Raw genomic sequence first — 72,089 nt, forward strand, 5'->3', positions numbered from 1 at the left:
CCACTCTTGGACAAAGAATAATTCAGAATGGATCTCATCTTTACAGATGAGCCAAATCAAATTATAGAATTTTTTAATTTTTTTAAGTCACAATACCTTTTTTTTAGTAAAAAGCAGACAAGCAGTACACAGCTCTCTGACAGAAAATGCACTTAAGAAGAATATGTACAAGCCCAACACTGTCTCCTTCAAATCCATTTCTATGGATAGTTAAAATATTATCTTTCATTTTATTTCTGCTCCCTTGTTTTGCTGCTCTTCCTGCCAGTGTTAGACAATGTTTTTTTCTATTTGCCAGCACTGAGCTAAGTGTGAGCTCCCTAAGGCAAGGCTAATCACAGTGGGCCACCTTGCCTTACTAAGGAAGGGCAGAGCCTCTTTTCTGCTCTTTAAAGGTCTTGGACAACAGGCTGTCAGTCAGAGATCTCTGGCTGGAGGTATCAAGGGCTATCTCAACAAAGTAGTTGGACAATACCAACATTTCTGCAAACTGCTTTAATTTTATTATTCTCAGTCTGTCAGCAGGATGAAAGGGTCTCAATGCTGAACCTGTACCCATTCATAAGCTCCTATGTCACTGGGATCCAAATGACACTTAAACCAAATGAACCACCACATCAGGAAAAAGAAGCCTACCTAACTGGGCTGTGTCACCTCTTCCCACTTAAACCTTCACTGCCAGTGCATGGCATTTTCCACAAATGCAGGGCAGGCAGAAGCTACCAGCATTCACAGCACCTACCTAACCCCCAGTGGGCTGCCATTATTTAAAAGATGGTTCCAATATTCAAGTACTTTTAATCATCTGCTATCCCCATCAATCACAATCACTGGGGAATGCCTTGGAGTTCTTTTCAAACTGATAATTCCTTTCCAAGATCAACTTCTAACCTGTGTTAGAGCAAATGTGCAAAATTTGCCAAATGTAATTCCAGCAACCCCAGCTTGGGGAAAGAAGATAGTAACACACTTGGAAATGCAAACATTTGCCTGACTTGAGGCAAAATTAATACAATTCTGTATTCCTATATACTTTAGAGAACTCTTACATTTCTTTTTACCTGGGAACATATTAACCTTGAATAACGCTGTATGCTCTGATCCCCCTAAGGCAGATAAGGCTTATAAATCTATGAAAAGACTGATTAGAATAACAAAATATACTTAAGTATCAGTTTCCACCCTTGTGGGCTCTATAATAAGACAACTGGCGGAAGCAACTTACACATGTTAAGCTGCAGGCATCAAAATTAATTATTTTACACCAAAGCTTGCCTCAAAAGGGACCACTGTAATTAGGATAATAAGCATTAGTGCAGATCATGAAATTTATGTGGGTTGGGCTTTTTTTAAAGTTTATAAATCCCCTTTGTATGCAATTGTTATGTTATTGCTATTTGAAATAAAAACACAAATTAGACATTTAAAATCTTATTAAAATGTATGCAGTTAAACACCGACTAAAGTGTATATAACCCTCCAACAATTTCAGACTTTATGGACAATATCTATCATTCTAAGTCCATAAATATATTAATTGCATGGATTTTAAGTACCATTAATGTTCAACCAATAGTGTTACTCCAGAAAGCTTCCAGCAAGGATTAGCACCTTTTGGAAATAAAATTTAATTTGCAGGGAAGGTAATAACAACATTTTAATCTATCTCAATGCATTAGAAATGAAAGGAAAAAGTCATATAAAATTGGTTTTGAACACTGGAGACCTGTCCCATGGCTCCCAGAAACTAAAACAAATCCATGGATTGCAGAGTGCAGAAGGCTGGGAGTGACCTGAGGCCCCAGCTGGGGGAGTGTGCTCTGCACTGCTCTCCCACTGCTGCACGGGGGGTGCGAGCCCCTGCACCTCTTCAAACTCTCATCACCTCGGTGCAGCCCCAAAGAGAGGAAACAGATGCTGAGGTGAAAGCAGACAGTGCATTGATTGCTTCTTTTAGGATTAGCATTAAAGTGTGCAATGTATAACATTTAACCCTCAGCTCCTGCACCTCCCCATCAGCCACCAGCACACTGCACAATGACAGAAAAGAAGGATTTTGCCTTAAGCCAACAGAACATTTGACTTTGTAGGAACAGCATAGATTAATCTTGTTCCTGTTTTTTGAATGCGGCAGTTTGCTTTCAAAAGTGCTACGAGGCAACATTAAGTTGCTGTTGCCAGATACTGTATTTATAATTACATCTCAGATTCGATTTATAAAACAATTTTTTAGCATATCAAAATTGTTACTGGTACAAGGAAAAATTTTGAAGGGTAGTTCTGCATATATTCATTATAAAATTTGTGGTACTTTCTCTGAAATTTAGATTTGTTAGCTCCAGACTCACAGCAATTTTTTTCCAATTAATTACTGCTTTCCTTCCTAATTTTCTCAAACATTTTGACTGTCACTATATGTGATTCCCTCCCTCAGATTATTTCATAGCATCACAATCAGCACTAAAACAGATACTATTTTTCCACTCAAAACCTAATGTTTCAAAGTGAACCTAACAATTTTTTTCTACTTTCTGACCTGTTGTGAAGCCTAAATAACATCTGTAAAGTGCTTCAATATCTTAGATACAGACAAAGAGTAGGAAAGGATTTTTTATCACTGATTGTAGATTTCTTCAGGAAAAATGGGAGGGGGATTCTTGTACCAATTTCTTTCCACATTTCCTTCTAATAAAAACATTGCATAGCATAAAATTTGACAAAAGATCACTACTTTGTTGCCAAGAACCGTAAAATATTAATTGAAATAAACCCTTTAAAAAGGGGTCTAACATGCTGCAAGTGCTGCCTAAAGAAGAAAGGAATATTCCACTGCGATTTTAATCTGCCACTGACCATTGCTGAAATAATGGCTGATAACACAGTTCCCAGTAGCTAATCACACTGCTAACATCCTTTTCACATTAGTTTACGTGATGTCTGTGAGCCATTGCTGAATCCATTATAATTGTATATGTTTCCTTTCAGGACACAAGGATTTATATGATCCAAAGCTAAAGGAAACTTTTTTGTTAATGTCAATGGATAAGACCTCACACAAAATATGCACCTTGGTTGTCTGGAGCCAGCAGTTACCAAGCTCTCATGTACAAATTTTAAAAGACTCACAAAGGTTTCAGGATCAATATCATAATCCTGTCATCTAGGGATGCAAAACCAAGCTCAAGTTTATGTGCAGATGAACTAGAGAATTTTAATTGATAGCAATTTTACTTTCTACATTTCCACATCTCGAGACTTCACCTGGTTAACACAGCACAAGCAGAGTACAAGCTGTCTAAAAAGGCTGATAGGAAATGCATTTTCCTATCATCTACCTATTGCATTCTCAGGGCTCCTGACAAGTTACCAGTCCTTTTCCTGACATCACTGTCTTTCAAATGCACCTTAATTTGAAAATCACCATTGCAAATTGGCTTTTGCCACTCTTTTTATGCCACTTTTTTGAAATACAGCTGCAGTTTATATTCTTAATCACTAGTTCCATTTAATGTTTCCAGGCACATAAAATTATTACAGTAATTAGTTCTAAAAAAAACCACTGTAGTGACCACAATAGATTTCATTAATTTCCATTTTTCTTAGCTGGATCACCACCATTTTTTTTTTTCTCCAAGTGCTTGTGCACCATCTGAGAGCTTCTCTTGTATTGATTGCATTTAAGAAAAGAGTTTCATTACATTTCTTCAGGTCAGCCACAAAACTTAATGACTTTATGCCTTGCTGAAGGAATGTTTTTTCACACATCCTACAAGTAGTATCAAAACTCTTCAAAGTCAGATACACGTTTATATTTCCATCAGCCACCTACCTTTTTAACTTATTTATTCCCCCACTCTTGAACAGACATTTCATCCTCACCTTTTATAAAGCCTGTTTCTTTTCAGCTGCTTGACCTCTAAAGTCATTGCTTCTCTCTATACCCATGCTCTGCAGCTGTAGCTCCGATCCATCCAGCTGGAGTTCCACTCATTCAAGCCTCTCATGAGCCAGAAAATTTAACCCTGAAGTAGTACTTCCATTTTTCTGAAGAAGACAACAGTTACTCTCTTTAATGAATCCTAGTTATGACTAATTTCTACTTCCTTGTATTTTCACTATTAGAACAGGCCCCCACCAAGTTCCTCTCTTGTTTTCCTTTCTGTCCTTCTCCTAAAGCAAGGCCTGTGGATGCACCTTGGTGAGCTCATTACAACTTAGCTCCTTCTCCCACTTTTCCACAGCTACATCAGGTAGGGTGGATGTGATAACACTGGGTCTTATCATTGCCATTCCTTTTTCAACCAAATAACATGAACAAATAACTTGCTCTGCTACATTTTAAGCCTCCAGAACACTCTTTTATCCCTTGCAAAAGAAAATCCTCCATCCAGACATTTCACCAGCTGGGACTCTTCATGGAGCATGACAGCGCTCACCAGACCTCAGGAACACCCCAGTCCAAGCTAATTAATAATAGAACTTTCACATTCACCTCCCCCAGATGAGAGTTTTAGTAGTCAGATTCAAAAACCGAACAAGTCCTGCCTGTGGCTCTTGGAAACTGTTGGGTTTTATTTGTCTACTCAAAGTCATGGAGTTGGAAGGGTGAGCCTGCCCTCCCCAGGGGCAGGGTGTTGACTCCTTCTAGGTAACATCTTCCAAACCCTTCCTGTAACCTTTCATACATTTCAAATACTCTTGTTCCTCAGTTGCCATCTCTATGTCCTCTCACTGAATTTGAGTAGAACTCTGGATTTGTAAGCATTTATTCACCTTGTGAAAATCTTCAGACAAAAGCTACCATATGAATTGCCTTTTGGATGTGGTAACTGAGCCATCTCAGTTCTTTGTTCACTCCTATTCCATTGGGCTAAATGTGTATTTCTAGCATGATGTATCTCTAATCCAAATGGTTACCTGCCAAATGCTAAGTTGAACACATTAAAAAAAAAAACAAAGCCCTTCAGGAATATCCCACATTCTCCATGAAGCGGCATTTAAAATTAACAAAAACAAGTTAAAAAATTAATGAGCTCTGGGCAGTAATTGTGGCATCCCAGAGACAAAACATGAAATACATCAGATACTGGTTCACACCATTTTCCATGGGGTCATGTCATAAGAAAAAGGAACATGGAATACTCATGTTCATATAACCCTTGCATGAGAATTACCCATTGACAGAATTCAGGTGTCTGAACACACAGGTATTCTTTCTAGAAATTTTCTTCATTTATGATGAATTCTTTTTACATTTATATTTTATTCTTGACCAATTCTACCACTTTTTTAATAAAATAATGTTTTAAATAAAATCCTGTTGCTATTTGTTTCTGCCAATTTTGTTCTACTGAATTCAGTTTTGCCTGCAGCAGCACTTCAATTCTGACTTATAATGTTCACTAGTAAGGCCAATTAACTTTCATCTTACCACTTTCCCTTAACCTAAACAGAATTAAGGGCTTCCCTCAAAGCACATTATTTTCTTCTAAGCCATACTTTAGGTGATAAAGGAATGTAATTAAAAACACACGAAACAACACAACTCTACCAAAATAAAGCCAAACAAAACAAAACCAATTAAACAAACAAATCCCAAACATTTGGAAGAAAGTCTCAAAATTAATCTTGGGCATAATGGGGCTACAATATTGTAAGCATTGAAATCCCAGCAAAGTTAAAAGAAAAAATGGTCAAGAGAGAAAAAAAAAAGCCATAATAATTTCTAATTTGCTGAGCCTCTGGATCAGGACTGTCTGTTCTGACTCAATGAGCAAAAAGATGTCCTAAACTCTTAACTACAAGTTCCTTTTATAACATCCTACTCTACTTTGATGAACTCTTGTTTTTACTATGAATTTGCCTACTACAAACAAGCTACCTATCACTAAAACCAGGAAGGAAAATGCTCAATAATACTTTTGTCACTTTATTTTACAGACTTTACCTCTGTGACCTCTTTATAGCAGAGACTGTATCTCCAGGAAAGGGCATTGCCACCAAGCTAAAACACTCCAAGACATTTTCTTTTAATCTTAATTTAATACATCTGGACACAAATACATGACAGTGGTATTTGCTACCAATTTTCAGCCTGAACCACCCTATATTAGGCTTTGGGATTCAGCTATACTCTTTTCTCATCAATAATACAGATGAAAATGCTGAACACTTCAGAAGGTATTTAAAGAGTAACAGACCTTAATGCTGCTTTAGGATACTGGGGCACTATAATAATAAAATACAATTAAGAAGCTCTTAAAATTGATACTGCAAAGAATTAGGTAAAATATCTTCTTCTAAATTGCTGTTCTTCCTTCTCCTTCATTTCCTGATTATTGTAAGCTTTTCTACAATGCTAATGATCTTCCAAATAGCTCTTAAAAACAAACAAATAAACAAACTCTATGTTTTTACTTTGTTCAGAGCACACAAGCAGGAGAGATACCAAAACAATACACAGAGATAGACAAATCCTTTAAGAGCTCCCTCAGTAAGAAAGGGTCATAGGTGCAAAGGCAGCAACACTATGAGGAATAAAAAGGAGACAAACACAGATAATCAGAGAGAAATCACAACAAAAGAGAAGGGATGTGATCACTGCTAAAATGTGGAACATCCTTTCAAAAAGCCAATGTGGTAAACTGGTTGCAGAAGGCCTCCTAATCAAGATTTCACCTAGGGATGAAATCTTAAGGAATGCACAAGCAGGTCCTGCTTTTCCCTGGAGCAGCCTGCCCAGGAGCGTTGTTCTAACATGCAGAGGCTGACCACTATGAGACTCCAGCTCCTGGAGCAACCTACAGCCATTCCTGCTTCATCCCTGCTTCAGACATAGAATAGTGAACACAGGAGAATGTGGCAAGATAATTTCCTCAGCTATTAAAATCTCTCCTTGGGTGCTTCTGGTAGTCTGGTGTACAGAAGCAGACTCCCACCCTGGACTGCAAAGCATCATTTCATGGTTTGAAAGCCATTGTACACAATCTACCCAGTAAGGCAGCAAATGTTCCTCCTCCCATCACTGTGACTTTCTTATATTCTGGATCCTGTGAAATATCCAAGCCTCCAGTGAAAATGAGGCCTGCCAGATGTGTCAGATAACTCTTGTCCTGCCAGCTTCTCCACATGCAGCTCTGGAGAACTCACTACAGTTTAACTTCCAGGTAAGCAAAAGTGAAAGAAAACAATGTAAATTCTGTGAGAGAAGGAATGCTGAGTTTTGGCTCTGAAACAAAAATCAGAACAAAGTATAGTCTGCCATCTCACGTTGCTCAGACACAAGGCAAGCTACCAAGAATCTTGCCGATTCTGTGATAAAGAGTTATTATATCACATAGCTACACTTTTCTGTATGGATTCTCTTTTTTTTGGCTTAATGTAATTAACCCAGAGCAGTCATGGTTTCCAGTCGACTTGCCCTAATGCTGAAGTAAATTTCTTGTGGTTATAATCCTGTGCACAGAGACTCAAACACTGCAAAAAAAAACAGTTCTTGAAAAGCATGCAGAATAGTGATGTCTATAAACAGTGTTGAAATATGAACAAAGTCATGTAGCTGGCACTTCCAAAGAGAGGTTTATAAGGTAGTGTCTGCTCCCTAAGATTTATGTGTGCTTATGTTTTAGAGTTAACATGCCACAACAGGGAGGTAATAAGTATGTTCTTCACCAATAATTTAAAGCACTCTACATTCCTTCAGTGCTACAGCACTGCTCCAGCTGGGCTGTGTCAGCTCTTCCTTCAGAAAATGCATCCAAATACTTGCAGATAGGTCAGGAGAACATATTGTGGAATGAATATAAACTGGGAATGGCAGCAACATACTCTGTTTCCCAGACTTTTCAAATATTAAGTTTACTGATTAAATGTGTTCATAAATAGAACCTCACTCCCTGGTTACCTGTAGGACGCTCATATTTCAGTCAGTACTTTTGTGAAAGGATTTATATATTCGTGCTAGTATTTTGATTTTAGTAACATTTCAACACATTGACATCATGCATTAGATGAATTCAATATCTAATGACTGCTGACTGTACCATCTGACAGGGTGATCCTGACCCTTTCAGATGAGAAAATTGAGAACATCAGTCATTATGACCAGCATTTCCCTCATAAGCCTAGTAGTCCAAGCTGCTGTTAATAAAGGTACACCACAAAATGCAAAACTGTACTTCAGAGAAAAAAAAAAAATAATGGCAGTTATAATACACAACATGCTTTTATACAGATTTTTTGTATGTGTAAAGAGAATACAGGTAAGTTTATATGGATATGTTTACATATCTATACATTTTTCTGTTTCTTTGTAGATGCACTAAGAAAGGATTTAGGAAACTGTGATTCACCTTATGTAATTCCTGTTTTCTAAAGAGCAAAGCATTCTAAATGTTACTCTTTGGTGTTAAAATCTTCACAGTATAAACCTATTCAATAAAAAAAAACTTTAAATTATTTTTTAAAAAGAATCCTGATAACCATTCTGTGATCCTCTGGTGCTTTGTTATTCTCATCCTCATATTTACATAGTTCACTATCAATAAGCTAAGCCAGCCCCTTGCAATAAACCAAACATCACAGTAAATAAGCTAAAATCATCTCAATTATGAACAAACTAACATGTTCTTACCATTCATTAAGGTTGCCTAGGAACTACTTTTACTTTTTTGAAAAACAGACAGTGTATGCATAAACAATTCAGCCTCCAAAATGTGCAGTGAAAACAGATAACATCTGAAAGCCATGAAACCAGAGTGCCAAAGGCACACCCTGGCCTGGCCAGGCTGTCTGAGAGCACTGAGATAATGGCTTACAAGTCGGGATGACAGCATGGGTTGGCCAAGATTTAAACAAGAAAAGTAGCCACCGAAATTAGACTGATAAATCATATATAATCATAGAGAGATGTCCTTAGCACCATTAAAAACCAAAATTAACACAAATAACTAGGTCTTCAAGACATTCATTAATTGTAAAAGACAACAACTCCAACCAGGCAGTTAGCACCACTAATTAGTGCCGTTCCCCCACCCTGCCCCAACAGCTTTCCCCAAGTTTCTTACATGGTCCCAACATTTCTCTCAGCCCTCCACCCTCTGAGACATGTAGTGAGTGGAGGGGCAGAGAGAAGAAGGACAGCCAGCAGTGTCATTTCACCCAGTCACAGAAAGCCAGAGCTCTGGCAGGTGAGCTCCTGTGTGGGCCAGTACAGAGCTGGCAGCTCCTGCCACAGCCTATTCACCCAGGAGCTGCGCCAGCTCCACATGGAGCGACTTCAAAAGGCACACTCCATCTGTGAAACTGTCAATCTCTGGGGCATTTTATGCTATGAAATTTGGATCAAAACCAAAGTTCTTGTTCCAATGCAAACACTCCAAACTGATGGAAGCTGATCTAGATTCACAGGTTTGGAAAAAGCTGTAAACACTAGTCTTACATACTGGGAATTAGCCTTTTGTATTTCAGATGGTGACTGAGCATGGATCCTTGTTAAGCTGTCCACAGGAGTTAGGAAAGTAGAAAAACACCTTCAAAAACAGTGTTATAGATCCAAGGTGATTATCAGAAGTTTATATTTTTGTGTTAGCAATCTTCTATTTAAACAAATATTTCACACGCATGCAAACACTGAAAGAGAAATTCTCATTAATTTTGTTCATACAATGATAGAATCATTCTGATCATGTAAGTTGCTTCAATCATGCAATGATGACTTTATAACATATTCCTTAGTTTTCATGGTGTCCTAATAATATAGCTTGCACAAACAGATAATCATATATTATTACATTTACCACAACATATATAAGATTTAAACTATCAACTTTCAAATCAACCCAGTCATTCTCGGCCTGTCTTTTCCATACTTTTCCCTTTCACAAGAGAGGCCAACTATTTGCTCCAGTTCAGGAAAAACACCTATGTTCCATATGTTGAAATGTGAGGAATTCCTGAAAAACAGTAGCACCCATCTTCTAGCTATTTATAGGTGTTTGCATTAGGTATTAATTGCTTCCAATGTTTCCTCTGCCAGGATATCGTACTTTCTCTGCCTAGAGGTATGAGTAGTGACATAAGACAATGAAGAGTCAAGCTCTTTGGTTCTACAGCTCACACACACCTTTTCAGCAGCACACCCCGCACTTTGATTAGCTTCTGATGGAAGTGACAGATTTTCAAGGTAGGCTTATGTCTCCAATAGATCAGATACAACTCCTTATTGGAAACTTGCACCTGTTTTTAACATTATCAGCCTGGTGAGTATTGGAATTTAGCTGCTTTTTATCTTACTTGCTTGCTCTATTTATAATAATTTGATTAGAAAGTGCTGGTTCTCAGTGTTTTGCAGATAGCACTGCTCTGGAGCTGAGGGACTAAAAAGACTGAATTTTAAGTCTGCCATGAGCATTCTGAGGCTCACCATCAAGTTACTGCATGATTAAACAGCCTAATTCTCCTGTAAGGTGATGAAAATACTTCTGCACTGTCTATTCATCCCACAGAAATTGGAGAGGGCTAGGCTGATGAGCAATATGTGCCTGGAACCACTAGGTGTTCAGCCATAGCTCCAATAATTATCATCCCCACTCTGAACCGCTCTGATGAGAAGGGGTATAAATTATGGTTTTGTGCAGAGAAACAAAAGATGCTTCTCAGTGCTCTGTGTTAAAAACACCATCTTTTACTCTCTTGTTGGTTACATTTCTTTTTCAGAAACAGCAAAACTCTCTGCTAACTAGAAAATAGTGTTATCTCCAAACAATCTGCAGAGAGAGAAAAACTCATTTACTTCTGCTTCTGTTTAGCTCAAAGAACACAGTAAATAGTGTCAGGAGGGTCTTCTAGCTGTAATTCTTGGTAAATTTACAGAATTCCAGAACTAAAAACACGATCTCTAAATCTCTTTCCACGGTTAGGCTGAAGAGTTTTTCACATAGTAATTATCACTGATAGTGCTATACACTCTCCATCAAATTTTAATCACAATGATTAGAGTCAACAAGAAATAGAGGCCAGCTCAAACACCAATTTCTGTTTCTCTTCTTGTTCCAAAGTATATAAATGTGGGTTTATGAATACATACTGTATTTAAATTTATCGCAGTGGGAAATCTTGCTTATTGTTTTGAGAAAAGACATTTCAAAAACTACTAATTACACATTAGTCCACACCCATTACCAGAAACTGATAATTTTATCATCAGTTGAAAATTAAATGGGATAGTTCTTCTGACCTCCAAGAGCCTTACATCATTAACATGACAAGAGGAAGTGTCTAAACTGTCCTTTTCTGCTGCAGAAAAAAAAGAACCACATAAAAAACAGTCACAAATTTCATAACTTAGATTTCTCTATTTCAGTATTTAAAATACTCCTTTCAAATTTAAACTCCCTTCTACCCTGAACATATTTTTTACATAAAGGTTGCTTCAACTGAGCTGGATTTACTCAAAGGAAAAGTAAATGAAGAAAATGATGCCACACGCTTCTCATTCAGTTCAGCTTCTTACACAGTATAAGCCAAACAAAAAAATCTACTATTTATCTATCAAAATCAAGCCAGTTAAACTTTAAAGTGTTATGGAAATGCTGAGATTTTAAACATTGAGTTCCTTAGAACCTTCATATTTTCCAGCCTCCCATTTTGCTGTATGCTATGATGATTATGAGGGATACAATTAAAGCATACCAGATAAAGAAGACTAGAAGTTAAAGCATATAGCTTCCTGGAAAGAGATTAAATATCCTAATTGTTCACAGAGCTCATCAGAAAAAAAATAATAATGTAAATTTCCATCACTCTGGAGAGGCAGACCTTGTGGATATCAGCACCACCACTGCTCAAAAGTCTGCAAATGACCTCTCTCACTTGCCTCAAACAACATTTCACCCTCTCCTGCTCTCTTCTCCTCTCACACACACAAACACAGATTACTCTGCTGGACCAAGCAGAATGTTCTGGTCTGTGAGACCAGAGTGGATGACAACCTTAATATACATTCCTATTCCTACAGCAGAAGGTAACATTTTTCCTGAAGCTGAAAAGGTTTGTGTTCTAGAGAGAGACAGTGAGAATTACAACGTATCTTTTTTCCAAAATTTCATTTCTTTAATATTTCCTAGTAACTTTCATTTTTAGTAGACCTGATAGAAGAGAACACACTCTGAAAACAAAGTTCATCATAGACAAAAGTAGATAAAAACTTCTAAATCACAGATGCATTGGCCTGGAATCAATTCTAGGTCCTTTTTCTAAGAAAATGTTTAGGAATATATAAACAGGATAGAACTGAAGTACTCCTTACGGCAGCAGGAGAGTATTTTGACAAGAAGTGTTCTTAAAAAATAACTTTCGTAAGTTGTCTTATCTTCAGGAAAATCATCAGCTTTACTCACATCAGATTGCTATCAGGACTTATCCAGGTTTCCAGTAATTCTACATCTGAATTGCTCATTTTCTTCTAAGCAAATGCACATATATATTCTACATGCAACAGTCCAGTCTGCTTCCTGAAAGAATCAACAGTGGGAAAATTTATTAAAATTGAACACAAAAGAATACAATGAAGAGAACCAGAATCTCAGCCTGTGAGGCTTTCCTCAAGCCTGGCTCTTGACATGCAGAAGTATGGGCATCTATGTAAGAAGAATCAACTTTCAACAAAGACAATAATTTTGTACTTCCTGTTTCAGCAAAAAAGAAATAAAAGACCTTAAAAATGTAAAAAAACTACAGCCAAAATGTTCAGATGTGAATCATTCCAAACATATTACTAAAAAATAAAGGGTTTTAAAGGCAATGTAATTTTGAGTTCACAATAAAGAATTTGTTTTAAACTTTTATTCTCACTAGACCACTAGTGATTTTAATAAATACTGCCATTAAAAGAGCTATTTATTTGATTTCATAGCAATCAAATTGCCCGTTCTAGTCACCTTCTTAATGACAGCTCTTTGCTCTAAAACAAGCAATAGAATGAAACCTGCTCCCTGAAACCCTCTCCACATTACAGACACCTCGATCAACTCTGGTGGGAAGAAGCCTCTTTATTTACAGCAGCTCAATGAAAACAGAATTCTAGTCAAGTCTTTTATTCACTAGACATTCCTTTAAATCACATTTCTATAGTGAGTGCATGTTGCAGTGCTCATCATGTTACAATTCTGTTATTGGGATTCCAGACACAAAACTGCTGGAAGTGAAGAGATTTTCCCAAAATTACATTAAATTACATCTCTCTCTTACATACCCCGGAGATGGACTGAACTCAGCAGAGAGATGCAGACCCAAATTCAATTTTACATGCATCTTTTAAGAAAGAATCCAATTGAAAAAGAAGTTGTTGCGGGTTTTTTTCATTTTGTTCTGTTTTAAAATACAGCTATCATCTACTTTCTTCATCCTTTCCTGAAGAGAAGAGATGATGGAATGCAATAAAAGGAACAGCTGATCCTAGGCAGTGATTCATACATACAGAGGCATTGTAAGCAGCCAGCATTTGGTACTGGCATTGGGATTTGGTTTCAGCTCCTTCAGCTCTGTGAGAACTGAAAGCCCTGCAAATGAATGCCTCCTCATGGAGATCTCCTGCACACCAGCTCCACCCAGCAGGTTGTACCACAGAACACACTGAGGCAGAAGCAGCCAATAGCTGCCAAATAAATTATTATTATTCATCAGAGTTTGGGAATCAGTCATATGTGTATAAAGAATGTTTTGGATAGAAAAAATATGTCCCATATGCTGAGAGCTCCATGTAACGAAACCAACAACATAAATGGAGTTAACACAGCCCACTGCTGTACGCAGCTTCAGGTGTTGTACAGGGCTGAACAGTACTAATAGCAAGTGGTTTCTAGTCCCTGCCATGATAAATCTGTGAACATGCACATGATTAGAAGATCTCTCAGCACAATCTCTTTAGAGAGGAAGCCAATTACAAACTCCCCAAGTGGCAGGAAGGCAGTGCACTGCCAATATAGTTTGCTTCAGTCCTGGCTGCTGATCTGATGAAAATGCAGATGATTTTTCTTGTCACAACATAAATAAGATCAGGGCAAAAGATTATGTCACAGGTGAATTAGTGCTTCCATGTAACACACTCATGGCCCATCAGACACGGCCTGGAACAATTGAATTTATGTAATGTGCTGCAGCTCTCCATTTCTATGTGAACCTCTGATTTAGCTAACAGATTTTCAGAAACAAATTATAGCCAGACAAGACCTTACTGATTGTACATGTGCAGATACTGAAAAACTAGTTGTTATCACTGTAGAATCCAAATGTTTCCTCTTGACTTGCCTCTCATACCACTATGACTAAATAGACTGTAATTATTCTTAGCCACAATAAAGTTACACTGCCAATCACTGAAGGATAGTGCCATCATGTCTTTCTAGAGAGGGCCTTCAAAAACACACTAGGTGTATAAAAATATTAAGAAGCAATCCACAGCTGTTCAGCTCCCAGTGGAATCTTTAGCTCTGTCCATAACTATGGTGCCATGGCACTAAAATGAAACATAACTTCTGAAATCCTGTTCTTGATGAGCATGACAGTGTCACAAATTCTGCCTGAAAAGTTGTTCCCTGTCCTGTTTAGTAGAACGAGAGGGACACAGATAAGCAAAATCCCTCATATACAAAATCCTTTCTTTAAATGACAATTATCAGTGACATGGAAAGTCCTCCTATAGAATATGTATTCCAGGGGGGTTTCCTCTGTTTCTGCTCCCCTCCACTCCCAGAGAATAAAGTTTTCCAGATTTATTATGGCAATTATACATTTAACTTCGTTAGTGACGATCAGAACATTTCAGTTTTGTTCACTGGCGGCACGGCGGAGTCTTTGAGAAACTGGGAATGTTTGTACATCACTCGCGACCCCTCCCCCTGAAAGTTGGAGGCAAAGGCAAGGAAGGGGCCCTTCATGCGCATCCCTCGCCCCATGCCCGCAGCCTGCGCCGCGCTGGCGGCCGCACTTCCCGCAGCGATCCCGCCTGCCCAGTGCTGATCCTGCCCGCCTGCCCAGTGCTGATCCTGCCCTCCTGCCCAGCGCCTGCCCTGCTGCGCAGCGCCTGCTCCCCCGTCCCGCCCGGGCCCCGCGGGCACACCGCACTGCCGGCCCGCTCCGCAGCCACGGCGGGCGGGGACGGGCGGGGAAGGAGGGGAAATGGGAGGGAGCCGGGTCAGCGGGGTCCGTCCCGGGAGATGGGTGGGGAGAGGCAGCGGGCGAGCTGGGCTGTGCCGCAACGCCCCTCGCTATAAACGGAGGGGCCGCGCCGGAGCGGCAGGAGCAGCGCGGCCGGCACGGAGCGCCCCCGGAGCGCAGCCCAGCCCGGTCCATCCCGGTCCATCCCAGCTCAGCCCGGTCCAGCCCAGCCCGGTCCAGCCCAGCCCAGCCCAGCCCAACCCGGTGCGCTCCGAGCGCCGCCGGGGCTCAGCCACCCCCGCTCGGATCCAGGTAAGCGCGTCCCGGCCGGGCCCCTTCGGCCAGGGGCAGCCACAGCGTTTGCGAGCGCGGCACAGCCTCATGCGGAATTTATGCTTGGCTTAGACGGAGTTGGCACGGGAAGGCTCCGTCCCGGACGAAGCGGAGCCACTTAATCCCCCGTGCTCTGGCTTGCCCTGTGAGGCCCGCTCCCTAAACCCGCTCCACATAATTATTTTAGAGAGGACTAAGTGCCCCACAAACTCCAAACCCTGCCGCGTGTGAGCTCTCGAGTCTTGTCAACAGTTCGAAGAGAAAGCAAGGGCGCCCTTTGGCAGGAGACAGCCTCGGAGCAGTAACTCCACCGCACCATCAAGGCTCATCCCAACATCCTGCAAGACGTAGCCCTGTCACCTCTGCTAAGGATCAGATGAGCAATTAAATTTTTACTGCTGTGCTAAGCTCACGATAGAAGTTAATCAAACACCACAAGTGATGCTCTTGATTTCTGAGCTGTGCAAACAGTTCCTCAGTATGGAAGGCAATGCAACTTCACCAGTTCGCAAAATTTGGTTTAATCAGAATTTCGTAGCATACACTCTGCATAACCAGATCTATCCTTTTTCTACAGAGCAGGAATTGGACAACCAGAGATTAACTTTAGTTAGTAAAGTTAAAATGCCTCCCTGCCTTTTTTTCTTTTTTTTTCCCAGACAATTTCTAAACTTCTCCTGGACCCACACCAGACTAGAGTCTTTCAACAAGTTCAGATGAAGTCCTGCATTTACTGTACTTCCCCTCTCCATGCATCAAAACACTTTATGTTACCAGTTACTTACAAATACAAGCTCTATATTTTTCTAATTCAACTGGTGTATCAGTAAGTAAGTCAGGTTGTGATGTGTACAAGCAGTAAAATTGCAGTATTCATTTACACCTATTTCTGGAAAATCCCTAGAATTAATGAGCTGTATGGCAATAAGGGACAGCAGGATTCTGCCCAGAGCATGCTGCAGTTCACTGTAAATTTCCATCACTTCCAAAAGTAGCAGCACTCATTTAGATTGTGTTGTGCTGCATAGCATGGGACAAGGTAGTAAATTGGCTCAGTAAAATCACAGGATGAGTGTATAAAGGGGGATTTTTTTATATAGGGAAGCCTCTTCTCTTGTCACTTCCATGAACCCTCAGCACTAACATGATTAGTTTCATCTGAATAGGAGGATTAAGTATGGCCTGAAGCAGGTAATTACCATGATGATGTAGAAAGGCTTTTTTAGGTCTGTTTTGGTGTCAGACAAATGTTTCATACTCCTGACTATGGCAGACCGTTTTGCTTGTTGCCACCATAATCTTTTAAATTACAGAATCTTTCAAAAATATTAAGTGCCTACAAATTCAGCTTTTGCTCATGTATTAAGAGTTTAAAATATATGCTTTTCCAGCAGGAACATGGTATTGCTGCACATTTTTCCACTCTACAACTTGAACTACATAGCAGAGAAAAATCAGTTGTGATTATTGTGTGCTTCCTAGTTCGTTGTTGAACTGAGAAAGCAAAGCGACCCTGTACAATTAAGAGAACTGACATTTATCATTAAATTTGAATATAGCTGGTTTCATTTTTACTCTTACTTTTGTCATAGTAATAGATGGAAACAGAGAATTTTTGCACTGGGGGAGAGCAGAAGTGTGCTCATTTTCTATGGTGTAAGGTGTCCTGCCTTCCTCCTTTGAAACAGTATTTTCTTGGGCGGACAGCCTGTGCAAACTGCAGCTAGAAGGTACTGGTTTAAAAGGCAGCAAATACCAGCCTGAAGTGTCAGTACCCACAGCACTGCAGAAGTGAGGAGAGTGCTGCCGTTACCTTTCAGATATCACAGCTCAACAACTTGCTTTTTACAGTCCTCTTGGAACAAGATGAATGATGGTATTTGTATATCCTGCATAATGTTATATTTAATTGTATTATGTTTTGGAAAATATATTTAATTTCACTCTTTGTCATACTATAAAAACAGAGGCAGATGCAGAATGTAAACATGGTGATTTATTTACACTTTCTAGAAATGTATGGACCGACATGGCAATGTGTCAGAGTTAATGCTCATTTAAAATAGGGATAATGGGCACTAACTGCGTTTTTCTACTCCTAAATTTTCTCCTCTGTAGTAATTTTATCCTCCATGTTTGTTATATAGGTAGTTCTTTTCTCTGGTACTGCCCATTGTTGAGCACAGTAATTAATATGGTAATTTAAAATTACATAAATTACAATACCTCATTACAATGTCCTAATTAAAATCTTGTTTATACAAAAGCATAGTATTCGTTTAAACCATTTTAAGCAGTCACAAATTACTCCTATTTGCACACTACCTCTCTTATTTCTCTGGAACTTCTTGCGTTCCAGAAGTTATTAATGTCGCCAGTAGTATTCATAAGCTCACCCTTGCAGGGTCACCAAATTCTAGGGGTCTTAATCACACTCCAAGAAGCATAAAATTGTTTGAGTGGTTGGCATGTTCTCTGCATCTCAAATATCCTATTGTACTTTGGTGACTTCATAAAAGGTCATATTCATCTTGATGTAGATCCAGAACATGGATATTTATGCATTAATTTAATCAAATACTACATCTGACTTACATTACATGATTAATCTTGTACATTTTTTAAACTGAATTTAATGGTTTTCTTCTAGGAGACTACCTCAGTAAGAGGAAAGATCAACTAAAATTGAATTTGGATATGTTGTATCTAAAGCTGAGCTGGGGAGATCGGTTATCAAGATTCATTGGCCTACAAGTAGATCTGCTTGGGCTTTATATTGGATGCATGAAAACAGGAGGACAAATGGCCAGGTCAGGAAGGGTGGTAGACAGCACAGCAAAATATTTCCCTCACCTATTTTGGATAGTAATGCAGGCAGCACAGCAATCATCATCTCTCTCCAGAAGGAGAAGCATAAACTTAGAATCTTTTCAGAGCATGGTGAGATTAGGAGCTCACAGCTGGGAGGGTTGGGTGAAGGTATAGCCTGGCCACTACAGGCCCACATCAGCTGCTTGTCTTGTGGGCTCTATTGCATGTTTAGCTAAACCTCTAGCCTTTGGGTAATCTTGGCTCAGTTTTCAAGCCTTATCCAGTTCACTGCTGCTGTTTGTTCCTCCTGCTCTCAGCTGTACAACAATTCCATCAGAAATGCAGTGACATAGATAATGTGTTCATCTCAAAAATCAAATAGGAATTTTTCAGTATTCTTGGATGGCAGTTCACATTTTTGTACAGTTCATCCTAAAGGTGATTATGGTGTTTTTAAGTCAGCCTCTGCATTTTAGGATCAGGTTTGAGAAGGTAAAATGGCAGAATTTTACAAAGAAACATTTTTAGAAATCTCATGGAATTTTGAAAACAGGATTAAAAAATATGGATCACTTTTGAAGAGAGAGGAAAATAGAGGAAAAAATTACATCATTCTTTTCACTATTGTAGGGTTAGTTTCCACAACACCAACAGGAATAAAGAGGTTGCTACTGCTGAGCGTTGAACCTGACCCACTTACATTGAATTAACTTTGCATAAAAGTTAAAATTTTTGCATGTAAGTACAAGGTGAGTTCAAATGCATTGGAGAGTTTGAGTAGGTGGCAATCTAATGTACACTTTGAGTTTCAAGATGCATAGAGCTCATCCATGAAGCTGAAATTCTGCAGCCTGAAGAACAGAACGGCTACAGAACTATTTCAGTGCAATTGTGGCTGTATGTAAGAAAGTTACTAATCACAGTATCATTTTCTGTCTCTTCCTTCTGATCCCAAACACCCTTGCAGTGAAGAGAAAGCCAGTAATCTTTTGCTAATGACAGTCTTTTTTTCCATTCCCTTTCCATCAACAAATTTGTCTCTTAGGATCACTTTTACTAACAGACAGTCATTCTACTCAGAGCACTCATTCCATGTTCTGTACCATTTTCTAAAATGGATCCTTTGCCAACAAAAGAAAACAAAAAAACATTAAAATTGACAGATGTACCCTAGAAGAATCTTTGTCACTTTGGAACATTTTGGGGAATTTAACAATTTGACAAACAATTTATGATACTCATACTTAACATTTTTTTACCCCAGCTGTAACAAACAAATGCAGAGAGGTTATCTTGACTGTAAGTCCTAACAGCTGTGATTGAGACAAAGCACATATGAAATAAAATTGCTGGTCTAATAATTTTTGGTCTTATCTTCAGATAAATGATGGATTATACTAAAATTACTTTGAGCTTTCAAGTGAATTGCAAAAAAGGATAGGAAAATATCATGTGCCAAATGACATGCTGTTAGTATTCTCTGCTGCACCATCATGTGAAAGAACTACACATTTTGGCCTTTAGTCAGGTGTCTTTTACAATTTTCATTCCATTTGTGTTTTGTTTGATAGCAAAACTGTCCAGGTATTCACTATATAACAAGGCTAGCTAGAATGCTTGGTTACTATTTGTGGTGTTTATCTCCTTTTATTGTAGCTGAGTAGCATTTCTCCTGTAGGCACAGAAAACGGGTAATAACCGAAGACGGCCTCACAGCAGGAAAGTGAGATCAGATTGGCAATGCAGCAGTAAGTGGCATGATTGAAGACAAGACAAAAAGCAGGCTACAGCAAAAGGTAACTGGCAATATCTAAAGAAACTAGTACTGAATTTGGGCAAGGTCAATATTTAGACAGTATTTCACTGCTTGAGGTGAAAGCTATAATTAGGGTTACAGCCAGAACAAAGAATGATTTAACTAAACTCCTAATTTCAGCTAATTCACCTATTCCTTTCTTTACTTCTAGGTCATTCCATTTTGGGAGTTACTGATAGATCCTTGGCTAGTAGAATCCAATAATCAGTAGATGAAGTGTAGGAATAGAAATAGAAATCAAAAGTCAGTGGATTGATTCCTGAATCCACACAGTTTTCAGAAAACAGAGAGGAGACACTGAAGAGGAGTGCTGTGCCTGAGCATTTCTAACTGAGAGGGACACATGCAAATAAGTAAAACATTCCAGAAAACCACTGAACAGCTGTACTTTCATGATGGGGGGCTTACGCAAGGAGAAAAATGCACAAGTTGACTTCTTTAAAAAATGTTCTGTTGGCAGCTGGCCTCCTTTTAACTCTACTTTAGCATCAGCACAGCCTGGCCAGAGCCTTTCCTTGAAGCAGGCAGCACATGATGTACAAAGATGCAGCCTGAGCTAGTTTATTGAGAAACCATTCATGCCCTTCCCAGTCTACGTTTATAGGATGTGTATTGCCTTTTCATCTTTTTCTTAAAGTCCTATTGGTTTTCATCTTTTCTCCTTTCTCCACTCATTCTTGTTGTCCAAGCCTAAATGTTTATACTATTTTACTTCCTTCTCCTGACAAGGGGTAAGTCCGCTACCACTGGAGTTGCTCAGAGTTTGTTTTCTCCATCCTCAGACTCTCTACTTGATGTACAACAGTCAGAAATGGAAGGCATGGGGCAAGAATCAACATGTGTTGTCAAATTGGGACTCTAGTTGTGCTGTCTTTATTGTTTTTCTCTTTTTTTTTAATTATTAGCAGCTTGCCATAATTAGACAATTGCAGTCTTTCTCAAATCAAGTAAAAATATTTCATTTCACATGGTCTTCCTAAAAAAGCACTTCAAAGTAAAAAGATTCAAAATCATTTTACCTTCAAGTACATTTTATGATGCTGTTCCATGTTCTTAAACATAACATCAAAATAGAAATGCCGTGTCAGTAAAGGACTGCCACACATCCAAGGAATTGCATAGTATTTTTCCTAGCACTAAAGTGAAGCTCATTTAGGATCTCTGGGAAGACACAGCACTACCCCTTCTGGGCTTCTGTGCGCTTTTATTTGCTTGAGAACTGAGACTGCACCTGCTTGAGGATGCACTGATTCACAGTATCATAGAGTAGCTCACTCCAGCTGTAACAGCTGCCTTTGTTTTGCTACCTCTGGCTGGTCCTCAGTACCCACAAGGAACATCTCAGGACAGCAAAGACAGTTCACCAATTAATTTTATTTTCAAAATAGAGCAATAAATTTTAACTTGGGGGAAAAAACAGGAAACAAGCTGTACAAATTTGGCAGAACATCTATTTTGGGATCATTCTATTAAGTGTGCCGCCTTCCAGACAAAGCACTAAGGATCATAGTAACTTGTTTTTCCATGGGTGATAATACCTTTCACACTGACATGGATTAAGGTGTCTATGTTTGACCTTTCCTTCTCTTTGATTAACCCCTTAGAAACTCACTAGTTCAATTGACTCATATATTCTCAAATTTTCTTCTAGTCCTCATAATGATCTGCCCTTAAGAGGAGTTTTGTGCAACTGAAAGCACAATTGGGTCTCTATGCTTTCAGTGTTATACCTACCAACAGTTACAATGATACTAACTTCTCTTGGGCTTAGCTACATTACCATTTTAAAAGATTTTTTTTTTTGTCTGAATAAACTCTTGTACTTTGCCAGTTACTCATACTGTTTTCTTTCCTCTCTGCCTTTGGTTCCCTTTTTCTGACCCTAATGAGTGATTCATTAAGAAGCCTCCATGCTGATCTTTTGCTTTTAATCTTTTAACTTTTCCCTCCAGGCTGTTCCTAACATTCTCATTTAGGGAAGAAAAGTCTTTTCTGAGGGGTATTGCCGTTGTGTGATATTTTCCCACTGTAAGGATGTCTAAATTAATTATATAATAAGAAAAGTAATCAAGTGTCTCAGTTAGACACAGTGAACCAAATCCTATTACAGATTGCTGAATTACAAGACAAAGCTTCCTCTGAACTAAGGTGCTGAAATCTAACATTCATTTTCTTGCTCAGAAATCCACAATAGATTGCCTTTGCTTCTTCAGTAAGACAAACACTGTTTTACAGCACTAAGTCAGAAGAAAAAAAGTGTTCAATGGAAGGTTGCTTTCCTCAGAGCTGTAGTACTGACAGGTGGGACGTTACATGGAAATCACTAGCCCTTACACTGGAAATGTAGAGATAAAGCTTTCAGTTTAGCTGGTTTAGTTACCATGACAGACATTGGTTTGTCCATGTTCACATAGAAATGCTGCATCTGCACATGTCTGTGTTTCAGTTCACATCTTCATTACTCAAAGCAAAAGATTCTCTTTCTAACTTTAACCACATTGTTGAAAGGTAACAGGAATGGGATTCATTAAAGGGTTTTAGAGAGGGAAATTCTTTTTAGGCAACACTATTCAACATGAGCTACTGTCAGTCAACTCACCTAATTTTCATTAGATTAGAAAGTGGAACACCTTTGTATGAAGGAGGTCTCTCCATTTCTGGAGTAGAAGCAGAGAATTTTCAGTATTTTCTCTCCTGCTTTCTGATTAGCCATCATTGCAGATGAAGGTAATTGCTCTGCACAATGCCTTTCTAAAGCTTGTTATTCATTAATTTAATATTTGCTTTCTATATTTGAGGGAGATGCAGGGGCCTTGGGTGGGGAGTGGGATGTAAAAATAAAAAGCCTATCCTGCAGAAAGGATTGCATATTGAACCTGTAAAGCTCAAAGGTGCATCAAGGTCCCAGCCTGGTGATTTAGCTCAATGGCAGGAAAATGGCTTTTTAAGGATTAACATACCAGGTCAGGCTTCAACACACATCAAAATGTTGCCATGCACGTCAAAATATTACCGATCTGCCTTACAAATTGAAGTAAATCTATGTAAGCTCTCTGGTGGCACATTTCCTACTGTTTTACAGGAAGGTACAGAAAGGTAGTTCCTTGTCCAGAAAAGTAGAATTAAATTTATTTTTCAGAATTTGTTGCTGATTGCATTAGTATCTCACCTTTAACTAAGGAAAGTTGTTCAGGAGTGTAAATAAACTGCATACATAATGTTCATTTTTGCCTCTGTGTCTTCTGGCTCAGCAGAAGAGTTGCATGACTCTGGGAGAGGGTCAAATGACACTGTGGTCTTTGAATAAAGTAACTACTAACTATAAATAAACTAACTACTGAAAAAGACAAGGAAGCCTCTATCTGGACTAACTGGAAATTCCACAAACTGCTATCACCTCCAACTTTGTCTACAAAATTATTAGCTCTGTCCCCTACCCTTAGAAACATCCTTGCCTAGAGGGAGCCACAGAAACCTAATTAAAACATTATTTTTTGGTACATTTATACTAGTGACACTACTGGTTGTCTTTCACTGTAAAGCTGTAAGACAAAAAAAGAGCAAAGATTAAGAAAAATCCTTTTCTCCCAGAAGCAGGGGATTTGTTTCTTGAGGAAATAGTGGAAGTTTCAGCCATTCTATTCCATTTTCTGTTGTAATCTCTGCCAGCAACAGAAAAGGTTCTGACAGTGATTGCATATTGCTGTGGGCATGTCACTCATGCAGTAACCATTTTATGAAATTATCATTTCCAATTTAAGTGCATGAAGTACCTTTTTCTGCTAAATTATTAAAAACCATTAATATAACCAAGAGATTAGGCTTACGTAAATCTCACTTGTTTTTATCTAGAGGCTGGTAAGCAAGCTCTGTCTTGCAATTATAGCAGTTTATGGAAGTAGCCTTTCTTCCCCCCAAAAGGCCACTCTCCACATGATAGCTCCCTTCTGCTGGACAAGTCTGCTGGACTGACTAAGACTAAGATCTGGACAATGAAACTTAAAAACTCTTTCAGTGTTGGATGCTTTCCAGCTAACATTCCTTCCAACAAGAATAGGAGTGATCAGAAACCAGTGATACTCAAAACAGCACATAAAATGTATTGTAACCCCTTATTAAGCTCTACTTGCTTGATATCATGATAATATAATAGCATTTCTTCTACAAGTTGGGCAGGAGGAACAGTTTTACTGCTATTTTTTGCGTACTGAAGAAGGAGCCCTCAAGCTTCAGTGAAGAGGACTGTGTAACTTGGGACAGATTAATAGATGTATGGAATATCCAGTAATCAAATTGTGATATTTATATATGATCTGAAAGGAGGTGAGATACCTCACTACTTGAACCTGATCTCTGCTGTTAGTGCTGGCCATGATAAGGTATGCTCACAGCAGTGCTTTTTGTTTCAGTATGTTTTTTTTCTTTCTTGCCTCTCCACAGCATTTTTAATGTAAGACTGAAATATAATTCTGGATCAAGGCCAGTTTAAATTCCCTTACTTCTCAGACTGGAGGTGTTCACAATAGAATCTTAAGGTGCATTACATATAGAAGCAATGGAGAAATTTCAGTTGTGGGGTTAGGTATCCAGAAGCTACATTTGTGTAGGATGTGCTGTGCAATGTAATTTAGGGAATAAAAAACAAAACAAAACAAAACCAAAACCAACAAAAACTTTAAGACTTCTTATTCCATGGAACTAAGCTATCTGAAAAGAAACTTAAAATTCATCACATTATTTCACTTGCACTTAACAAACCTGAATTTGATTTCTATCTTTTATTAAAAACAATCACATGGGGCACACTATATTTTATATAGGCAATTCCAACTGCAATAAAGGAAATGTGTTCATTCATTCCTTTACTATCACTCAGAGAAAGTAACCGTGCAGCATGTAACCTTTCACAGCTCAAACTAATATAATTTTTATTCATTCTGGGATTGATGTCTTAATTCTGCTTAATTATTGATTCTTTCAGGTACTTCCAAATACCCTAAAGATACTTCATAACCCGGCATCAAATCTGAAGTTATAAACCTACAGTAAAATGTGTATTCATACTAAAATATTACATTGTGCTGCTGTTCAAAAAACTTCTCATGTCAGTGCTGAAAACCCTAGAAATTCTAGTCCTACATTGTACTGAAATACCTTTATTTTATCTTTCAGTTACTTTCATCTAATGTGCAGTAAATGACATTTTTAGGAGTATGAGGAGATGACATGATCCTGAGAAGACATTAGGTTAGCCTGCTGATTATTCATCACTTCTATCTCCCAGAAAGGCACCAGTCTTCCTTTTTGGTAAAGCTAATGGCCAGAGAAGAGGTGCAAAAACCCATGTTGGATTGGTGATGGTAGTTAGTGCACTCATTTCAAAGTTCGAATATGCCTAAATGTCTTCAGCCTCTTCTACAGAAAGAGAAGATTCTTTACCTTATGTTATAAACAAGAGCAGGACTGCTTCCTGCAATAACAACTCATTTTCATATTTAAAAACTAATTTGTCTATAGGTTTAATAACTTGATAAGGAAAAGAGGATAATCATTTCTGTCAAGACAGACCAACCAAGGTGATAGGACACCATGAGAATCCCCTTTCAAACATCATCTTTTCTGAAGCTTAGCATTGTGATGTTTAGTTTCAGAAGTACTGAAATAAACTGTAATCTAGAAATATATTTTACTTTGTTTATTTAATTTCCTTTTCAGTTTTAAGTTACTGCTCTGGGGATAATTTTATATTCATATCCTTAAGGTTATATTATATCTAAGACATATTAAACACCAGAAAGTTAGCAACACATTCATGCAGCCTTGGTCAAAGAAAGAAAACAGATTGTTCTGCTGCTTAAATGGGAAAAAAGATACAAGAAAATCAGTAGAAAAGTCTAAAATATCTAGCATACACTGTCAAGCCAGAGCCAGCAGTGTCTAAAACCACCACCCCACTGATCCTCCACAAGAGATTAAACACACTGCATGTTGACAGTGGTTAATCTTTCAATGTTTTGGAGTCCAGTTCTACATGGATTGAACCCAAGAATGTTTTCTTTACCCTTAACAGCAGAGAAAACAAAATTATGTGTATAAGATGAAGTCAGTGTTTACTTTGAAAATTAAATCTAGAGAATCCTAAAAATGAAACCTATAAACTAAAAGAATTAGACTTACTCTAAACTGAAAGACATTTAACTAGCTCTAGTGAGTGCTCTGTTGATCTGTCAGTTAACAAATTTGTACAAAATTTGTACAAAAAAAGACCTCATAATCATTGCTATGATAGCATTTGCTAAACCACTACATCCTGGTGAGGTTGAGAAACTCCAGTGAAGTTGAGCAATTCTTTCTTGGCATTAACTTATACAAGTAAAATTTTATAGAAGTATGTACATCAGGGCTTCCCAGATTCTGGAAAAAAACAAACAAACCACAAAAAACAAACAAACACGAGTTGGGGATTGATAGTTAGCTTTGTCCAAAGAGCTAGGTAGTAGGAAGAAATACTTCCAGTGTTTCTGGACTCTTTATGTACAGTGTGAGTATATGCAAACAGTCCAAACTTTCCCTGCTGCTGCAGCTGCTCACCTTATAACTGTGACATCATTACACTGTAGACTGCTAAAAAGAGCAGAAAAATTGTCACATCTTACATTGTAGTATATTAGCATTAATGTCAAAAAAATATACTTGAAAGATTTTATTCATCACTCAACCACCACCCCATAAATTAGTGTTTAGAAGTGGCCTTTCACTTACGCCAATTTTTGTCACGTCAATTTCTAACACGAAGGGTAAGTGTAATAATAGATTAGATTTCTTTAGTCTTCATTTTAAATCTGGCCAACTGCTTGCTGATTTTCCATCTCTATATATCACTTCTGTTCTCTCTAAATGCTCCTATTTTTAGCAGCTTAGAGATATAAACATTGTATGCTTATACCCAAACATCCCTTAAGTGCACAGAGATACACTGACGCTGTGTAACCCATTGGACATAAATACAGGACAAGATACTGATTAGTCCAACTCATCAGGCACAGGGCAGTATAGTTTATGTCATTTTTTTGGTTCTAGTTTGCTCATCTACTATTTTTCAATAAAATAAATCTCATTTTGACATAACAGCCCTTCTGCTCTGTCTGAATTAAATACTGTTTGCCCTTCCAGCATTAGGGAACTATTTAGGTAAACACGTAATTTGAAACAGAATAACAGCATCATGCACTGACACTGTCCAAAGAGGTAATGATAAATCCAAGTATATTGGTTAAACTGGGAGTTGGTCGTGGTGAAAAAGTGTTAAATATACTTCTATTTTCAAATTATTAAACTGCTGGAAATTCATAAAATGCACACACCATTTGGATAACACTGTGTAGGCTTGTTACCTTTCAATTTCTAAAAGTCCCTTAAGCTGCTTTAAAAAATAAATAGAAAATAGTAGTTCTGAAGTGTCATTTTCAACAGTGAAAACATCTTCCTTCAAAATTGGCTGATATTTGGAAAAAGAGTTATATGATTAACAACATGTCTAGTTAGATCTAAAATGACCTTAGCTGAATGAGTAGGTGTCACTCTTTTTCTATCTGCATTGCTAAAGTTAAATTTCTTTAAAATATTCTTCTTAATTTGGGTCACAGAGAGTTTAAGTTGAATATGTCTTTGAAAAAAAAAGAAATATCAGAATCTTATTCTAAGTCTTAAAAGTGCAAGAACCGGACTGAAGGTTAGCAAAATTAGGAATGTGCCAGAATAGAGGAAATTAGATAGAAGCTGGTAGATGCTAAAATAAAGTGAAAATAGTTACCTCTGGTACATTAAATTTAAATAAGTACAGGTACAATTATATATGTTTTGTCTTATGTTTTCATCTTAAATAATCTTGAACTAAGTGGATATTCTGAAAATTGATAGCACTTGAGTACAAAACATAGCAATTCCCTTATTTTAAAATAGGAAATACAGACCTCTAGTGGTGAAGATCTATATTGTATGAGTTAAGCTTCAAAGCAATTTAAATGTCACTATGCTTAACTGTGTTACATTCTTTTGCATTTTCCTCCCCCATAATCATTTAAAATCATACACACCCCCAGTTCCACCGTTCAGGCATTCCACATGCATTGATTTTTCCCAGAGGAAAAAGCCTCTTCATCTATCCTTTTTCACATAAATTTTATGACTGAAACTGAATAGTTGAAAGATACTTGGGGAGTGAAGGGAAAATTAATGAGAGTAGTCCATGAGAACAAACAGAAGATAGATGTTAATTCTTCTCAGAATAAGCTATAAAGCCATCCTACAGAAGGACAGGCTCCTTTGAAGTGTGGCAGAGGAAATAAATACAGAGAAGTTCTTACAGAGAAGGTCAGAGTACATAAACAGTTCACATTTGCAAGGTAACAAGAACTGTTCTGCTAGCACAAAAAAAAAAGTAATAACCAGTTTAGGTTTTGATGTTATAGAGAATCAGATCCTGAAAGGATCACAGGCAGTTTATTTTCCAGCTATATAGAGCCAGCACAAGTGAAGCAGACCAGCTTGAGCTCTTGCAAGGGGAAGGCACAAAGAACCCACAGATAGGTTAGAGCATTAAAAAGATACATACTTTTAAATAAATAAAGCAAACATCATAAAATTAACAGCAATTTCAATGGACTGGCTGTTGCCTCAGTTGCACAGTTATTGAAAGGAAATAGGCAAAGGCCAGTACAAGGTCCTGCAAGTTCTGTTTGTTCTGATGTCAGACCACCTCCTGATCCAAAATTGCAGAGCAGCAGCCAGCTTGACAGCTGCAAAAACACATCTGCTGAGTTTTGCTTTGTGTTCTTGGTGTTCATGAGCTGATGTACAGACAGTGTCTGGTGCTGTACTACCTATCACAGTTCCTTTTCATTAGTATTTTGATTTATTTACCACCACAAAGTCAGATGCTGACATCTATAGAAGGTATCGGCAGTGATGACAAGAGCCCAGCGTAATGGCACCACAGTTTGAATCATGTACCCTTGTTTGTATTTCTCTTCCCTTCACAATTAATCAACTCTGAATTAAAGCCATCAGTGGGAAATACAGACTGTTAGAACTAGCTGAAGAAATAAGAGCTAGGAGAAAGGTCTATGGCTTCACAATGGTACTGCTCAGGAACTCCAGGAAAGCAGAGAGGGTGCTGAAGTGTGCATGTGAAATAGAAGTAGCTCTATTCACTAAGGCCAAGAGGATAGAAAGGTTTACTCTGTTGGATAGAAAAAGACCCTAAAAGCCTTTGCAATAAAGCATATGTGTCATTGCTTTCTCAGCAATTAGAATAAACTAGGAAAGGGGGGGTCTAAACTCTTAAAATGAAGGAAAGCTTACGCCACCAGAAAGAAATAAATATAGCTAATATACTGAACATACTGCTCCAAACATTTTTCATTCTCTTTTCTATCTGTGCAAAAATTTTACATAAAAATAGAATGCAGTATCCTCTTAAACAAGGAACTATCTTCCCATTTGTAAGAAAAACAAATAAGCCACCCACTGTCAGAAGAAGGAAAGTGCACATTACCTAGTGATAAGGTGGCTGAGCTGTGGCAGGATTGGTCAGCCTGAGTTTACTTAGTCTTTGTCAAAGCAAATATTAAGTACATTTTTGTTCAAAATCTGACTTGTGACACCTGCTTACCTATTTTTAGCTGATGAAGTTCTCACAGAAAGCAACAGTCGCTGCCATCTTACCTTTCAGTAGGCAAAGTGCTGTTTACCTTGCATGAGCCTGGCATTCCTTGTTTCCACAAGCAGTTTAATTAGGATGCATGTTCACCCAACAGAAGCAATGAATAGAGCAGTAAATAATAGTTGGTTGAGCAGTCTGAAGCATTTCATTATCAGTGACTTATTGTAATAATTGTAGTTTAAAAAGATAAAAGGTCAAACAGGACAGTACCTCAGAACAGGGGCTTGCTGCTCACCAGATAATTTGTTTGAGATTGATGCCACTACACCATTCATAGTCACAATTCAATCCTGTTAGAAAAAGCTCATTGTGTATCAGCCTTAAAATGATCCAATTATCATTATGTTAACACAGGTCATTTGAGATGCTTTACATGGAATTATCAATGTGCAAAACTTCAATAGATTAATTTAATTGGCCAGTGGTTTAACCTGCTCTGTTGAATTCTGGCAGCATAAAGCTGTATCAGCCATCTAATTCTGTAGTATTTTTAAAGAATCTGCAGTTCCTCCTGTGCAGAAGTATCTGCTTTGCATGTGTCCAGCCATGATCCTGGGACAAGCAGATGAACTGTGGCTAGTGAGAATAACAGGAAAAACTGAAGGTGGTAGGGGAAAGAAATCATTGCCTGTTGAGTTCACACTGCAGTGGAAACCCTCTATCACTACTCAGCACAGCCACGCTTCCAAAAAAAATCTCCAATTTTGAAGCTTTTCCTAATGCTCTGAAGTTACAGTTGTGCTCAAGGAAGCAGATCCACCTGAAGCTAGTTCTGAAACTTTAGAATTACCAGGAAATTTAAAAATTCCATTCGGGATTAGCAGTGCCTTCCTTAGCGTGCTTCATATGTGTGGCTCCTATGAGGTTCATTCGCACAGCAACATTCAGACTGTTTTCAGATACCCAGATGGCAATCCATTTGTGTTTACCCAAAAGCAGCCACATTACATATTTCTGCTTCCTTGTACCTTACTGAAAATATTGATGGATTTATTTATTGATTGTAATCCTTAGTATAATTTAAAACTGATATAGTACCAGACACATCATTTGAACAATCCCACTGACTTCAATGTTACACCAAAACGTTTTAACTCTAAAAGGATTATACAGTCTTACAGAGAGGTACATTGAGGTATAATACTATTTCTTGACAAAATTCCTGATTATTCATGGGAATTGTTCTTCTTTTTTTTATTTCCCAAGCACTCTAGAATATGCTCAGGGAATTCAATACCACAGAGTGCTAGACAATTATTCCCAACTGAATTATTTTTTGTTTATTTTAACACATTTCTGAAAATGTAATAGAATCACTGTTACTCTTCCTTGAAAGAACATATGCTATTAATTAGCATCAGCCAAAACTACTGACATTAAACAGTACAGGTCACCATGTGGGTAGAAAAGGGAAATTGGAAACAAAACAACACAACACAGTACACTGAAGGAGTGTGTGAGAAGACCATGGGAAAATTTCCTTGGCATCTACCATAGCACAAAATCAACCACACCAAAAGGGAATGATCACCCTCAGCTGCATTTGCCTTAGATGATGAATCTGTCACTGAGTAAACACAAAGATAAATTGTACCAGGCACTGTTTAATCTTGTCACTGAGAAGGGCCTTGCCCAGCTTGACTGGGCCTGATACACATTATTGCCAGTCAAACTTGCACAGGTGATCTCCTGAGCAGCAGCTTCACTACAGATTCTTACTGCAAAGTTCTGGGCTGTAATTTTAGCGGCTATATAAGGAAGCAAAGACTGTAAGTGAAATTGCAGCACCAGCCTATAGCTGGGACAGGGTAATGTTGCCAGACCTTGATGTTGCAGGACATATCAGTTACTGTCAAAGTTACTTTCATAACCAAGGGATGAGATAAAAGGATTTATCTTGAAATATTTTTATTGTGGATTCTCTGTCCCAGGGATAGGCTGACCTTCCACAGGGCCAAGCACCTTGTATTTTAGATCAGGCACAATTTGAAAGCCAGGTTTTGCTCAGGATGTACTAGAGTATCACATGTGATCAGAATGGTGAACCTTTCTTTGTGTTAGCTCTATTTGCTTGACTTTTTTATTTCTCAAACATAGCAAAAATAGTCGATGTCATTTTGAGACATCTATGCCAACTGACACAACAACAGAATGAATTGAAGAAGACTGGGAAGTGTTGCATGGCACATCTTGACCAAGTGTCTATTAGTTGCATTTTATTAGATATTCTAAACTTGATAGAATTATCAAGAACCTAAATCTTGACATTACTGTGCTAATTAATTGTAGAAATTCATTAGGTTATTAATGCAAACATATGCTACAGATGAGCTAAGACAGAGAAATAACAAGTCTTCAAAACACTAAGAGCCAAAGGGTAACCTTACTCACAAGATGTTGCCTGCAACCTCTTGTGTTCTGGGTTCAGTTCCTGGCTCCTTCAGACTTCCTGTGTGGGCTTTGCTGAAACAAATCTGTGCCTCACTTCCCTGTTAAAAACACAATCATTTGTAAAAAGATTTGTCTTCCAATAAGAGCAAGTCAAACACTAAACTCAGTGGTATTCCGCACTTAAAAGGAACATCAGGTGCTGAGCCTCTCAAATAAGGAGCAGCCACATCTGTAGCAACACAGCTGGTGTGTCTGTAATGATGGGCATCTCTGCTTTCTGAATGCATCTGTACTGCCCAGGGTCTTAGGGTGGATCTTACACTTATAAAGTTTTTTTGCTGTTTGGGGTTTGCTTTGTTTTGTTTTTGAAGCCAAAGTATTTCAGTTAATCTTTATTTTTAGCATCATGATTTGGGTTTGGCTTATAGCTGTCAGGATCCTGCAAACAGTGATAAACACTACTCTGCAATAATAGCTGTTTATTTATTTTATTTTTTTTTAAACATCCGTTATTTTTCAGGGAAGGCTATCTGGTTTTAGACTCTGGAAGGTAATGAATATCAGAGCCACTTACACTGTATTACCTGCTTTCTAAAGTAAGCACTCATTAATAAGGAAATTATTTTTGCAGAACACACAGGCCCTGGCAAACCAAACAGGCGCCCTTTAAAGGAGATTTCATACCTTTCCGGAGTACTTAATATGATCCAGAAATACAACTTCAATTCTTGGATACATAAATTTTGTCAGCAACTGAAAAAGTAGTATGTCCCCCCTTTCACCCTTCTTAAACTCTTGGTACAGTTATTAATGTGCAACAGATCAGGACATGACTGGATTTTCACAGATTCTTTTTCCCTCACCAGTAGTTAAATACCATAGTTCCAAGCCAGATGGGGAGCTAAGTAACCTCTGAATATTTAAGGTATCTGTGGTAGAACAGAATATTAGGTTGTGTTTTCATCTTACTCTGTGATGTGAAAATTTCCTCAAGGATTAAATTCAATATATAGAAAAAAAATTCTAGTGATTAATCTAAGAGATATAAATGAGTACCTAATCTAAAGTAACCTATTTTCTTAATTCATTGCAGTTTGTATTTACATACTTTATTACTCTGAATACTTATTAGTATTCAGAGTGCTTAAGTTTAGTTTCTGAGATATCTGAATAACTTACCTCATTAAATATGTCACCTATTTATGGAAAGAAAATAATCTAAAGACTCCACTGAATTTATAGTTCTCTGCTATTTACAGTCTCTCTTATTATTTTTGACATATGTTTGCTAACCAGTATTATTTTAAATTAGAAATTTGTTCATTGAAAGAGGTTTTTAAGATTTCATTTATGTTAAAAATAATCTAAAAATGTTCAGCCAACTCCTAACATTCTTACCTGTTTTACGCTGCAGAGTCCATATTAAAATAGGAATTGGTTGATAAAACACTTGAAGATGGCTTATTTTAAAATTCAAAGACACATTGTGTTAGACTTGACAGAAGACTTGACATTCAGTTGGGAATTGTTAAAAATTAAATCCCTCTCACAAATACTCTTTCCTTCATCTTTTCCTCTCCTAGGTGTGAGCTTCATATTTTCTCCCTGAAACAAGGTTATAGCTGAAGAGTTCAAGATGATACCAAATTACTCTACTGAAGAAACTGTTAAAAGAATCCACGTGGACTGTCCTGTTTCAGGAAGGCACAGCTACATCTACATTATGGTGCCAACCGTTTACAGCATCATCTTTATCATAGGCATATTCGGGAACAGTCTGGTCGTTATTGTCATTTACTGCTACATGAAATTAAAAACAGTAGCCAGCATCTTTCTTCTCAACCTGGCCCTGGCTGACTTGTGTTTTTTGATAACTCTGCCCCTCTGGGCTGCCTACACGGCCATGGAGTACCAGTGGCCTTTCGGCAACTGTTTGTGCAAGTTGGCCTCGGCAGGGATAAGTTTCAACCTGTACGCCAGCGTGTTCCTGCTCACCTGCCTGAGCATCGACCGCTACCTGGCCATCGTGCACCCGGTGCAGTCGCGCATCCGCCGGACCATGTTTGTAGCCCGAGTAACCTGCATCGCCATCTGGCTGCTCGCCGGCGTGGCCAGCCTGCCCGTCATCATTCACCGCAACATATTCTTTGCTGAGAATTTGAACATGACGGTCTGTGGCTTTCGCTATGAAAGCAATAACACGACGCTCCGGGTCGGGCTAGGTTTATCCAAGAACTTGCTGGGCTTTTTGATTCCTTTTCTAATCATATTAACAAGCTACACCTTAATTTGGAAGACACTGAAGAAGGCATATCAAATTCAAAAAAATAAGACTAGAAATGATGATATTTTTAAGATGATTGTGGCAATTGTGTTTTTCTTTTTCTTTTCCTGGATTCCTCATCAAGTGTTCACTTTTCTGGATGTGTTGATTCAATTACATGTAATAACAGATTGCAAAATCACCGATATTGTGGATACAGCTATGCCCTTCACTATTTGTATCGCTTACTTTAACAACTGCCTGAATCCTTTTTTTTACGTTTTTTTTGGAAAAAACTTTAAAAAATACTTCCTTCAGCTAATAAAATACATCCCACCAAATGTCAGCACACATCCAAGCCTAACAACAAAAATGAGCTCCCTCTCCTATCGGCCACCGGAAAATATCCGCTTGCACACTAAAAAGACTGCTGGGCCTTTCGACACCAATTGAGGCGTTTTGCACAGTTCTTCTTTTGAACAACCTTGTGTGCGAAGCAGCAAGAACAACAAGATTCATCTGCGGTCCTGAACATCGCAGCTCATTCCAGCAACACTGGATCACCTCCGAGAAATCATACTGTAAAGAGTCCGCAGTGGCCTTTCAGCTTACATTGCAAAGAGGACTGATTCGTTTTCATTTTGTTCTCCTTTACTGAAAGCAGCGTAAGTGTTGGACAGGCATGTCAGAGTTCCTGCCAGCATCCCACCGTCCGCTTGGAGCTACGAAGGAAGGGGAGGGCAAACTCCTAACTTAAGTTCACAGGTGTTTCAAAAGGAAAAGCTTGTGTAAATAACATGAAATACAAAGAACTTGATTTGCATATATGTGAGCTATTCTGTTGAAGGAGTGGAGCTTTGTTTCTTGTTTTGTTGGTGTTTTTTTTTAATGACATAAATGTCTTATAATCATATTTATAATATATTTTCAAATATATGTTATATATAGAGGCCCAATTTTAAACTCAAATGGAAATTTAAGGTTCTCGAAATTGGTCTTATTCTGATTTATGCTACTATTTTTTTTAATGGCAATTTTTTCATAATAATATATGCAATAAAATGCAGATTTATTTATTAAATATAGAATAAATATATTTTTAGATTTATATTCCTACTCATACATTTCAAACATTGCTTCAGAAATGTACATTATATTTATATTCCAGTGGGTATTTTTATAGTAGTTAAAAAAAATACCATATATGAGCACACAGAAATGGGGTTCACTCAGCCTTTCCTCAAGATAAGCCACCCTGACTTCGAAGAACTTTACATACAGAGGGAGTTGACTCCATACTCTGTATGACTAAAAGTAAAATTCTGTATTTGAAAACATGAGTTCTAGGAAAGAGGTGACCAGAAAACTTCAAGCTATTTGTCTGTTATAACCAGGACACTCAATGAAAGAAGTTACCAATTAATCAAATCCACTTAGTTTTTCAAATTCCTGCACATTCAGTAAACTCATATACTGATAAGCAAAAATTTGACAATGCTTATGTATCAGTTTAATTAATAATATTTTTAGTCCCATCACAAAACATCTGAGATCAAACTTTACTCTTGGCTTTTACAGAATTTCTCTCCATTTATATGAAATTATGCCCAGGGTATTTGCTCCCTGTAGAACATTTCATTATTTATATTGAACAAATTCAGATTTATACTAGCATAAATCAGAACTAAAATCTGGCTCAAACTCTCAATGCAAATCAAGAGGAAAGGTGATAAGTACTGTAAGAAGTTTCCACCAATTATATCCTCATATGTGTCCTTTTTACCTCAAATAATGAGCTTCAGATAATATTTATGTTTGATTCACACCCATTTATTGTCCTCAAAAATAACTGAGTTCATAAGTACTTTTTGAGATTACAAAACGTAAGGAAAAATCAAAAACTTTACATGTATCATGTAGAAAACTACATACCCCTTAAGAATTTGCAGTATTTGTAGTCTTCAAAATCTTATGTCTAATGTGGCTTTGTCTCAAGTAGTGAGTGGTTGGATTATCCATATTTTCTGATGATCAAAATCAAAACCTAGCAAAACAGTTATTTCTGTAGTTTAATACTTTTTAAGGAAAAAATGAGGCTATAACCAGGTCTAGAAATTTTCCTAGTCTTTCATTCACTTATACTAAAGAAAGTTTTTTTCAATTTTGCCTTTGTTCTTCCAGCTGCAAAAATGGGAACGTGTCTACTCATATACATCATAAGGCGCTGTGACAGGTCACAACTTCTAAAGCTGTATGTTACAAAAAATCTCCTTCATTTTAAGTTAATTTAATTGCAAGCTAGTGCCTCAGCATTTGAAGCCTGAACATCATTTAACTGTGTCATAAATTTAAAGACATATTTAAATTGTTATACTGAATATTTTCTGTTTAGTTTATATCCTTACATGTGAGACAGACATTTGTTTAAACTGAATATGGCAATAACCCCATGCATTATCACTAGCACCCAGAACAGGACCTGTGCCCCAGCACTCTCTAAGTTGACAAAGGACTGGCAGAGATTGCCATTTATCTGTATATTTTGTTCATAGACACACATGCACGTGCTGAGCTGCATCAGGAGCTTGCCCTGGCAGAAGAATCTCTGTACAGCCCTAATTCTGCGTGCTGTGCTTGCCACCTGCTGGATGCAGCCACAAATTTGCTTTACATCTCAGAAGCTGTTACAGGAAGAAACATCTACACTTCCCTGTCACCTGAAGGATCTGAAGATACTCACCTGTGGCAAAACTCCTGCATAAATAAAACACAGACTTGTCCATCTGGGAGGCCAGTAACTTCCTTGGCAGGGTCTAAGCAAGCATTTCCTCATCACCTGCTCATCCCTTTGGTCACTGAAATCCAATGTCCCCAGTGACCACAATAGGGAGCACATTTGCAAAACATCAATTGCATTACTACAAGAGCCATCTCAAAGAGAAGACGTAAAAATCAAAGCCATTGGTTACTGATCATTTCATGCCAGATCCTGCACTTTTAAGAGGCTATGTATCCTAAGCTGCTGGGCTTATCTGCATCTGCCATGTGAAAAAGCAGGAGCATGAGCATTCAGCTGTGTAACTGAAGGAAACGTAGGAGGGGATTGCACCTGGTGGGCTCTGAGGGCAGCACTGGCCGTGAATGGATAGGCAAAGAAAGTGGAGGGGAAAGCTTTCCTAAATGATGCAGGGAAATTTTCTTTCTCCTAAGGAGTAAGAAAACAATCATCAGCTGCCAAATATGTTAGCTCCTTAAAAGAAAATAAAACTTCAGCAAATCAGCAGATACTGAAAAGAATCTAGGGATAAAATTCTCTCGCAGCTCTAACTGGGCAGCAGCAGAAAGTAAACCTTTTGGAGCACAGAATTACTGTGTAGAGCCAGATGCTGCAGTTTCACAACACCCCAAGCTGACAGCTAAGGGAAGAGCCCAGGGGAAGGACACCCACACCACTTCTATCATGTATCTGCAGCCAAGGTGCTGAGAAACACATTATTGCTGAGCCTTACACTGCCCTGCCCCCCTGCAGGCTGGAGACCTGTGCATGAGGCAGGCAGAGCACAGGTGGGGCAGAGGGGACAGTCTGGCCTTTGCTGGGGACCCTTGGCCATGTGGTCTCTACTGAGGGGCAGGTGGAGATGGCCAAAGTATCCTTTGGTGCAAGGACCTACCCAGTGCCAACAAAGGAGGGAGTAAGATTTGACTCTGTATGACTGCTATCTTTGAGGAACTTTGGGTTGAGCCCTCTTAATATGAAAAAAAAAATGGCTGTAGATGTTTAAGGACAAAATCCCACTACATAAAGAACACAAAGTTAATTAATATGCAATAAATAGTATGCAATTATTTTTAGGAATATCCACAGTGCTTTTCTTGTGGTGACAAAAGTAAAATACTACAAACTCTTAGTCTGTCCTTGTACTCTCCTGTTGTGAGGAACCCAGGTCAGTACTAATGGGAACAAAATATAACCCTAAGTACAGGCATTACAACCCCTGTTCCACCATAATTTTATTTGTTTGAATGAACACCTTTTTTTTCTGCTGAATAATTACTGAATTACATATTTGACATGTACATGCATAATATTTATTTCTATTTATTGTGCAATAGTACTTTATATGACTCATGTTTTGTGTTCTGCTCCCTACTTGCTTGTCCATTGTATGCCCATCCTAAACCATACTGAGTAATCTATACTGGTTAGCCCAAGTTCCAACAAAACCATTACAGATGCAGTGGGGATTAATCTGTCTTCTTGGCCTAACAATTTCCTCGTATTTACATTGTTCATCAAGAGGGTGCAGAGTAAGCACAAGTCCTTTACTTTACCAGCACTATTATTATTATTGTTTAGGTGATAGCTTCCATTGTCTACTTCAAACTGTGGCATCAGCAGACAATACAGTAAGTTTTCTAGGTTTGGTTTAGTTTTGCTTGAATAGCTTCAGCAAAGGTTTATTTTGATAAACTTGACCTCCTTTTTAAGAATGCAGGTATTCCCAGGGAAATATTTGCTACTGAAATGAGAAACAAATCCTTAGGAGAGGGTGGTTGAAGGCTTAAAACACGGACTTGTTGAACTTGGAAATATTAAGTGTTAAATGTATATATTTATTTTTAGTTTTGCAACACACTGGGAGGAAAAACACATACACACACACGCACACACACACACACACACACAGAGGCACAAAAAGAATTTATCTTTCAGCTTAGTAAAACCTTCCAGAAAGTTTTGAGAGACCCTAAGTTTCTTAATAACATCCTGCTCAGTTTAGAACATGTCAAACCATTTCTGTACCACTCATAAGGTCAGGGCTCCAGCCCTGCTCTTCTGCATTGCTTTATAGGCTTGGCCAGACCCTCATCCCACCAGCTCGTGCAAAGTGAGGGCTGTTCTATCAATCACTGAGAGCACCTCAACAGCGACCTCCCAGCCAAGGCTGAACTAACAAATCCTCAATGTTACAGCCCAGCCGTCACGCTCATTGTCACCAGTGAGCTCTGCAGATGTGACAGGACACTCGAGGGATAGGGACAGATCAGATCGTGTCTGAGAACAGCATTGTGTGATCTTTTCAGTGGACTAGTGCCATGGGATCCAGCTTTGTAGTTGGCAAGTTAGATAACAAAAACTAGGTACTATTTTATTTTCAATATTTTTGTGCAGTTATAATTTGTGACTTGTGGATGTTAAATGTTTCCTATTTCAATAGAGAGAGTTTTATATCATAGAAGTTTAGCTTGATTATGTAACAACTTTATTGTCTGAAGTGTTACTAAAAACATACAGGTCATCAATAAATGTCTTTGTGAAAGTCATCTTCACTTCTGTATTAAGCACCCAAAGCAAAGAGGTCTGTTACTGTGTTATTGTAGGTACTATGCTGTCATCTGTATAACTATATATAGATATATAGATATATATTAGGCAATATCATCCTCATTTCTGTGTAATGCTGTAACATTTTATACCACTATTCCTCATTTCTTTTAACCCCTATCCTAATCCAGTTCTCCCTTAAATATTTGAGATGAACAGGTTGTGTCTGTAATTCACAAAGGAGAGGATACCAGCTAGCTCCAAAATCGGATGTAGAACAGCAGTTCAGTAATTCATTTCTGTATCCTAAAACAAACTAAGCTAATAAAGTTTACTTGGAGTGAAGACTTAGCAAATTGCTAATTTTCCTACATAGAAGTTGGAGTTTGAAGCCAAATTTAGGCTTAACCTTTTAGAAACTAAATTTAATTTCAGGGACAGATTTATTTAGATAACTGTGTTAAATACAGGATCACATTACATTATGAATAATGGCCTTGAACAGGCAGACTCAGGCTGCTTGTAGCTGAGAATTCCATGTAAATATAACCACTTAGAATATAAGCAGTGCCACATCATACTGTGGCTGCAGTGGAAACAGCATCAGGTTCCAGCATAATAAGAAGGGATTGGGGAGGGGAGGAGGAGTTGACAATGAAATGAATGGTAGATTGGATTTTGCCATTTCCAATTTGTATGAAAATACAATAGAATTTAGTCTTGCATATCCATAGTAAACCCCACTTCATACAGTGTCTTACAGTGTCACATGCTGGAAAAACGTGAAAAACAGTTAAAGGTTGGGCCTGTGAAATTTTTTATAGCTTATCTGCTGCATAACTTATTCTCCATGTATATTAGTTATTCCTCAGCTTTGTGTATTGGCAGCTTTATGTACTGGTAGTGTTGTTAGGCTACAATTAAGCAAAGGCCCTGGGGCAGGAGGACAGACAGAGCCATACCTTGGAACTTTATCATGAAGTGACCAGAGGTGAAAAATTGTTAGAATAGGGTGGAAAGCAAAGACAGTTGCTGAACAAATACAACATTATAAAGATAATTAACCCCATTAAATAAAACCATTAAACCCTGCCATTAAATGATTTTTTTAATTATTTTTTAAACCAAAGTCAGACAAATAATGTAAAATAATAAAGCAAAAAGAATAGAAAATGCTGAAAGATAATTTCAATTCCACTTAGAATTACAAAGAATTTCAAGCAAATCCAACTCATATTCTCAAGCAAATGCAAACCTGACCATTTCTGTGAAATTGAATGAATAAACAGAAAAGTTGAAGTTAACATATGTGTGTAAGATACTAGCAGCCACTTTGCTACTACTGACTTTTTTTTTAGAAAAAAAGTTGAATTATGCACTTGAAATTCATCAGATAATTATATGCCTAGGAAAGGGAAACAACATACTGCCTATGGGCTTAGATGAGCTTTACATACATAGAATCCTCCTCCTGCTTAGCTTAGCCTGAATCCTCTTCACGCTTAGTTTATCACATGGTACACAACTACACAAAAAAAAAAAAACCCAAAAGAACTAAACCAGAAAACAAAACAGAAATAAATTGATTTAGTAAAAAATATGTATTACAGTAGTGCTATGCATATTTATTGTTAAATCACCTATGAAACACTAGTCTAAACTTTGCTTTAACAAGCTTATATTAATTTAAGTAATTTTTGAGCTTTTATAAGGATTATGTTTTGAACTGTAAAAAGATCTCCAAGCATGAGAAGAAAGATAGTAAGAAAATAAGATCCAAAGCCCTCTTTCTGTACAGCAGCACCTATAAAGTAAGGCCAGCCATGTGTACAATTTGCAGGATGCCTTTCAAAGGAAGGACATAAATAAATAAGTGCATGTGAAATGTAATGTCACCTGCCAGAGCATTATTAATGTTGAACCTGATTTTTGTGATGTGATTATTCTAGATACAAATGGAAAGCATTAGAAAAGCATACTCTGTATACTAGAATGTACCATACAGTGCCATTTCTACATGTTAAATTCTGAAGAATTATATTCCTGGTATTTTTTTATTTTCTCTGCTTATCTATGATGGATCTCTATACCATTATCTGTAATTTTTACATGAGAGTACACAGCAGATATGCACTGTTCTGTTGAAACAGAAAATACTGCATGTTCAACAGCTTTCTGTCTAACACAACTGCAAAACCAGTACCCTTTTTCACAGAGCCATCTATATCAGACTGGTTGTATTTTGAAATACTGAAAATATTAAAACAATACAAAATAAATGTCAGTTTAACTTATTCTTAACTACATATGTTTAGACTGTTTCTCTCAAGTTTTGTTTCTGATTAACCCTACACGTAACTGCGTTTTTATCTTTAACTCAGCAACATGGAGGAGAACCATGTACAGAGTCTGACATGAACACTTAATTCTAGAAAACATTTATTGGAAAAAATACACTGTACTTACTGCTTAAGCTTAGTAACGTTCTACCAAGGGATGTGCTCCTACAATTCTTTTCATGAGGGATTCATTAATAACGTGCAAATAGACTAATGTCAAATATGTTTTAAGAACTTGACAGATCAGTACCAAAATGTCAGTGTTCAGTACTGAGACCCAGAAATATGCATTTAATTTAAATGTGGAACTGTCAAGACACTAGTAAAGTACACAGTATGTGAAAAAAAAAAAAAAAAAAAGCTAAAGGCATATTCCAATTTTTATCTCAGTTCCAGCCCAAAAATCAACTGCAAACTTTTCATGCAAGATAAAATTTTCTTTACACTTCACTGCTTATCTTGGAGCTGTTTAAAGGCTAAATTTTCTGCCAAGTTAGTTCAATTATTTTGACAAGGTTATTCCATGACAGAACATGCCTTTATCTCTCCTGACATATCATTTGATTGATGATCTGGTTATGTCACAGGAGAAGTTGATCAACACTGCAAAGCTCCAGAACTTCCAGCTACAAGGAGATCATCACCCTGGGATTCAAACTTGCTCAGAAGATTGGTGTGCACAGAGCACAGCAGTGAATCCAATTTCACTTACTGCAAAATAAAATTTACTCCTCTGGCCCCATACAGCCATGGAGGCAATGACACCCTGAACAAAAATTATCGTGGGTAGAGATATCCCTGAATTTCACCTACTATGCAGTACCTGCAATGCCCACAATATTTCACTTACTGATATCTGCCAGCCAGCACATACCATACACTCAGCACTGCTGCACTGGAAGCATGGGCTAGAATGAACACTAGGGCTTGTTTTTGTTTAGCAAAGCCTTGCATTTAATTTGTCATGGCTACTCTTAAATTTTGGGCTTTCCATTCTATGTTTTTCTCCTAACAGCTTAGCAGGAAATACTCTCTGGGGGTTAAGTTCACTGTAACAGTGGAGAAAAACACATGGGCAATACTAACAATTTGCTCCAACACACAATGTGTTAATCCCACATTGTTTTTAAATATGTGTTTTCACAGAAAGCAAAGGAATCTAAGACTTTCTCTATATGTTTTTAATTTGGGAAATGTTTGATTTCCCAAAAGCACAGAGCAACTCTCAGGAGGTCTCTAACAAATTTGAAAACAAACATTCTTTTGCACAAGCTTTGAATCACAATTTAGACAGTATTTTAGATGTAAACTGCTGACTGCGCATTTGACAGGATTTTGCTGGCAGTCATTCCAGTATTTCTTTCTCCTTCAGAGGGCCTCTGAATAATAGGACTTAAAATATTCTTTTAACAGAGAGTAAAACATAAAATATACACTGAACAATAAATATTGGAAGACAGGTCAATGCAGCTGTGGTTCCTAGAGCTGCATTACCCACTATTAATTTCATTACATTGAAAGTAGTATGATTTCAAACTAAGAGCCTCTCTAAAAGGCAGAAGTGGTCTGAAGGCTCAGTATTATTTCAGGCTCTTGTGAAGGTATAAATCTTCAGGAATTATAGGAATTGAAATTGCAAACCTGCATTTAAGTATACTTTAAACCCCTTGATATTCTACGTTTGAACCTTCAAAGTGCACCTTGTAATAGCAAGCACTGACACTGATGTAGAGAAGTCAAAGCAGGTCTGTAAACATTGGCCATAAACCTGTCACAGCTGTTCCTGTGTGCAGTCTAAACATCCCTTATAAGGTTTCTGTTGGGCAATGCAAAAATCTGCTATATTCCCAGCTAAAATGGTATTGCTGTATGAAGATTATAATTATCTTGTAAATGAGATTTTGTATTTTTAACATTATGGGAAAAAAAGAGAAAACTATGCAATCACCTATAGTGCACAATATTGAAGAATTTTAAGACTATTTAGAGTGGCACTGGTGTGGAAAAGAAATTTTTCAAATAAGCCCAAAACACACACTGCATCCTGTTCACACTGACATCAGCTGGAATTTAGTTACTGGCTTCAATGAAGAGACAACATTAGATTCTAAAACATACCACATGCTACTGTTCACTTTAGAAATGGAGGAAAAAATAGCATCTGAAAAATTATTTTATCTCCTCTAATACAGATATGAAAATACAGCATTCATTTTGCCATCATCTGAGAGGATGAATACAGAACAGATCAAGGCAAAATTATGGAGCCAAGTATTTGATCCATCTGCTTGTAAAGGTTGCTTTAAACACAGCCAAGCCAATCTAGAAAACACTAAAAAATTAAACACTCTGTTTCCTTATGCTATGAAGCAGCTTCCCAACCATCTTCTTTGGTTTGTGCAGTACCCAGCATTTCTTTGTAGCATGGAGTAATCAGGATAATAACCCGATGTGATTCTGCCTCACTAACAGAGTTTGAAGTAATTTGCGTTAAAACCATGTAAAGTGTCACTTAATAACAGAGACAGTGGAATAAAGTCATAAATTGAGAGGAGGAAGGCAGAAGGAAAACCTAGCAGCATAAAAACTTTTATTGGCACTTAAGAGTATTTTTCCCTAATTGAAGCAAAATTCATGGAACAACTACAACCCCATGACAAAAATCTGTAATTAGTCCTTAGGAGCTACTGGTTTTTTCTAACAGTTCAGAAGTTGTTTTTATTTCAGGAAATGAAACATCACATCTACTTTAGACTATCCAAAACTAAATTCAGAGGTTAACATCAGCTAATTGACCAGTGCTAGCATTTGCTGAAGCTCCCAATGTCAAATAGGAGACTTCTGGACTAATTTATAATTGCAATTCTTTCTTGTCACCCAGTCAGAGTTTTTAAGGTCACAATATGCACTTCAGTACCTGGAACGTAGATCATGCTGTACAACAATAGGAAATATACTATCAAATATAGTGATGGAATTATTGAAGATAAATTACTATTAAACAATTTTAATTAATTCAGTCAGAATTATTGTCAATGAGATGTATGTTATAAAAAAAAAATCAGTATCGCAATAAAATCACATCTACACAAAGTCATCCAGGCACTTCAACAATATTTGTATCATGCTACACCTTTATCTCAGTAGCTAAAAATTACTTCTATGCTTTCAGAAATGTAAAATGTTTTTCATTATCAAGTTCATACAACAAGGCTTGGATGGAATATAGAACTTCTACAATTCTTTATAGCAGGGAACACATTCAGACCCATCATCACATTCTTTCCCAGTCACCTTCAAAAATCAGAAAATATCCCTACAGCAACTACATTGCAATACTGCCTTAACTGCTTCATGCAGAACAGCAATATTGAAAAATTGTCAGTGAAATGGTAAGAGGGGAATGTGTGTGTCTGTGTGTTCTGTTGATTTTTGCATGTCTGTTTGGTGTGGGGGTTTGGGGGCAGGGGTTGTGCATGTAGGGGGTGCATTTACTACAATTGTTTTCTCATTTATAAAAAGCACAGATCTCAGGGTCTGTTTTATTTTCTTTGTTTCACATACTGTTCCTTTATTTAGATATAGCCCTTTCTATTTTGTTTTCTTTTGTTTCCCAACCAAGGTTCTCTGCCTTGGTATTCTCTAATGTTATTTGAATCTTGTCTTTGACCTAATCACATTATTTCAATAAACTTGGAAGGGTCCAATCCTACCCCTATAACTCAAAAAAAAGGCTCTAAACTTTAGACACACAACAGCTCACTCCAAACACCACTGCAGAGCTCACCATCAGCTTGTAACCATAAAGGAAGGTAAAAATATAGCAGTTCCCATCACAACCAAGCAAGCAGATGCATCTATCTGACACGTAATTATTTATAGCAGAGAGCTCAGACTTCTCTCTTCCATTTCACACGTGTATGTTGCTTCCCCTGTTTTGTTGTTGACTTCATTATATCTAATCTTAAAATTAAATTCTTTGCAGGTAAGAAAGACAACAAAACATTATAGAATTACTAAAACTAGATTTTAGGCTAGCCCTGCTTGTGTTCATACATGTAGTCTGCCAGTTGCTAGAACACATTTCCTCTCAGAAAGCTGTTTAAGAATGAAAAAAATGTAATATAACCTTTTGAAGACATCCCTTTAAAATATGTACTTAATTTACCACATCACACTCATCATGTGTATCCACAAAGTTGCAACAAATTTCATTTAAAGTTACATTGACAAATTATTAAATACTCCCCAGTTTGCCAAATTTTCCAAGGAATACAAATCTTCATGTAAAAAATGCTGCTGTGAAAGATAATTCTGTGCAAACTTAGACATACAAATAAAAATAAATCACACTAAGACATCGCCCCATGTGGTTTCCTGAGGGAGAGAACCCCATAGGATTTACTGAGCTAGGAACAACATAATAAGAGATAATGTGTGAATTAATACCCAAATCAAAGCATAAGGGTTTTATACACTAGAAGATTTACTTTTATCCCCACTAATTTTTTTTTTAAATGTAAGCACTGTTATTTATCAACTCCCTAGTGAAAAATATTTGTGGTTTTCTTTTAAAAAATGATGAAGCAAAACAGATGCTGCAAGAAGAGCAAAGTGACACAGGGAACAGTTGTTTGCTCGTTCTCCGGCGTGCCACGCACATTATTTGCACTCAGGCAAGCCCTCATCAGGCCAAGTGCTGAGCCACGATGCAGCCTTGCTGCCTTGGGAGCAGTGCACGTGCAGTTGAGATCAGGATTTGGCCACGTCCATGCTTTCCTGGCCCAACAAGCACAATCCTTGCTATAGAAATTTTTACAGATGCAGACAAACTCGGCGCAGCGTAACTTCCCTGCTGGCAGGGCTCACGTTCCCTGCAGGCGTGCAGCTCACAGAGCTCAGGTTTGCCTTTCACCAGGACACTGACCAGCAGAACACAAAGTAAGAGTGTCTGCTGACTTCATTTATCAGCTGCCACAAGCACAGGGAACCCCATGTGATTCGGTCCTGCCAAAGCCCACTGAGCCCCCAGCTTACCCAGAGCGGCGCAGTCTCTCTGTGCGGTGCCCAGCGGCTGTGAGGCGGAGGCCTTGGCCCCGCTCTAGGGGAAGCACTTCCATCGGTCTGTCACAGCACAGAGACCTTGTTCCCCATGCAGCACAGGGCCCATACAGACCCCAGCCCAAACAGGGGTGCCCTGTCACTCCAGAGGCTTCCTGGGGGCTGTCATTCCCGCCTGGCTCCTGGCAGGGCACACGGCGGGGCACGCACATTCTGCTGCCGTGCTCCTCAGGGACCCGCTCCCCGCCTCTGGGGACACCTTTGTGCCTCAGGGAGCCTGAGGAGCAGCACCTGAGGGCTGCTCCTCAGCCCAGCAGCCCAGCCTGGCCATTGCAGCCCAGCCTGGGCTGTGGCTCAGCCCCAATGATGCTGATGGACACGGAGCTCTGGTCCTGTCCCAGCCCGGCTCTGTCTCCATGGGCTGCTCGGCCATGCCGTGCTGTGCCCAGCCAGGTGCCCCTCACCAAGCCCAAAAGATGAGCACTGAGAGCTTTGGGGTTACTCTGGCAGTGGTCTTTGGGGCCAAGGGCGTGCCTAGAAGAGATCAGGATGTAAAAGCTTTCCACTCAAGCTCACTCAATACTAACATTGCATCCCCCACAAATCCCATATCATAATTCATAATGACTGGTTAGGATTGTCAAAATAATTTCAGTCTCATTTTATCATCTCTCTGCTTTTTAAGACTCAGTCTCAGCCTGGGGACAATTTGTATTGTATTGGCAGCCTAAACTTGCAGCTACACTCCTTCACCATTTTCTTCTTGGCTCATTAGATGGGAAACCAAACCTGGGTTCCACATTTCAAAGTTAAACCAGTTTAATCCATCCATGAACAGCTTTTTCCAAATATAACCACTTCTTTTTGCAACACAGATAAGGAGAAATTTTGGCACCTTAGCAGTGGAAAATTTTAAGATAGTCTGAATACCTATCAGGAATGACACAGATTAGCCAGCTTTGGGACAAAGCCATGGACTAACTAATTGGTTACAATTTCTATGGGTTTAGAGACACTTCTGAGGCAGAGAATGAGCTGATGGAATAATTCAGTTGTTGGACATCAGCTTCCTCAGTTCTTGCTGCAGTTCAAACCAGCAGGCCAACCCCTGCTTTTCGCTACAAACAGCACTGGCCTTGTGCTAAGGTTCACAATACGAACTTTAATTTATAGCCAACAAATACAGCCTGTGATAAGCTTAGAAGAATTAAAAAAGGCCTTGGCAGAGCTTCACCATAATGCTTTTTGGTTTCTTGTCCCTTGGGATGGCATTCCTCTACCACAGGTGTTGTTTCACAGGAAACCATCTAAAATCTATGCTCTTGAATTACTTTTGACTCTTTCAGAACTTGCAGTCTCTCCCACCAAACAGCCTTCGAACACGGGTATCAGGATATGCAGTTCAAAGATGCCAGGATAGCCTCTGCTTTACACTTATTTGTAAATTCTGAATGAGCCATGAGTTACCTATATTTATGATGAACCATTTGTGTTGTGAATGTATGTGTTTTACAAGATTCATCATTTTCCCCTTGGAAACCTTGTTACTAGAGACCTGAAGAAAGTACAAAGATTCTTCAAACCTTACAATGAAACATGGGTTTAGATTATAAAATCTATGAGCTATTTGACTCTACATGTAAAATATAACTCCCTTCTCTCCTCCAGCCTTAAAAAATTTATCTAGCTGACAAACAAGTGAAAAATTACTCCATTCAGGACCCATACAAGAGTTAAAAACAACAGTCCAATAGAGTTTACTTCTGAATGATATTGGAACAAGACTTCAGAAGAGCTAAGACAAAAAAAAAAAAAAGAAAAAGTTTTCAAAGTTTTACTTCTGTGATTTAGAGAACTTAATTTTTTTTTAATTAAAAAAATACTTTTTTGTCAGCATTGGGCTACTTCCTAACAAAATTATTACATATTTCCTGAAAGATCATAATGCTTAAACAGCTACTTAATGAATATGCAATTTTTTACAAATGGAAAAGAAAATTAATAAGAACCTGAAATAATACCAATATCAAAAACAAAACCAACTTGTAACATTACACAGCTCCCTGTAATAATCTGCAAAGAGCTCCATATATTGTGTCCCTGTGGCTATATTGCAGTGTGGCCTCACTTTGAGCACTTCTCAAAAAGGGGTCTCCAGGAAGCATCTTCCTGGCATTATATGAAATATAACCTACATTAAACCCTTTGTCCATGTAAGTTATTGGAAAACTTCCACTTCTGTAATGCTAGGAAATTATGAAGGGAATGAAGGTCAGCACAATTTCTGAGTGGACAGATATAGACTACACAAGTCAGTCCTTCTCTAGCCATATGGCCTTACCCACTAGCTTAAGGACTCATGGTGTAAGCCTATTTGAAATGCAGATTTTTATGGAGTTTTTTTTAATACTTTGTGTTTGTCAGGTGGTTCACAGTTGTTTCCATATATTAGCTTCAATTCTTGCAGTCTCTTAGCCTTCTGCCTGACTGCAGTTCCTCAGGGCAGAGTGAATTAAAAATGAAAAATTTTATAAATCAAATTTTTTTCTGGATTACACTATAGGGAAAAAAATAGAGAGAAACACAATGTTCTTATTGCCTAACTCTCAATTATAGACAAATAACATCAGTGAGAAAATTACTACTTTCATAATTACTCTTTTCAATAATTGTTTTTCAAAATTCCATTAAAAGCTCTGAGTGCATTTCAAACTTTGAAGCAATGATGTAGATCAAAGCACATGTATGTTTATCCTCTCTTACTAGGGAAGATGTACAGTATTTGACAGCTACGAGAAATGTTTTTGTGGAACTTGTAGGATCAAAATGGCAATAAACTTACAGCAGTATGTATCTTGATGGATTTAACTGCAAAATATGCATGTTATGTAAACAGTTAAATGGGTTGTGGTGTTTTTCTCTTCTTCTCAGGACAAGCATGGAATGTTTTCGACAAGAATCAAAAGAAATGAAAATTATATTTCTTAAGTCATTAAAAGTGTAGGTTTCCTGTATTTTAACTAAACTGTGTTTGAAGGGGGGAAAAAAAGGTTGGGAAAAAAAAAAAAGTTTGTATCAAAGAAATAGATGATAGGGCACAGTTAAATGGATTACATTGCCTCTGGAACAGAGGTATGTGTATTGTCACAAACATCATTGCCAGGTCTTCAATACAAAATACTTCTATGGATAGGAATAAGTCAGAACCAGGATTAACAAATGACAGTATCTTCCTTAACAGAGAAAATAATTCCAGAGAGATTAAGAACAGGTTTTCTCTGTCATTCAGTGCCTTGATCAAAGAGTCTACCAGGACGTCTGTTTCTTTCTTTGCCACATTTCCTAGAGCTGTACCTGGAAAGAAAGAGGCCTCTTGGTGTCACTGGCCCAGCTTTGCAATGAAAAACGCCTAGAGGAGCAAAATATTGAGGTAGATGTTTTGCCTTGAAGCACAAGTTCGTCCTCCCAAGCAACATCTACCCTTCTCCTTGTCCATTTTCCAACAGCAGCTGCTGGTTATCTGTCATATGAATATGCTTTCAATATACTGTGCTTGAAGCAGCTGGACCAACTTGAAACCAGTTTGAAAAACATGTTTATTGAAAAAGGCAAAGGAAATTACCTGTAACATTGTAGACACAGTATGTTCCACATGAGAGCTCCATCAGTTGAGTTTTTACCAACTCGGTTATTTTATTATCACTCAAGGTCTTCAGTTTTCATTATGCTATTTTTTGTTAGTAGGTATGGAATACCTCTGACTTCCAATCCACGTTCTCACTATTTTCTGTCATTCTTTGGGCCCAAAGGAAAAGTAGAAGTAAAAGCAGAAGTAGAGACCAGCCATTTAACTGGAAGGCTCCACTACACATTCCTGTGCAACTACAGCAAAGTGACTAAAGTGGCATTGATAACTAAAGCAGGATTTGCTTTCCTGTTAGGTGTGTGAGGAGAAGGTAAAAGCATGTGCTTCCCCTCTTTTGTTTTGGTTTAGCTATGAAGAGACAAGAAAGAGCATCAAAGGAGAAGTGGCACAAAATGGTTTTAAATGAATGGCTTTTCTTCCAAGCAATTCCCATGCACAATGTGACAAATCCACCTTGAACAAAGAGATCCACCTTCCACCCACCCCTCAAGCCATCAGAATTTAGTGAAATGTAAGTTAGATAGGCCACAAATTTAACTATTGTGGATGTTAGGGCCACATCTTAGAGCATAATGAAGGAGAAAGTTGATGAAGAGAGCATTCTCTCACCTTTTATTCTGCATACATCTTTAACTTGATTCTAAATTATTTCCAGTACAACAAAGTACTCATTTTTATTTCATGATAAAATCTCTTAGTTCAAGTTCCAGAAGCTTGTTATTCAGTGACAGGGAGGTATTGAACATCATGACCTGTTCTCATTTTCCTCACTGGATAACAATTACCAGTTTCTTCAAACATGAGAGAAGTTTCAGCAATTTACCTAATTCAGAGAATACACTGGGACAAAAGCAGCACTAAAGAAGCCAAATATTTAATTTAAAACTGAAATCAAGCAAAGTATGAATCAAAACCAAGCAAAATTACGAACTTCATATATGCTGTTCTAAGCCTTCCAGTGAGAAAATGAAGTCAAATGTAAGCAACATACTAAACAAACCAAGAGGCAGATTTGCTTATGTAGGAAAATCTTTGACAGCAAACCAAGAGGAAAAGATTCCCCAACCCTTCTAGAAGCTACATAGTAGTAAAAATCCACTAGCCACAACAGGGAAGGAAAATCACCTTTCACTATGAAACTTCTCAAGGTAAGGTAGGAGTATTATGGAGTTCTGGGGGGAGAAAATAGTATTTTTATATCTATACCTAAAGATTCTATATTCCATATTTTAATTATTATTTTATCTGGCCAGGCTTTTGGACCAGATTTCCTGATGACATTTGCACACAACCAACAGCTGAGCTGCTCCATGGCTGGAGTCTTTAGTCACAGAACATCATGGGTGTCACATACTGGCTGCAGAATACAGCACTGGGCCTCGGGATGCCTTTTCTACCTTTTCTGTGAAGCACTATAACAGCAACATTTCCACATCAAAATACTTTTTTTTTTCTTTTTTTCTTTTTTTCTTTTTTTCTTTTTTTCTTTTTTTTTCAGAAAATGTTTTAAATAATTCACAGAAAATGTAAGGATTTCAGGTAGCTGTGATGTTTCAGAAGGCAGTGGATCAAAGCATGGTCTCTCTCTTTACTCCTCCTTCACCCGTTCCTAGTAGATCTGGTTTCAGGGTTGGGAGCTGAGAAGTGCACCAAAGTATAACTAAGAAGCAGAGATAAATTAGTAGCAAAAAGCCTGTGTCAAAAACTGGACCTGCTCAGTTCCAGTGTTTGTGTGTACAACCTAGTTTTACGAACTGTTTCCAATCAAGTTGGTATACGGAATATTTTCTCTCAATTGTGCTTTACTAACGAAAAGAAAGGAAATAATTTAAACATCTGGAGTTGCCTGGGTGTAATACAGAAGAATATGGATATTGAATTTAAAGCATCTATCTTATCTGTGATGCCTAATATTTCCATGTGTGCAGCCAAAAGTATTTCCCAAGAATGGTGTACTTTATGCTCTGAAGTTTGTTTCTCTTTTGCTTCATTGAGGCTCTTTTCCATACAAGTTTAACAGACATTTGTCCAACTGAATTTATTTGCAGATAAATTAATGGAAATGAGATTTGACTATGGTGACAAGATTAAATTGTTTGTGCTCTGTGTTTTCCTCCTTTGTTGCATGAAACCTACTGCTTACTAAAAATAGCAAATTATTAATTTTTTTTAAAATCCACTTTTATCTTTTGTAGTTGAACTCCTTCTTTGAATAAAAGGAACCAAGGAAAAAATCCATACCTCAGTCAGATTTGGTTTCACATCCTTCAGTAGCATACATTTGATTTGTTGTTCATTCTTCCCCCATGATATCTCACAAGTAACTAATACACTCACTTAAGTCAGACAGGTTCTCTGCTCAGTTTGAGTTTTGTTTATTTACATGTTCACAGAGGAGCAAAGAGTGCCAATACTAATTCATCCAACTGAATCTGCTACCCCATACTATTGTAATGAGTGACCTCTCACTAGTTTTTGCAATTAGTATGTTTCAATAAGGCTGTCCAAGTAGAGGTTATTAGTCCAATTAATTGCTTTGAGAAGAGTTTTATGAATACTCTTCATCAACTAAGAACTGTCAGTCTGTTTAAGAAGAAATAAATGCTTGCATTAACAAATTGATACGCAGAACCTATTTGAACTTTTTTGCTTGGTATTTTTCACATGTTGCTTTCAGTGTGGGTTTGGTTTATTTTCCTTTTTTTTTCCGTATGTTTTTTGAAGTCTAACTCCAAATTCTTCTAGAAAATAAGAAGGGAACTAATTTTATTTATCTTTTCATCTATGTTTTGCTGGGAAGGAAGCCAGAGAATTAGCCAAAGTTTTATTTGATTATAGTAGAGTTCTACTTTCATCTGTAGCTTGTGAATATTTCAGTAGATATGAACTGAAAACTTTATTAATTTCTAAATAGTCTTGTTTTCCTGAAATGGTAGAACTTCCTGACTTCTGCCCAGGTATAACACCAGTTGATATAACCTGTCTCTCAGCAAAGGGCGCCAGATTTCAAAATCATCCAGAGCTGAAGGTAACTGTCTAAGCACTAGGCTTCAGATTTATTAAGCCTGCAGATGAAAAACAAGCTATGCAGGAGAAAAATGTTCATGATTTACATCCCCCATGAAGGCCATCACATACAAAAAGCAAAACAGAACAGTAAATTATCCAGCAATCTGTAGAAAGAAATTTCAGTTAGGCCTAAGGTTGGAATCAAGCTGCTCAGTCCACTCTCTTCCTTGAACCTTCCCTGTTGAGGTTTTTTTATGCAACCTGGACTCTCCTGTTAACTGTGATCTGCCTTTGCTCCCACCCATGGTGACCCAGCCATGCTTGGTTAACACCAATAGAGCATCACAATCTGGATCATATTTAGTGGGATGAAATGGAGATTCATCTGTCTGTCAAAATCCTCCTGTTAAAACTGGAGATGGATGAGTGCACACCTACAGTCTGCTTTACCTTCAGCCCCTGCAGAGCCCAGGATGGGTGTTAGGGGAATACTGAGGAAGACAACAGGCTAACAATCTGAATTACAACCCCGAGGAGGCCTCAGCAGTGGGCAGACTCTCCTGTGTCTTGTTACAGAATAATTCTAGCATCACCTCCAGCAGAAGCAGCATCTGCTTCTGGAATTGTCGGAGAAACTTATGTGTGTGAATGATGTACTGATCCACTCCAGAAGGGAAACTCCTAGACCCATCAGATAGAACCTGCACAAAGATGAGAGTTGAAGCTGGCTTTTATTAGTAAGAGCACTGAGTGTCTGTGTACTCCTGTACTGCTCTGGAGTAGGAACTTTTTGCTGTAGCTATGATCGCACCTCACACCACATGCTGATCTCAGTGCCTTAAATTTGTAAGGGGAAGAGCCTTATGCTTTTGTATGTGTCTTTGAGCAGTCACAGAGTCCTGCCATGACCCTGCCAACCTCATAGAGACCATGGCATAGGCTTGAGTATGAGAATTGGCCACAGTCTTGTACACGACAGAAAGCTCAGCCCAAGGACCAGCTAATTAAGCAGATGTCCATAACCAGTGGGTGTGAGCTCAGTCCTTCTCATTGCTTCATTAAACATCTTTTTGCTGTTTGGCACTAAACAGATTCTCACTGCTTTCTGGGAATTCTGGTACTGCAAATACCTTTATTCGCTGCTTCTATTTTAGTATATTTCACACTTTTTTTCAAAAAATATGAATTTGAATGCATATTATATATTCAACTTCCAGCTGTGCATGGATCATACAATGAAACTGCCATACTACAGTCAATCCTGATTCCTAGAGGTCAATAGTAAAAATATGATGCTTATTTCACAGGAGATACATTGGCAAGAATCTACTGACTCTTCAAAAGAACAAGTTATAAGTTCTGCTGTTTCTCACACAATGAGTCAATAACAAAAGTACAAACACATCCCAAAGTCATGAGAGTTCCCTCTTTTTTTGCTCCATACCCTCGATCTCATCACTTCCATTATCTTCTTATCCTGTACCTGTTCACCTATTATGTAGCATCTGAATGTGGAAAAAAAAAAATTAAAAAGAAGATACCTACACATAGCCACCAAAACAGTAGGATATGAGCATGTCCCAGGGCCCTAAAGTTGAAAAAGCCTTTGATGAATTAGAAGATGCAATATTAATAATATATAAATAAAGAGAAAATACCAAGAAAGCTTGGATCATATGCTGGATAGCAGATTCTGCTGATCCTGGCCTCTTCAAAGTACTCTCAAAGGTCTTCAGAATATATTCAATAGTATTACTTTTCAAAACTAAGGTTAGAATACATTACCTTAACAAATAAATGATCATAAGAGGGTGCCCATACATCAAATGCATGTGCCTAGTCTGGGGCATATACTCGAACTTTGCTACACAACAATCATAAGCAGTGTTATGATTTGCACATTGCTGATCTTTTGGAACATAATAAATATTAAACAATATTAAGAAGATAAATTTGTCAATCAGGGATTGTAAGAACTGACAATATTTTGTGACTAAAAGATGGTGGACTTTGGAAAAATGTAGATCAACAAGCTGTCAGATTCAGGAAATGTCTATTTACTGAAACTCCTATAAAACAGACCTTATTTATCCTCAGACTTTTGGACTCAGTTTGATAACAAATGGGATGAAAGGCTTCATAGAATACAGGATGCTTCTGAAATGCTAACACTGATGTGTATTTTTTCCTTTTATCATCTGTGGTTAGCCTTCATATGCTTTTCAAAGTGGAGTACCAGAGTAATTCTATTCCAAAAACTGAAATAAGAAATTACTACAAAGATTAATTTCAGCTGGAACATAGCCAGTTATTTATAGGGAATATTCTTTGTGAGTGACAGCATAGGAGGCTGTATTTTTAATCATCTAAAAGCAAAAAATGACAACAAAATTGCAATTGCTGACACTGTTTTTAGCTTCAGTTATGTTAAGACAAAATGTGTGTCCTGAAGGAAAGTACCACACATTCTCCTTTTGGCTTTTGTTACTTCCTTGATTACAAAAAAAAATAATTTTTCTTTCTGAATCTATTCAGAGATAGGTAATGCTCTGCTCTCTGTGATAGACCAAGATTTACTCAATCATGGCCAACTGATGGTGTTGGCTCATAATCAGATGCTAAAATGAACAGATGGCTTAATCAAATCAGATTTGCTATTTTATTTATCCTTATGCTGCCCCTTTATCATACAAGTATAAACATTTATGCTATATAGTCAGAAGAACAAGACAATGTTTACAGCTAGTTTATGAAATAACCAGACAAATATCCATCCTGAGATGCAAAATAAATCACTTAAGTAGGATTCCAGGTCAGAGTTTGTTTCTGATGTAGTCTGGGATGGAAACTGCAAAAACAGCCATAACAAATTCTAGTACTCAGTGATGCTTGCCAACTCAGTAGTCAATGCTGCATCACTGATTGTTTGGAGAAAAAAACCCAAACATAAAACCAAAAAATCCCCCATCATCTCCAACTGCATGAATAAAGAAGCAATTTATTAAACATAAACTCAGACTTTGAGATTGGCAATTTCTACTTCCAAAATGCTTCTCAACAAGGAATGATGACATCTGTAAATTGTTTGATTACATCTCATGATCATTTATTCATTGCAAGATCTGTGCTTGATCATCTCCATGTTATTGTGTTTGCAATTGTCTTTATGGGATCAGACCCTTTTATCTGATACTGATATCTTTAGTGATGAGCTCATCATCATAAAATTAAAACTTCTGAAGAATTTATAGTATTGTTTTGACACCGTCAGAACAGCTCCTGATGTCATCTGTCTTCAGAGGCTTGTCTCTCAGTAAGATTATTACTGGGCAAGTGTGCTACAAATTAGGCCATTAATTGTAAATTAATTTAAATCCGATAACTTGGCGAAGACTGTTATCCATAAATAAGCCTGGTAGACTTTTTGACTCTCCTTTTAGTTATGAGTCATATTGATAAGCATGAACTGTACATTGATTTAAAAATATATTTCTAGCTATTCTGTATCTAAGGCTGCTTTAATGAGCTAACTCAAAGAACCTCATAAAAAATTAGGTGTCAAGTCTGATGCCACATTCATTCTTAAAATGCTCAATGACAATTAAAATTTCTGTAAAATTTCTTGAAACTGTAACTACATCTTTTAATCTGAGATTAATTCTTTTTCTAGTAAATTGTCACATATTATGCAATATACATATATGTAGAGATTATCTGTGTCTGAACTCTTTTAATTTGCCTGGTTATTTAGGCATAACAGGAGATAGAACTGTGCTCGTAAATTCCATTTTTTATTTGTTTGTACACTGATTCATTTGGGCTCCCTGTCAAAAACATCAGGACACAGCATCAACAGACAATTAATGTTGCATTCAATGCCAAATACTCATTAATGAAAACTAAACAGATGCAAGTGCACTGATGCAAACACACCACTGTTCTTCAGAGTAGGCACAACATGAAAGTTAAAAATGCTTTTGTATGACTACATTTAATTTGATCTTAGTAAATTCCACAATATTGCTTAACCTGTAAGATCTTTACCTCCAACCTGCACGTGACAAAATCAGAGAATGTACGAGAATCAGCAGCTGTACTACATGGAGTATATGTACAACCCTACTGCTACTAGAAATTTCTGTGCTTTCAGTTCTGCAGATGCCTGAGTTAAATTTCAGTGAAGTGAGAAAAGAACCAGTTCAGTACTTTCCTTCTCTGTTGGGAAATAAAACCACTAATTGGTATATCCCAGTTGGTAGGCTCTGACAATAATATGTCACAGTCAAACCTATATTATTCAGGAAGAAGAACATTGTGATTAAGACCAAGCACACTGCAACAACATCTGATGGACATCTACCATTGCATAAAGTAACAATAAAATATTATTTTTTTTGTTTGTAACCAGGTTATTAAAAAAGAATCTAAATTCACATGAAACAGAAAATAACAAAATAAATTAAATTTACTTTCTCATATCAAGAGTTTATCCAGCTCAAATAGCAAGATTCTTTACCCAGCCCTCTGTGAGACTTTCAGCTGTTTTCACAGGTGTAGAGGAAAGCACGCACTATAAATAGTATGCAAATAAAACAAGGCCAAGGGAACAAACTATCAGTTGATCAGTGGGTTGTTCTGGTGTATTGATAAACACTGATAAAAAGCTAGACAAAACAAGTTATAAAAGCAGCACGAAACAAATGAAAAACCCACTTACAAAAATGTGGGCACTCTTGGTTCTCATAGGTGCTGCATCTGTTTCTGCTAACCTGCAGGGTCTTTCCTTTGATGGGTAAGAACAGACATCAAATTTTTTATTTGTGATTTCTTCTGCATGATCAAAAGGCTTTCAACTGTTTCAAATCGAATCTTTTTCTCCCCTTACAGACAGAAGGTGTTTCGTGTGATTCCACAGAATGATGAGCAGGTGGAAATCCTCAATTTCCTTGCCAGCATCATGGAGGTAAAAGACTTGGGGAAGTGGTTATATTGTAGTTGAAAGAAATATTTCTCCTTTTGCTTAAATAACAGATTTTTTTTGAAATTGTGCTACTGAAGTAAAGACCTAATCTTGATTTTATTCAAGTCAGCTGTATTGATTCTTCTGAAGGAATAGGACAAGTTGATAAAACTAGAGCTATAAAAAACATTCAAATACCTTCCAAAAACATCTGGTTTACCCAATCTGAATGTCAAAGTGCCCATCAAGAATGTATTAGATAAATCAGGAAATTCCAACTATCAGAACTTTTACCATTATAGGTAAAACATTTTCCTCACATAAATAATCTAAAAATTTATACTTCCAGCAAAATGAATTTGTCTTTGGCCTCTAGTCTCTCATGTCATTCTTTTTTCTCTGACTTTCCTTCAAAGCTTCCTTTCTCTCTAAGCTGCATGTTTCTCACTGACCTTGATGTAGATATATGATGACACAATGACACTATGAAAACTAATAAAGACAGCAAATGTGTTTTCAATATTTCTGTTCAGCTTTGATGTTGTAAAATAGCTGTTGGTGAAAAAGACACCATTAGCTGTAGGATGAAAGGATGGTATTTTTAATGAAGTACAGATGTGGAGACCTATCATCACCAGGCTACTACATCATGCTGGAACAGTTTTCTGTAGAAGAACATACTATTGGAATGGCGCTGGCAATATTAAGGAAATTAATATATGCCATGCTTGCTTTTAAGTGTGAAGTATCAAAGGATTGTTTGTTTTCTTTTTCTTTTAAGAAAAGATCCCTGAAATACCATTGTTATACAAAGCAGTCAGTCAGGACTGATGCAATTGTATATTCTGGAACAATCACCTCACTTTATGACACATTATTCATGAATAACCAGCCCAAATTTCTTTTACCTTCATGAGATGAAAGGGTGAAAAGGCATCAGGCTGGCAAATCAGCTTTGCTTCCACTGGCCTTCAATCAATTTAATGCCCAATTGGCAGGGCACTAAATTCAGAGGCTTGGATGCTTACTTCAGCAAAACCAAGTGAAGTAGTAATAATACTGCTGTTTGTCCACTTGGAATGAAACATCTTCAAAGGCACAGGTTCCTTATACCAACTATAGTGGTGTCTTTTAAAAACACTCATACAGACAATAGTCTATTTCAGCTGATTTATGTAAGATATTCATACAGTTCACCCCGATATTGACTTTATTTCTCTAACACTTGTGGGCAAAAACATGAGCAAAAAAATAAAAGAAGCTGTAAAAACAAAAGAAGTTGTAAATATAGTTATAATATTGACAGTTCTATATGAATGCAGTTGCTGGAGAATTCTTGACATTTGTAAAATTGTCACTATCATCTCCAGAATTCTGCCATATAAAATGCAGGGCCTAAGAAAATCAATTTCCATTTAAAATTTGGGTTGATACTTGTGGGAAGCAATGCTGAATCAGTGTAACAGGATAGGAATGAAATTCGGTATATTGAACACAACCTTACCAGCATACATACGCCAATCTAAAAATCACAGCCACATGTATTTATTTATTAGTTTATGTATTCATTTGGTCTTCTTTCAGGTTGACTTTTGGCAGCCAGACTCTGTCACACTGGTAAGGCCAAAAATGCAAGTCGATTTCCGAGTTGAAGCTGAGAAGTCCTTTGAGGTTGAAGATCTTTTGAAAGAAAGTGGAATGGAGTATCAGTAAGTTTGTTCTCACTCCTGTGCTTTGAATAGAAGGGGACTAAATACCATGGAGAATGTGTTTGAGCTTTTCATATTGGTCAACTGATTTTCTTGTCACAAACTTCATCCCTCCTGTGGATGCCTCCACTGGGTTCAGTTTTCCTATGACAGTTCAAATGGACTGTAACTACTCTGCATTGAAGGGGTGAGATGAAATATTGATAGAGGCAAGAGACAGGAGGCAGAGATGCAGTACCAGAAATTTCCCTGAGGTGAAAACTCACTGAAATACACAAGGCTGGAGTACAGAGTGGGATAAAAATATTTCCTACTACAGACAAAATGCAGCAAAGGTCTAGAAAGAGCCAGAAAATACACAAGATGAGGGAAATGGATAGGGAACAGAAGCCAGAAAATAAAATGGTGAGCCCCAGGGGCTACCATGAGCAGGTCTCCACTGAGTTGCAGAACAATAGCTAGGGAACCAAATACCACCAACAGGTGACAGACAGAAGACAGCTGCCAGGTGAAGGGCCAAGGAAGTGCGGAAAACAGATTCCCAGGACAGCCTTGGGCTGACTGAAGTCACATAACAGATCCATGGCAAAGAGAGAGTTGACTGAATATGACTGCAGCACCAGTGGAGCAAAAAGAGCATGCTGCCACATCACACGTCACTGAGAACAGAAGCACTGCAGTGAGTAGCACTAATGGAATAAGGAGAATGAGGAATTGCTTGATCCTGTTCTTTCCTCTTTTCTCTATCCTCATATCTTCCAATCCCTGTGTAAGCATTAACTGAGGATGAAAAATTGACTTTGAGCTGGAGTGAAGTGGCGTTATCTGTCTTCACTTCTCCTTTCTCTCCACTTAAGCATTGCAAGATGGCTCTGTCCAGCTTCATTATCAGGCTTCCTTGATGTGCAAAGTATAGTCTGTCAACATCATGTACCCAGACACTGAAAGTTTTTTAATTTCATTTGTCTATGGAGTTTTTGTGTCTCAGCCCCACTGTTGTTGCTACTAGACCAAACTCACTCATTCACACAGTTCTTAGGATAACTTTCATGATTTGCTAAATCCAAAGTTAATCCATCTGTAAATTTACTGGTCTCACGTCAATTTGTGTGATTTGGATGCCTCTGCAGGAACAGAATCTGAAAACACTTTAGTATAAACGGTTTTCAATAATCCCACAGTGCACATACAGCACAGGAATCCCATTTCAGTGGAATTTCCTCTTTAGCAAAGGAAAACTCTATATATGTTAGTTTTCCTATAATATTCATGAGCTGCTTCATGTCCATACACAAATCTTTTGATGGCAACAAAAGGCCAGAATGTCTGGAAGCTGTCCCTGACAAACTTGAGTGGATTGTCCTTGTTAAAACCCTAGCTGTTACAATTCTTTTGAAGTACAGCTGCAGTGCCACGGCATCATGTCACTTGGAATGTTTGTATTGAAGGCTGCTGGTGCCTCATAAACTGGCCTCCTGTTCCTCTATCCAAATCACAAATGATCAAGGACATATCCTGGATTAATAAGATTTGTAAAAGTTTTAAGACAGGCACTGAAAAAACAAGAGGACTTTATTTTTTGATAGCCAAGGTTGAAATATAAGCAAAAGGTCCTCCAGAACATGCTCAGTGATAAGTTGTGCCTTTGTGTCAGCCCCAGGGAAAATGAACAGAAGAGATCCAACCAATCCAGACAGGACGTTGAGATTTTTTTAGTGTGTTCTATTTAATAGCTCATCTCACCTGCAATCAAGTAGCTTGGAGGATGAATAATGCCACCTGCAATAGAGATGTCAAACCCCATCTAACCTTTGGAAACTTGGTTTGACAGGGGATTTCATCAAGCAAACATCTCTGGGTTGCTCCCTGGTTTTGAAATATTGCTGCAGTCTAACTCTTCTCCAGTGCCAAAAGTTCAAGAGGGCCCTTTTCCTATTGAGGCAGAAGCAACTGGCAATATAAGATCAGCCTAGAGCTCATTCTTAGGCACAGTTTGTCTCAGCATTGCCATTTTTCTGAAACCAGACTGTTGCCACCCTTGGAGGTTTGTTAGCATGGGAGTGAGGCAGGTGCTAATTGGCAGGAGCCTGTTGTTCCCTGGTCCTTCTGGTGGCAAGGCTGAGAAAGGACATAGGTTGAAACTTGAAACTAATATTTTCAACCTTATTTTCAACCTGCCCACCTTTCCTTTCACCATCTATGCAGCCCAAATGCTGGGCAGACCTTGAAATGCCTTATTTTCCTGCTGGATTGCTGTATGTTTCTCTTCACACTTTTCATGGTGCCTTCTTGCAGAGTTTTGATTGACAACCTGCAGGCTGCTCTGGATGCCCAGTTTGACAGCAGAACTCGTACTGGTGGCCACAGCTATGAGAAGTACAACAACTGGGACACGGTAAAGTCTAGAATTTACCACATTATCAGCCTGCTACCTTCGCTTCTGTAGTCAAAGTGCTTCCAGCCTTTTTCTCTTCTGCTCCATCCATTGATATGATAATGCCTCCAAACATTCCTTCCACTTCATTACTGAGCTAGTTTGTGTAACCTATACTTATTTCCTCTACTTCTGCTCCCAGAGCTGCAAAGAACCTCTGGCAGAAATCCAGTGACCAGGCTGAGATGCTTCACTATTAATTTCCTCTCTCCTTTTCACTAGTTCTCCCATCTCCTCTGCTAAACAACTTGATTCCATTCCCTGCCTCATTTCTAGTTCTTCATGTCCTACCGTAAGACCCCTTCCTCCTTGTTCCACAGCCATGCTCTTTTTTCCTGACATGTAATCATGGCCATGTTACTCTTCACATCTTTGCAGTGGCTCCTTGGAAATCTACAAATTGTATTACATATTAGGCCACATTAGATGCTCAAAAAGACTGTTCTGGCTTGAATTCTGCAAATTAATCAGTCTGGACCTGAAGAACAAAGACATCAATAGATTTAACCTCTTTATTAAACAGATAGCTGCTTGGACTGCTGATATTGCTGCTCAGAACCCAGACCTTGTCTCTCGTACTGTAATTGGGAAAACGTATGAAGGACGGCCAATGTACCTTCTCAAAGTAAGTGCCTCGATTTCTTCATGCCAGACCCTTCCCTTATTAAACTCTGCAAGATTATGATGTCTAGTAAAACATCAATGATGCTAACAAAATGTCTAAAGTAATAGATATTTTGCAGAAAATCTAATATATTTTGTTTACTACTACTAAGATTTTTTTAAAAACTTATGTTTTTTTAAAGAGGTGTAATGAATTATTAGAAGTTCAGACATACATTCAATCACACTACTGAGAGCTATTTGAATGATCATCTACCTTTCTGTTCTCTCCATCTGTTGTTTGTAAACCCATTTGCTCTAAAAGCATCTATAAATGTCAGTCCCTGCCAACAGAAAACAAATTTCTCTCTTACCATATATAATTTTGAGCTGATTTTGACTGGGGAAGAGTTAATTTTGTTTTCAGTAGCTTGTATGGGACTGTTTCAGACTCATGCTGATTTGGATACAGTGTTGGGAATTCAGAGATGTTTTAGTTACTGTTGGGCAGTGCCTACTCCGAGCCAAGGCCTTTTCTGCTTCTCACACCAGCAGCCAGGGCAATGGCACCTGGGAGGGGACACAGCTGGGACAGCTGACCCCAACTGACCCAGGGGATATCCCAAACCACGCAGCTCATGCTCACTGATAAACTAGGGGCAAGGTGGGTCAGGGCCACTGCATAGGGACTGGCTGGGAAATTGCTTTCATTTGTATCACTTGCCTTTCTTGGGATTTATTTGTTTTTGTTATTTTCATCATTATTATTTATTAAACTATGCTTACCTCAGCCCACAAGTTTGCTCTGAGTGAGCTACTGCATTGTTCTTTGTTGTCAGCTGGGTTTAAACCACAGAATTTTATTTTTTTTTTCATAACTCTTATAAATTAATAAGACAATAACTTAAATAAAGACAAAAGAATAAGGAGTACTTACCTCAAAATGCACAAGTATTTACAATAATATAACATTTAAACATACAAGATAAACTTATAGAGACACTGCAAGAAATAAATCAACAGTGAAGAATAATCAAAAAATTTGTGGAAGCTTATATGCATTAATAAAAATTAAATTATTAAGATTATATTTTTAGCTTGAATATCATGGTCAGCTACAGTTGGGAGCACTTCATAGATTTCCATTTAAATAAGGCATGCTATATTTGTATTAAGTTTGACTTTTTAGGTCAGCAAGCTGACTGACTTGTTCTGCATACTATTTCAAGCCCTGAAGTGTTGGATTTGTTGTTTTGGTTTTTTTTTCCTAGATGGGAAAAAGCGGTTCAGATAAGAAGGCCATCTTTATGGATTGTGGTTTCCACGCAAGAGAGTGGATCAGCCCTGCTTTCTGCCAGTGGTTTGTGAAAGAGGTCAGTAAGCTTAACAATGAAAAAACACTTTACAAAATGCAACTATGTTTAAGAAAACATTAAATGAGCAGCAAGAGCTCAGGCCACTGCCTTTTCCCCTCTAAATATGTGTCTGCTCATGCCTTCTTCTCACCTCAGAGGGTTAAGGTGTAACTACTTAAACCAGATCTTTGTGCTTGGACCTGTAATCTTTCAGCAGCTGAAGACAACATGAAACGTACCTAAGAGGTACTGACAGCTACAACAGTTGCTCAGTTTGTAAATTCTATTTTGCACCCATGGTCAGAGAAAGGTGAGAGGAAAGCAGATAGCTCTAGTAACACTATAAACATTGCCATGTTCTTTATGACAAGGAACAACAAAATCCAGGGGCACATCAGAAGGCACCTGAATGCACTTCAGAACAGCTGATTTGCTACAGTGCCAGTTGGTGAATTCCTTGCAACCAGCTTTATTCAGTAAGGCAACAGAGAATTGAAACCTACCCTCAGGACAGCACTGAGGAAATGTACCCAGGAAAGGAGGAAACCTTCCCTAAGCTCCAGTCAGGAAAAGGGAAATGCATATACATCCCTTTGAGCTGCCACCTCAGGCAGTACAGAAAGGTGCTAAAATATGAAATCATATTCAAGGAAGAGCTGTACAGGTGAAATTAGCTTCACTTCAGTCTGAGATACTTTAGGTCTTGAATTAAATAATTTTATGTCCTTTATATTTTCTTTCTCACCACCAATATAAAGCAGGTGGGGGTTATCAAATGATGCACAGTTATTTTCACAGAGACAGGTGTATTACTCCTCAGATGGTGGAGATCAATCAATTTAGCAGAGCAACTCACTGACTGATTCTCAAATTTTGTAATAACTTCTGTTGGAAGATTAAAAAAAAACTAAAACAAATAAATAAAACCACACCAGAGGCAGCAGCTGGAATTTAAAACCCAAGAAAAAGAAAGTCAATCTACATGTGCCAGCCAAGCTGGCAGAGGCCTTGGTGGCAAATATAGTCTTATCAGACAGGCATGCGGTTTTGTGTAGGGAGCAGTGGAAATTGGAAGTGACATTTTGGTGGAGTCAATGGGAATATGATTTCATTAGTGCCTAATAAGGCTGCAGACAGTATGTGGTACCATTTTTCTCTCAGCAATTCACGTCACTGCAGCTGTCATTTTCACTGCCTGGTCACTTAATTCATGGGTGTACCTGACACCAGCAGTGCCTCTGCTCAGTGGGTCCATAGGCAGAAGTGCTTTAAAAGCACAGATTCTGAGCATCGTCAGAATTTCACTTGGGATTGCTTCTAGACATAAAAGTAAAAATAACAGAGAAAAACATGAGCAAGGTGGATAGTTATAGGTATCTCAAAAAACAAACCCAGCAAGACAACAACAAAAAACCAGAACAAGCATAAAGTAAAACCCAGGAAAAATAATTTCAAGTGATCTGAAACTGCTTTCCTAAATTTTATATCCTACCCTTTTGCTTGTCAATTACAGGACAAAATATGCCTTTTTCCATTGCATTGCCTCTTGTGTTGCCCTTTAGGGCTGTGTAAACAAAACATGGGTGCAACACACTTAGAGTAAATTTCCATGATCATTGTATGGTCTCACAACACTGATATGAATCTGTGAACAAGCAGAGCAAGTGCCAGACCAGGAACAATCAGGATATAGCAGGGGTTCCTGTTTGTTATTCAATATCTGTGTCTGGAAAAGTGCAGGAAAAAATCTGTCGCCCTATGAATATATGCATCCACAGAATTATGATTGAAAATGTGTTAGGATGCTACTTAGAAATATTCTCTGTAATTCTGGCTGTTGATGAAATTTCTGTACAACAGATACAAAAAATGGAAATAACAGTTTTTCATTCTCACATAAACTAAACTCAAACCTTTAAGGTGTTAGGATGTAGGAATGGACAGAAATATTGTTCTGCCTCATGAATCAAGAAGCTAGTAGATGGAAATCTCTTTCCAGTGATTTATTATCCTGTTCAAAATCAACATTCCTTCAGCTTATAATCTATCTAGCAGTAAAAGATGGTTTTCTAACAGCAGTGTGGTTTGAGTCAGTGCAAATCTAAGCACATGTAATAACACGAGGGTACAATCTTACGTGCTGGAGTGACCTGGATGACTTTTTCTACCACATTCATTAATTCCTGACCCAGACCCAGGCCTTTACATACACACAGGAGATACACATCTGTGAAGGCACCATCAGCTTTTTCTCATTTTCTCCAAGTAGGCTGTGGAAACCTACGGGAAAGATACTGTCATGACCACACTTCTCGACAAGCTGGACTTCTATGTTCTGCCTGTTGTTAACATTGATGGTTACGTTTACACTTGGACAAATGTAAGTACATTCCTCTTTCTTATCGTTGGAAAAGCCAACTGTCAGAACTTACTCTTGGTTTTTATCTACGATTCTGTTACAGGACCGCATGTGGAGAAAGACGCGTTCTAAAAATGCTGGGACCACTTGCATTGGGACAGATCCCAACAGGAATTTTGATGCTGGCTGGTGCAGTAAGTGTCTCCTAAAAAGAGCTGCAAGTAATTACACACAAGTGCAACAGCCAGTATACTTAATTATGGATTTCCCCTACCTGATGGTTCAGCTTGAGTATTCATTGCTATGGGATGTTTCCCAGCATCTTAACTATGCCATAAAATATTCCCTCCTCTGATATGGCATGTGTCATAGCAGGATTTCCAAGGCTGCCCTACAAAAGTGGTATAACATGACTCTCCTCACAATCTACTTCTTTACTAAGTACTCATTAAATTAATCTTTCTTCTCAGCTGTTGGGGCCTCAACATCCCCCTGTTCTTGCACTTACTGTGGCTCTGCACCTGAGTCTGAAAAGGAGACCAAGGCTTTGGCTGATTTTATTCGTGAACATCTTTCTACAATCAAGGCATACTTGACAATTCACTCCTATTCCCAGCTGCTACTGTTTCCCTATTCATACACTTACAGTTTGCCACCCAATTACCAGGAACTGGTAAGTCTCTTTGTTATTTTTCCTTGGTGAAAAGAATAGGCAAAAATCATCAGTTGCTGCTTAGGTCCCTTTAACTTCAAGCAGTTTCTTTAACATCTGGAAAGAATCTATATCGCCAGTTTTTAAAATATTTAAAGTCTTAGCAAGATCAAGAGAAATCATAATGGTTTCTAGATAGCTCAAGCACAGGATGAACTTCAGAGCCTTATTTAATTTCCACATGCACAATGAATTTGACACAATGTCAGTTCTGTCTTCCAGTCATGCCATCCAGAAATGCACTCTGCTGTGGAACACTGCCTCTTGCTGATGCCAGTGGCTTATGTGTACCTCACATATACACATACCTATGTATGTGTACCTTTAATATTTTACATAAAAACACTATGGCCTGTAAGCCAAGCTAGCAGCTTGACAGACTGAAATAACTATGAAATAACTAGTATCAACAGCAGGCAAGGATCTCTGTCTACCACTTTCTACTGAACCTTAGTTCTCACTGAAGTAAAATGGTGAAACTCCTATTGGTACAGGGTCAAGACAATGAGGCAGTTCTTGACAAAAGTATAACTGAAAACAGATACAAAAGACATAAAAAGTTTCAGTTTTGAGGCCTTTTCCAAGAGGCCTGGATTTAAAGTCAAACATTTGATTTAGAAGAGGAGAGGATGAATGTGATATTTTAAAGGACAATGCCTGTTTTATCAATTCTAGAGAAAAGCCACACCCTAATGCCATTTAAGAATTTTTTTTTATCCTTAAAAAGAGATAAAGAGTTTAGAATGATTAAATGTGTATAAAAGCTGTAAACATTTCCTAGGCCAAGAATCAACAATCATGAATAATAAAATTACTTCAGTTCTCTGGCATATTAGCAATTAGAATCTGTTGGCAGGGAAAACAACACAGCAAGACAAAACAAACACATTTTGATTCCCCCTCTTTCCTCTATGCTGCCAAAAGTCCAAGGCAACAACATTGTGTGTTGCTCTGTTCTGCAGGTTTGACAGATTTATGAGTGCTCCCAAATACATGTCTTGGTTCTGAGCACAAATACAAACTGGGGCCAAGAGCGAAGCTTCTTGTTAGACTTTTTTACAGCCTAAAAGAGAAATTAAATTAAAATGAAGATTTTGTTTTCTTTATTTATATTCCAGGAATTTTGTAATTGAAATTATTCCAGGGAGTGGTAGTAATGTCTTGCCTTCATTTTTTACAAAAGCTTCATAATTCACACATTAAAGTTCAGTCTACAGTAATAAACAGCACTAAAAACTTGAAAATACTTTGTTGTCAAGATCACAAAGTTCTTATTTGCCAAAAATTTGCATGAAATTCTGGCCCCAGTTTTTGAATGAAGAGCAAATGTGATGAAATGTAACTAAAAGTACAGTGTGTTTCTCACAGTATTAAATGGAAAAAGTGTATTGACAACTCATTACTAAAACAATCCTTAGCAGTAAGGAAGAGCCTATGTGCTTTGCTAGTTTTTAAAATTCTTAAAATTTTACATTGTCACTGCTTTATTCTAATATACAGTAGTAAAATTTAAACCCCCCCTTTCCTGCTATAGAAAACAATTCTGCAGTCACCACAGAGCATAAAAACGAAATTGCTCAGTAATACAGGACATATATTTCTCTTCAGCCACTTGATTTTACTTTGTATATTAGTCTTTAGTCTATTAGTCCAGTCTTTAGTCTATTAGTCTAGTATCACTTTATCCTATATTTTAAATCAGTCACACTGATTGTGTGTTCTCTGACTGATGTGAATGGAGTTCCATTATATTCTTCTACACAGCAATCACAAATCTCACCATCATGACAAGGTGACCTTATGAGCACTTTTCACATCTTAATTGAGGGAAATTATTTCCTCTGTTGGTGATCCCAACAGAGACAGCAGGATCCTAGAGGTGTTCAACCTAGAGGTGTAGGATCTGATTTTTACATGGGAAAACTTGTTGCCAAAAGTCCTTTTGGACAATGAAACAAGAATATCACCCAATCAACATTACCTGTAGTTGAGATAATTAAACAGAAAGGACCTTATGCACTCCAGTGTCAGTGAACTAAATAGAAAAATTGACTTCCACAGGCTGTGGGTCAGATTGACAAATGCAGCTTTTTGGATTTGTTCAAATAACTAAGATACATTCATTTAAGCTGTGACTAAAGAAAATTTTACATTTTCAACCAACAAATACACTTGCTTGAGACAAGATAGCTACAAAAGAGGAATTACTTTATATGCAAATTGCTGTGTTTAATGTCTACAAGTTCTGTCTAAATTTAGAATTTGGAGAAATGCTGAAGAATGAGAATCTTAACTTTTAATAGATTTTTTTTTGGCAAATAAAATAATCATAAATCATTTTTTAAATGAAGAAGCAAAATTTATAGTGCCATTATCTTATCTTAGATATTATTTTTACCCTGACAGATCTAATAAATTAAAGGAAATATAGCTGCAATTTCTTATCTCTTTCAGTGAGCAACTGGACATGTGTTTAAACAAAACCTCGCATGTCTGCTTCTCATTAATAACATTTTGTTCCACTGTATTTAATTAAAGGTAACATAATACCATGTGGCTTATGTTGCATTCCAGTGTCTGAGATAGAGAAGGGTGCAAAATTTGAGTAATCTAAGATTAAGGACACTAAATCTGCAGAAGAGAAAGAGAATGCCTGTACCTTCCTTCCCTGAGCATGTAGGGAATAGTGTGTCCTTGGGGCTCAAAAGACTTTTTCTGTTTACTGCCCAAGAAATCACCAGAAAGCCAAAAACTGTTTTGGTTTGTCAGGTAGGACAGGGCACTCTGAGAACCCTTTTATGTTCCACTGCATTGTTCAGCAAATCAGAACTCAAAGTTATTGTAACTTACTTAGAGCCAGGGATTAGAACTGTCCCTCAGCCATGCCTGGTCTTGGGGTGTAAAATGTGGTGAAAGTCATCTATGTCCCTTCCTTCTCACAACTTCCCACTCTTCCCCTGAGACGCAGGAGGGTCTGTGAGGTTATAAACCCCAACAGCTCACAAGGATTTTCCCCAAATTTGTTTCCATTTATTCAGGGTTGTTGTTTCATCCCTGCAACCTAGGAGTTGCACAAAACTTTCACTGTTATCCAAACAACAAAAATAAAAACACCCAAGACAGGAAAATCTAGGTCAGGAATTTCTCAGAAGTTACACAATATTCTTGTGATGACACCCTTACAGAAATATGTCCTCCTTTTGGAGAATCACATTTTGTCTGCTTCACAATCCTCATGACTCATTCTTTACTATACCCTGGCGTATTGCCCTGAACACAGAATACATACTTGAGTCCCTCTCCTACAGGAAACAGAAGCATTATCTTTCCACAATAACAAAATATGCTTGGCAAGGCCAGTATCTCTCCACACCCCAAAAAGACTATCTTCATCTTTATTTTACTATTCACATTTTTGTCCTCTTGCAATAAAGAACTATGTATTTAATCAGACTTTTGATAAACTGTTTGGCCCATATTTTTTAATCACTTCATATATTTCCCTTAGCTTCCCATTGGGTCACCCTATGCTTTCCTAATTTTCAGCAGACAAATCTAGCTTTATCAATTCTTGTTTGTATTTGAATTGGCTCTGAACTGTAGTTTGAGATAGCAGAGGAATGTGCATTGTGCCCTTCCTTCCTTTCCAGTTCAATTCCATCTCTCAGTTAAACTCAGCACCAGATACATGTGTGCAGCCAGCTCTTACTCACTTATCACATTAATGTAGGTGTGTTATTACAGTTTCACAGCCTGCAGAATATTATATTTATTTATAACCCAAGATAATTCCAGTCTGTATTACTTGAATACATACTGGCTGCATGGGTTTCAACTCACCAAAATTAACCTTCCATATTGGGTCAGTCTAGCATTCCACTTCTTGAGTGCTTAAAATAGGACATATTAGAAAGTGGAAATATACCCAGAGTCTGTGCATCCTACAAGAGTGAATTTCAAACATATAGCATGACTGTGAGTATCAGTCTGATTATTTAACTCAGTGCCTGGTTGTGAAGTTCTGAATATGCTTAAGATATATGAAGACCTGTGGGTAAGAATTGTTGTATAGCAGAAATTCT

At 37.8% G+C, this 72,089-nt stretch overlaps 2 protein-coding genes across 4 annotated transcripts in view; both read left to right on the forward strand.

Annotated features, from left to right (window-relative positions):
* The first annotated feature begins 15,297 nt into the window (after window positions 1-15,297).
* AGTR1 (angiotensin II receptor type 1) lies at window positions 15,298-42,126 on the forward strand. Of its 3 annotated transcripts, XM_015638235.2 has the most exons (3): window positions 15,298-15,468; window positions 19,979-20,096; window positions 33,815-42,126. In XM_015638235.2, the coding sequence occupies exon 3, from the start codon at window positions 33,868-33,870 to the stop codon at window positions 34,945-34,947; it is 1,080 nt and encodes a 359-aa protein (XP_015493721.1). In that variant the 5' UTR covers window positions 15,298-15,468; window positions 19,979-20,096; window positions 33,815-33,867; the 3' UTR covers window positions 34,948-42,126. The 3 variants fall into 3 exon arrangements, with proteins under 3 accessions (XP_015493721.1, XP_015493722.1, XP_015493718.1); XM_015638236.2 differs by lacking the exon at window positions 19,979-20,096; XM_015638232.1 differs by lacking the exon at window positions 15,298-15,468 and having other exon boundaries at window positions 15,478-20,096.
* Window positions 42,127-58,569: 16,443 nt separating this feature from the next.
* CPB1 (carboxypeptidase B1) overlaps window positions 58,570-72,089 on the forward strand; it is a 19,660-nt gene continuing 6,140 nt past the window's right edge. The window contains exons 1-9 of the mRNA XM_015638341.2: window positions 58,570-58,667; window positions 58,763-58,838; window positions 60,420-60,544; window positions 62,840-62,939; window positions 63,502-63,603; window positions 64,853-64,954; window positions 67,206-67,316; window positions 67,399-67,489; window positions 67,766-67,968. Of these exons, the coding sequence (XP_015493827.1) occupies window positions 58,576-58,667; window positions 58,763-58,838; window positions 60,420-60,544; window positions 62,840-62,939; window positions 63,502-63,603; window positions 64,853-64,954; window positions 67,206-67,316; window positions 67,399-67,489; window positions 67,766-67,968 (1,002 nt within the window). The 5' untranslated portion in view covers window positions 58,570-58,575. The remainder of the gene's footprint in view (window positions 58,668-58,762; window positions 58,839-60,419; window positions 60,545-62,839; window positions 62,940-63,501; window positions 63,604-64,852; window positions 64,955-67,205; window positions 67,317-67,398; window positions 67,490-67,765; window positions 67,969-72,089) is intronic.

This window comes from Parus major, chromosome 9 (assembly GCF_001522545.3).
Source record: "Parus major isolate Abel chromosome 9, Parus_major1.1, whole genome shotgun sequence".
NCBI lineage: Eukaryota > Metazoa > Chordata > Aves > Passeriformes > Paridae > Parus > Parus major.

Coding starts and splice junctions, on each gene's coding strand:
- AGTR1 (XM_015638235.2), top strand. CDS start 33,868: ATGATACCAAATTACTCTACTGAAGAAACTGTTAAAAGAATCCACGTG.